A 72089-nucleotide genomic window follows, 5' to 3' on the forward strand; every position below is an offset into this window, starting at 1 on the left:
TGGAAGACTGATGAGCCCTAAGACGAGGCGCTTCCTGGGCTTTTTGGTGCTCCCTGTGACTCTACAGCCCGCAGACCTTTAGGTCCAAGTGGTTTCAGAACCTCCCCTCCTCCCCCTTGAGGTGGCGCAGGCTCGGCCAACAGGCGTGCAATGAAGCACGGTGTAGTGAATGTACCATGCCACCTTGATTCGTTTGCCACGGCTGCTGTAACAAATAGCAGACTGCAGGGCTTAAACAACAGAAGTGTGTGGCCTCCCAGCCCCACAGGCTAGAAGCCCACCACGGAGGGGTCGGCAGGGGTGGTTCCTTTCCGAGGGCTGTGACGGAGCATCCGTGCCAGGCCTCCACCTAGCTTCTGCTGGAAGCTGGTTTGCTGGTTTGCTGGCCATCCCTGGCCTTCCTACAAGCATCACCCTGACCTCTGCCTTCATTTCCAGATGGCGTTCTCCCTGTGTGTGCCTGTGTTCAAATGTCCCCTTTTCAATAAGGACGCTAGTCAAATTGGTTAATGACTTCTTAATTAATTACATCTGCAACAACCTTGGTTCCAAATGAGGTCATTTTCTGAGAACCTGGGGGTTTAGGACTTCAACATATGAATTTTGAGAGGGAAACACAAGTCAAACCTTAACACTTTTCATCATCCAAATGCCCCAGCCCCCAAATCATAAACATGGAGTAATCATGCCTCACATTGGTATAGACCCGTGTCTTCTCAGAAATGAAGAGCAGACTCCTGCAGATTCTTTTATTTATTTTTTTGCAGTTCAACTAACCAACATATAGTACATCATTAGTTTCAGATGACTCCTACCGATTCTTAAACTGTAGAGCATATGTGAACACCTGGGGACCTGTGAGAAACACAGATTTCTGGATCCCATCTCTAGAGGGTCTGATTCCTGAGTCTGGACCAGAGCCCAGGAATCCATATTGTTTAACAAGCACCACAGGTGTTTCTGCTGCAGCAGGTCCCCACCTTCGGAGAAGTCCTGGTGTGGGCTGCGAGGGGTTGTATTGCTGAAGGACCCGGAGTCCAGCTGCTGGTGGAAAACGCAATGGAGAGAAGCAGAGCCTGAGTGGAATAGTAGACGTGGTGAGTGGCAGGGTCTTTACATCTGAGTAGTGAAGACATGTGCTCGGAGGTCTTTCTCTGACACGTAACCCACTTAGAAATAGGGATGGGCTAGAGATACACTATGGGCTAAATTTTCAGCTATATATATATTTTTTGTGAGCCATTCCCTTCCCGTTCAGGGGTCATCCATCACTCCTCCAGTCAGCCAGAGCTTTCTGTCTTCGGGAAGCAGCCAACATTCAGCAAGCAAGAGCTACCTCCAAAAGCTGGTGGGGGAGGGGGGGCTTTGCAATGCCCCGTTCTCTTCCCTGGGTCTCACCATCTCTCCTGCCTTCTCTTACTTTTTTTTTTTTTTTTTAAAGATTTCATTTAGTTATTTGACAGAGAGAGAGACACAGTGAGAGAGGCAACACAAGCGGGGGAGTGAGAGAGGGAGAAGCAGGCTCCCCGCATAGCAAGGAGCCGGATGTGGGACTCGATCCCAGGACCCCGGGATCATGACCTGAGCTGAAGGCAGACGTCCAATCGACTGAGCCACCCAGGCGCCCCTTCTCTTACCTTTCTTAAGGAGGAATTTCCCTTGGTCCTCTGTTGAGATGGTTGGTTTCCTTCTTAAAGCACAATCTGTTTGGTTTCTTTCTTTCTTTCCCTCTGCTTGCCCCCATAATTTAGCAATAGTTCCGTATTCCCTGGGCACTTCGCCTCTGACATGATAACGTGAACTCTCTGAGGGTGGAGACTTGACCTTCATTGTTCTCACTCTATTCCCCATCCCCTCTCTAGCACCTGCCCTAGTGCCAGGCACATTTTAGATGCCCCAAAATGTTTGTGGAATTAACTGAATGGATGGATGGATGGATGGATGGATGGATGCTGGTGCCGCCTGTGAACAGTAAAGATGACCATGGAGAATATATGGAGCATTTACGCCATCTCAGATGAGTCCACAGTTAAGGCTGTGTGAAGGCTAAGTGCCAGAATACCAAGGAATAGGTGAATCACTTGGGGTAGGAATTAGGGATTGTTTTACGGAGGCTGTTTCTATGGGTTTTCCTTCCAGCCTCCTATTTTGCTCAGCTTAAATGTTTTCACATTGTGTTTGAGTAAAGAGGGGTCTTTCCTTACTACTAAGCTTAAGCAAATGGAAATTTTGTTTGTGGGAGAAGTGGTTTTGGAACTTGAGGGGCTCTTTGGGAACCAGTATGCAATGGGGTTTTGGAGCAAGCCTGTTGGATCATGTGTCTGAATGGAAGAAGGGGTGGAGAGATGGGGCCAACAAGGAAGACTTTTCTTGGGCAACTCTGCATAGAGTTGAAAATTACCTCAGAGAGCGAGGAGGTTGATCCAGCCCTGGAAAGATGGCCATACTCTCCAACTTATTTTTTGATGCATGATTTCCCTTGAATCTTGGGTCCAGTGGGAGATCCTGGCCCCTCTAACTGAGCTCCTCTGGAATCTCTAGAGGCTGCCCTGTGGTAAGGACTCTGAGGAGCTACTTGTCTCTTCCTCGAGAATCTACCTGCACAGGGCAGCTCGGGCTCCATGGCCACACAATGGGAACAAGTTTTCAAGCTGCTCAGAAATCACTGTTGGAAAATCAGGAACTCCTTGTATCTCTCTGGGCGATCCAATTTGAAAATCTTAATTTAAGAAACAAAGTGAAGAAACAAATTCGGTAAGGAATTGGACAAGATGACAGGTATTTTTGTTACTTTCCTGGTCAAGTGGTGCCCCCTTGTGGGTACTTTGATGTACTCTCCAGGATGCTGGGCTCCATCCGGCAAAGCAAGATGGCCGCAGCGAGGACAATCCTCAAAATTGCTAGTTTAGGCCCAGTCCGGTGGATCTCTGTGGATTGTCTACTAGGCAAGAATGTAACTTAGGAGAGTGGTGTGGGCTAATTTGTGCCTCCCACCACCCACCCAGAAGATATGTTGGTATCTGTGAACGTGACTTTATTTGAAAATAGGGTCTTTGCAGATGTAATTAAGGAGTGAGTAAGGTCAGGCGGATAGAGTGGGCTCTTCAGCCAATATGACTGGTGTCCTTATAAGAAGAGCAGAGGGTCATGCGGGGTCATGCGGGGAGAGAAGGTCATGTGAGGATGGAGGCAGGGGTTTCAGTGCTGCCGCTCTAAGCCCAGGAGTGGGCAAGACCGCCAGGCTCAGCAGAAGCTCAGACATGGGGGCATGGCACAGACCCTCTCTCAGAGCCTCCAGACGGAACCAGGTTGCTGACACCTTGCTTTTGTACTTACAGCCTCTAGGGCTGTGAGAGAGTAAATGTTTACCGTAGGAAGGCATTCAGGTGGTGCTACTTCGGTATAATGGGCTCAGCAAACAAATACGCACAGGGTCTGGGATTCTGAGGGTCCCAGCTACCACTTACAACTTGTGTGACCTCAGACAAATCACTCAGTGTCTCTGAGCCTCAGTTTCATTAACTACACAGTGGAAACATGCAAAAGTAAGAATTCCCCTACCCCAAGGTTTCTGTGAGGATGAAGTGTGATCACGTACGTAAGCACATTTTGTTAATTGTAGAGCACTGTGCAAATGTTATATTATCACGCAGCAAAGTGGTGGTGTAGTGTGGTGGCTAAGAGCTAGGCCCTGAAGTTCGTTTGCCTGGGCCCACATGTAGAAATGTCATAAAGGAGAATATCATAAAAACTTGATTCTCAAATGAGCCAAAGGCCGTTATGCCCAGGAATGGAGTTGGAATACATTAGAGGGATCAGTAAATTCTTGCTGTTACAAATTACCCCAAAACTCACTGTCTTAAAACAATGAACATTTACTATACATGGTGTCTGTGGGCCAAGAATCTGGAGCAATTTAACTGGGTGCTTCTGGTTTGGGGTTTCTTATGAGGATACAGTCAAGAAGTTGGCTGTGTTTGGGGGACCCACTTCCAAGATGGTGCACTCACACGGTGGTTGGCATGCGGCCTCAGTCTTTACTTACCATGCGGTCCTCTCCATCAGTCACCTTGAGTATTTTCATGATGTGCCAGCCCCTCATCCCTCCCAGCTCCCCTGCCTGCTTACCTCACCAACATTCTTCCGTGGGCAGTGGTTCTTGACCTTCTCAGGGCCCCAGACCCTAAAGCTCTGAAAAGGACCAGAGACCTTCCCTTCAGTGAAGCATACAGATACAATTACATAGTCTATCGTAAATAGAATTTCAAGGGGTTCTAAGGTCAAGTACCACTGGTTCACAGAGATCTCTATCAAACACAAATCTAATTATGTAACTTCCTGTTTAAAATCTTTCCATGGCCCCTATGGCCTGCGGGATAAAAAAACTCATTAGCGTGTCATAATCTGACCCCAACTTACTTTTAGGAACAGTGACAACAACATCAATATGTTGAGTGCCTTCTGTGTGGCAGGCATTTTTCATATTCTTTCTAATCCTTAGAAGAACCCCACAAGGAGTGAGTTTTATTCTTGGTGTTTTGGAGATAAGGAACATCTCAGAGGTGAGATGTAGTGGGTCTAAGGCCCTGCTGCGTTTTCATGACTCTAAAGCTGGTGTCCCTCTGTGAGGCTCACTGTCTCACCGTGTGTGTCCCACCTGCCGCTGGACACATTCCACACTCCTTCCTCTGGTGCTTCAGAATGACTGGTAATTTCCAGACACGCTGTGGGTTCCTGCACAGATGGTTTTCTCTTCCTCGAAGTTCTTTCCTCTTCTCTCACTGTCTCTCTTCTCCAACCTTCCTCCCTCATCATTGTGCTCTGGTATCTTGTTCTTTCTTCAAGACTCAGGGTGTTGCTTCTTTCATGGAACTCTCTGTGGATTCCCCAGTCAAAGCTGGCAGCCCCGCCATGACTTGCTAGTGGTCCATCACGTATTCTACAACCATCACCAGGCTGTGCTGTAATTTCTAATTTATTTGCCTATCTACTACCACTATACTGAGTTCCTTGAAGGTGGGTATCAGGCATCTCTCTAACCATGCTCTCCCCAGCACTTGGCACAGGATGGCTGTTTGATGTGTATTTGCTGAGCGAGAGAATGAATGAGTGAGTGAGTGAATGAATGGCAGTTTCTGCAAGAACACCCAACCAGCATATAAATCACCCAGCTTTTGAATAAATGTGGCAGGAACCTCAGCAGTTCCCGAGGTTTCAGCAGTTTCTAGAATATCTCTAGTAAGCCAGGGGTGGCAGGGAGATGTCACACCTCGAAATACTCTGCCACTTCTTTCTTAACACTTTAGCACCCAAAGGGAGAAGGCACAGAGATAATTTGTGCCTACCTGTAGTAGCCATTTGTTCCCTTTGAACAGAAAGGGGAATGAAGTTCTGGCAATTATAGTGTCTCTACCAGATGTCCTATCATCTAATGCTCTGCTGACTGGGGACCAGGATCCAGATGCCCTAAGCCCATGTCTTGGGGTGTTTTCCTGAAACATACTACATTTTGTCCGGGATAAGTGAAAGGCCCCTTTAAGAACTTGTGAAGGCTCTACTTGTCTGTGAAATCTCCTTGTATGTTCAGGAAAACAACAGATGTCAAGCAGACTTCAAGCAGTTTTGATATGGTTCCATTTTAATAAGAAATGTGTAAATAGGTATATGTATATAAATATGTATATGGTAAAAGGAGGTGTATCAAAATGGTAATAATTGTGATCTCTGGGTGGTAGGATTTTGAATTATTTTTCTTTTCTTTTTTATTTATGTTTTCTAATTTTTGTATAAGGTGTATGAATTGCTCATGTGATTTAAGAAGTCTTCGAGTTGTCAAAATAATAATGACCTGCAGTAAGATACGCTCTCATTACAAGTTGTGACTTTTCTTTCTTAACACAGATAAAATCACACACTGTCTGCACATAACATAGGAAGTGGTTTCTAGAGCAGCAGAAAGTCAAGGTGACTTTAATATGAAGGCAACTTCTACAAAGGCTGTATTTAAAAAGTTCAGTTCAGTGAAATAGTTGACTTGGATGTTTATTGTTTAGATCTGACATCTTCAAAGAATGTCAGGAAGCCTAGAGGCGGAAGATGCAAGGTATTTTCTAAATGTTTTACTCAATAGCTGAGTGTGTCCAGCAGTGAGGAAGATCCCTTGGTATTTGCCTTGTTGTTAGCTTGTTGGTGGATTTTCTTTTAAAGAAGTCAAATTGTGTTGTGTTGTTGTCTATTTAAAAAAAAAATCTATGCTAAGGGAAACAAATTAGCAGAAACAAAAGTGGGGCTCTTCTGATTCATTTGCCTCTGTGTTGATGGTGTCCTTTGGTGCTAGCTTCAAAATCATTCATTCATTCATCTGATTCATTCATTCATCTGATTCATCCAGGTTCTGTTGTAGTTCCTGGGAATGCAGCAGTAAACAAAGCAAAGTTCCTGCTCTCAGGAAGCTGACTTGCTTGTGGGAGGAGACAGAACATGAACAAATAAATATGCAGCATGGCAGGAGTGATATGTACAATGGAAGAACAGATGGTGGTCCAGTGTGCAGGGGAGGGGCGGGGGAGGCAGCAGTGCCATTTTTTTGTAGAGTGATCGTGGGTTTCTTTGATAAGGAGACATTTGAGCAGGGATCTGAAGAGGGAGGGAAGGAGCAAACCTATGGATATGTGGGGAGAGCCCCCCAGTCGGAGATATAAGCAAGGGTAAAGACCTGAGGTGGGAGTGTGCTGGGCATTTGGGGACAGCAGCAGGAGCGACTGGGGGGACCATGATTAATGAGTCAGCAAAGGACAAGGGCAGCAAATGGGGTCTTGTAGGCCACCGAGAGGAGACTGGCTTTTATTCTGAGTGAATTAGTCACAGGAGGCTCTGAGCCTGCTAAAGGTTTTGTGGAGACCAGGCCATAGAGGGGCAAGGCCTGGAAGCAGGGGGACTAATTGGGGAATTGTTGCAACAACCCCAAGAGGTGATGGAGGCTTGGATGGGGGACAGTAAAGTAATGGGAAGTGGATGGGTTCTGGATATATTTTGAAAGCAGAATCACCTGGGTTTACTGATAGATGAGAAAATGTGAGAGAGAAATGAATCTGGGTTTTTGGCCTGAGCAATGGGGTAGATAGTGGTCTACTATCTAAGAAAGGGAAGATGGCAGGAAAAATAGGTTTGGGGGTGTTCTAATAACTATATCTACTGCCTAGTAACAAACCATCCCAAGCCTAGGGCTTGAAACATCAACCATCATTAATTCTCACAAATCTGCAATATGGACAGAGCTCAGTGGAGGCTTAATGGGTGCAGATGGTATTAGTTGGGGAACCCAGCTGCTGGCTGGAACTATCTGAGGTTTGTCAATCCCATGCAGCAGTTGATGCTACCTATTGGCTGGGCCCTCGGCTGGGACTGTTGGCCAGAACTCCCACACCTCACCTGCTCCATGTGGCTGGTGGCTTCCTCACAGCATGGTGGCTGGGCTCCAAGGGTGAGCCTTCCAAAAACAAGATGGAAGTGCATGACAGTTCTATGCCCTAGCCTAGGAAGTCTCATAGCCTCATTTCTACCATTCTCTATTGCTTGACAGAGTCACAAAGATCAGTCTAGTTTCAAGGGGAGGGGATATGGGCCTCGGCCTTCAGTGGGACATGTCAGCATCACATTGTAGAACAGCGTATGGAATGGGAGATATTGTGGTTCCCATCTTCAGAAAATACAATCTGCCACCAGAGGGATCAAGATTTGTAAAGTGAGAGTGGAGATGTTGAGTAGGCAGGTAGATGTATGAGTCCAGAGAGCTCAAGTCAAGGAAATAAACTTTGGAGGCTTTAGGTATTGCTGGTATTTAGAGCCATCTAGAACAAGTAGAAAGAGGGAGAGGGAGATTATTAAGCATTGCATTATTTATTGAGTGGTTATATACTCAGCATTGTGGGAGATAGTTTGTGGAAACTTTGTGGATACCATGTGGTAGAGCTCACTCCTCATGTGAACGAAGAGTTCAGCTCAGTTTCTGACTCTGCATTTTTATCTTGCTCCCAGTGCTCTTGGTGGGGGAGCCCATGATTAGATCTAACAAGCCTCTTTTGTCCTCAGGAAGCTGACCTCTCTGCTGTGCTTGGAGTGCCCTTAGGCTTTCCCTGAATAACAATAGCCAAAAGTATTCAGATTTTTAAAAACCTAAAAATCTTCAAAAGGGAAATATTGAGAAATAAAGAACTGAATTATTCCATTGTTAAGCAACTTCATGTCAGGGTAAAAGAGAACAAGAAATTCTGGTGGTTAAAGTATTCACTAAAGGTTAAAAAAAAAGAAAAAGGAAAGAAAAGAAACAAGAAAGACACTTTTCATCCTTAAGAGATCTGATGAAGCTTAGAACTAAGGCTCCAGTTAAGATCTTTATTTTATGATCAGACTAAATGCCAGACTGTTGAAAAGGGGTAAACCATAAACTTCTGAGCATGGCACATAAAAGCTTTCATAATCTGGCCCTTTCGTTTCCAACCCTATTATATTCCATTATATTCTGGTCACTCCACTCCAAAATCCCCTAAACACGCTACACCTGTTGACCTCTCCATGGTTTTTCCCCCCTTTTTGATTCCTGGCAAACTCCTACTCATCCTTCAAAGTCATCTTCTCTACAAAGCAAGTGGTTGCAGTCACCCTTCCGAGTGCTCCTATAGGCTTTTGTAGTCCTGTATTGTTTATCATCAGACAGCCAGTTTCTTAAGGGCAGAAACCCCAGGTGCTTTTTTGGCAGCTCCAGCACCCAGTAATGCTGGGCAGAGAACCGATAATTTATGTGGGAGAAGAGAGGCAGTAGGAAATGTAAATAAAATTAAATGTCCTTATAACTTGCAGCCCATTGACAAATACTTGAGGCAGGCAGAGTGTAACATGCCTCCAGGGAATTCCCAACTGTCTTACTGTTAATGCCTCACTAGACTGAAAAACAACCTTAGCGTGACAATAGCTAGGCCTCCAGGATCCTGGGAGTCTCCTTTAGCATATGAAAGTCCTTTTGGAAACTTCCCTGGTCTTTACCTCCCCCAACGTCATAGTATATAATCAGTTGCTCCTCACAATCCCGGGGCAGCCGTTTCTGCAAAAACCACCTTTTTGCACCAAAGACGTCTTGAGAATTTTTGGCCATCAGCTCCAAACCCTGACCAACATAACCACATTAATAATCACTACATTTTTTTCTGTTTTTGGAATGGGTATACTAAAACTTTAACAATGCTCTTTAGTGTAGAAAAGCACTTAGTTTCTGCTCCCAGTTTCTGGGTCTTGCTTCTTGACTTGTCTCATTAAGGTTGATTAGGCAGGATTTTCACTGTGGAGAAGTCTTTTGCTTGTAAGGAAGCCCCATGGCTTGGACAGGAGGACAGCATTATCCCAAAATCCTGGGGCTTGGTTTCTGCCTCCTTCACAAATGGAGGTTAGGGAGCCCTACATTCTCACCAATTTCTAATTTACTTAGGAGTTTGGCTCGTATCCTCTTACCCTAACTTACCCTAGCACAGTATCTGTTGACTCCCTTTCATAAAATCTGAACTGTCAGGAATCAATGGGCTTCACATACCATTATTTTGGGGAAAGGATATTATTTATTTGATAGAGACACAGTGAGAGAGGGAACACAAGAGGGAGAAGCGGGCTTCCCGCGGAGCAGGGAGCCCGATGTGGGGCTCGATCCCAGGACTCTGGGATCGTGCCCTGAACCGAAGGCAGACGCTTAATGACCGAGCCACCCAGGCACCCCACAAATCATTTTGATTACCTAAATGTATTGGCTATACAAGCTGGTCCTAATGTGGTATTTTGAAGTTTGAAGAACAAGAGTAGAGGGTTATAGACTGCAGTATTTGTGAAGGTGACACGGCTGTTGGGATAAATGAGCTTGTCTTTAGGAAGCTCTGTGGTAGCATAAGGGGTAACTGCAGAAGGCCCTGCATGTCAACTGCAGTTACTTCTAGGGCTTATAGATAATATCCTCTTCTTGTGCATGAGTGGGATGAGCTGTCTCCAGAATGCTGAAGATTTTGGGGGAAGTAACAGATGTACCAGAGAATTCCCTCCCTGTACATCTCTCAGTGGCTGTCACTACTAAGAAATAAAGAGAAACTCTCCTCTTGGCGCAACAATAAGGGTTCCCCTCCTCTGTGTTATCATACAAAACATCAGTGAGGTAGTTGTTTGCAGTCCGTAAACTTTACAACCATGCTAACTGGTCTCAAACCAGACACGGATGTGAAAGGTCCTGGCATGGGTGATGAGTTCAGTGTTCACAGGTAAGTCTACCTTCCATTCCAGTCAGCTCACTTCCTGGGATCTCAGGAAATCTTGAGATTTTCTCTGGAATCCTGGTGGCCCTTCTTCCTCGGGGCATGGGGCTCCCTGGTGGGGAATTACCAACCAAAATAACTAGAGATACTGCTAACCCAGTCATGAACAGAGTTAACACATGCAGTGCTAGGAAGCCAAGGTCCAAAAGAACGGGGGGTGTGGGTAGGGAGGGGTGGATTTGGAAGAAGAAACTGGGAAGAAGTTGGAGGGAGGGAGTGAAGGAAACAGGGTGATGGAGCCAGAAGTTGGAACCGGGGAGGTCAGATCCAGTAAGAGAAAGTGAGAACCAAAGTGGTTGTTTTGGGGGGCAGATCAGGATTCGTTAGCCAAGACTGAGGCCTTGTCTTGACGCTCCATCTGGGACTGACAGGCAGAAGGAACAGCCTTGGTTTACTGTGCTGGGATGGGCAGTCCTTGTGCTGTGCTGGCTGGATTCCCTGACACTGTTCAGGTTCAGCTTAATCTTTACTCCTTACTAACACCCTGAACTGAAATACACAATGGTAGGTGTGTAGACCTGAGCAGGGCTGGGGAGAGTGTCTCAGATCCAGGAGATGAATGGGTGGGGCTCTGTGTGCTTTGGGTGCTGTGGTGGGAAGAGAGGTAACCAGCAGGCTGGGTGCTGGGTTTTTCTGTGAGTTTTCTCCTACTAAGTCCTTGAAGTGTCTCTGTCTCTAAAAAGACACTGTGATTGACTTCTGACCTAGAAAATAAAGCATGCTTGCCTTTCTACTGCTCTGGGGCCCTATTTGAACCAAGCAGCCCTAGCAGTTGAGACTTCCATCCTGAAATCTGTAACATTATCTCATCTTTGGGTTATTGTACATTTGGGACTAGACACAGGAGGAGACTGGAATTTTCACATGCTAGTCTGTAAATGCCACGAAGGCAGGCCCTGTGTCTATATTCATTCCTCCTTCCCGTGTCTCCAGTAGATAGCACAGTGCCGGGTACCATGAGCTCAGGACACATTTGTTGAATAAATAAATGACCCCGCCCCCAGCTTTAAATGTGAGGACCCTGGTTCATATTTCCAACAGGTGGGGCTAGTGGTTGTGTTATGAGACACATTCCCCAAGCCTCCCCATATCAGATCACTGTATTTCCTTTTCCCTTCAGCCTCTGCCCTAAGCACAGGCAAAGATGTTGCGGGGGCAGGGGAGGGGGTTTGGGGGAAGAAGGGAATCTGAAATTAAGCTAAAAGCATATAGTACTGTCCTTACACAGTCTTCATGTTTTCTCCCTTCTTTCCCTTGTATTTAGTTATCTGGCTGTGCAAAAATTTACCCCAGAATGTAGCAGTTTGAAACAACAAATATGATCTCACATAGTTTCCAAGCGTTGAGAATCTGGTCTATGGGGTGGTTCTGGGTCACGTTCTCCCACAAGGTCTGTTTGTTGGCCAGGGCGGCAGTCATCTGAAGGCTCAACTGGATGGGAGAGCTGCTTCCAAAAAGTCTTACTCACATGGCTGTTGACTTACCACGCGGGCCTCTCTGAGGAACTGCTTCAGTGTTCTTTTCAGGGTCCTTATGCCACAGCAGCTGGCTGTGGTCAGAGCAGGTGAACAGAGAGTGAGTGAGCAGGGGCAGCACAGGGAAGAGGGACAGCAAGGGACAGAGTGGAGGGGGGAGGAAGGACACCTGCTCTCTGAAGTCCTACACTGCACTTCTGCCTGATTCTATTCTTTGAAGCAAGTAACTACGTTCGGCCCACACCCAAGATGTGGGCAATTAAGCCCCACCTTTTGAAGGGAGGAGTCTCAAAGATTTTGTGGAAATATTTTCAAGCCATCACAGCCCGCTGTCAGAGTCTCCATCCTCCTGCCCATGTTCCTGCATCTCTCTCATTTGCCCTTTCTCTCCTAAGTCAGCTAATCCTCATACCCCTAAGCCAACTTTCTCATAAATTAACTAATTCTAGGGGAATTGTAAGCTTCCTATAGATTCTCTCAGGCCCAGGAATCCAGATACCCCCCCTTTTTTCTCATAGCTTAGTGTTTTTCTACAGCACACCTAAATATGTTGATGTAATTAATTTGCATTAAAGTATAGAGGGCTCATCAACTCACTGGTCCAAGTGTGCTTCCCATTTTTAAAAGGGACAAAGAGAATCCTCACTCTAGAAAGTACCTCTTTAACCTAAAGGAGAGACTCTGCTGTAGTGTTAAGTGTGATGAATGTCTGAGGCAGAGTCAGGCTAGTCCCACGATGCCACAAGGTGATTCTGCGGGAGGGAGGTATGAACACATGAGGAAGGGCTTACTCAGACCTGCTCACCAAAGTGTTCTCTTTGTTCTTTCTGTTTCTTTCTCTGTCTCTTTGTCTCCATCTCTCTGTCTCCTGTCTCCCGCAACCCCCGTGTGTGTGTGTGTGTGTGTGTGTGTGTGTGTGTGTGTGTGTGTGTGTGTATCTCTGCTGTGTGACTTAAACTGGCATTCAAACACCTTCTCCCCCCCCCGCAACTTTGCACTGTTGGCACCTCTTCTGATTCTTAGAAGCTCTTTTCTCTTCTTCCCTCTCTAACTTCCTACCGACTTCTACCCCCAGATGTTATCATTAGCAGATTTTGGGACAGTTACTTGTTTCATTCAAACAAAAAAGAAACAAAAGCTCTGCACCTCTGCAGAATGTAGCAGTAGACTTCAGTTTAAACAAGTTGTATTTCAAACTGGATATAACAGAAAATGTTTCTTAAAAAAAAACTTGTTTTCCTGATTCTGAAAGCAATACATATTAGTTCCAGAGAATTTGGATTTTATAAAGAAGCACAAAGAAGAAAATTATAATTGTCAATTATTCTGTGATCAGAGATAACTGAGGTTAACATTATGATATATGTCCTTTAGTCTTTTACATACAGAAACACACACACGCACACTATTGGAATATTCTGTACATATTGTTTCATAATCTACTTACCTTTTCCTTTTCTTTTTTTTATTTGAGAAAAATTTTTTAAAGATTTTTATTTATTTGAGAAGAGACAGTGCATATGCACGTGCACGAGTGGGAGGTGGGGCAGAGAGAGAGGGAAAAGTAGACTCCCTGCTGAACAGGGAGCCCTGGGCCTTGGTCCCAGGACCCTGAGATCACGACCTGAGCCAAGGCAGACACTTAACTGACTGTGCCACCCAGATGCCCCTCTACTTACTTTTTTTTCTCATTAATATTTTATGGTGGACATTTTCCCATGCCAGTATTTTTCTATAAAAATATTTTAAATTACTACATAATAGTCTACTATATGACTACATCAAAATTAAAATTTATTTAATCTACTATTCTTGGATATTTACAATATCTCCCCCCTCCCCTACACACATTTATTTGCTGTTAACAATAATACTGTGTTGAACCTTATGGTATTTAAGTCTTTATCCACATCTTGTTTATTTCCTTAGCATAATTCCTAAAAATAGAACAGTTGGATTAAAAGGATGCACACTGTAGGTTCTCGGTACATGGAGCCAAATAATGTTCAGTAGGGTTATGCTAATTTCTACTCTTGTTAGCAATGTATGAGAATGCTGTTTTTCTACACTCTAGACAACATTGACTATCATCAATTTTTTTCTCTGTTGATTTTTAGGTTGATTCTATTGTGTTCAGAAAAATATACCTTGTATGAATTCAATCCTTTTAAATTTATTGAGATTTGTTTTGCAGGCCAGAATGTTGTCTTTCTTGGTCAGTGTCTGATATGCACTTGAAAAGAATGTGTATTCTGCTATTTTTAGGTAGAGTGTTCTGTATCAATTAGGGCAAATTGGTTGATAGTGTTGCTGAATCTGTATCTTCACTGATTTTCTATTGCCTTGTTCTATCAAGTACAAAGAGAAAAATGTTAGAATCTCCCACTATAATTTTGCATTTGTCTATTTTTCCTTTCTATCAACTTTTGCTTTCTGTGTTTTGAAGCTCTGTTATTGGAGGCACACATATTTGGCCTTGTTATACCTTCTTGAAGAATTGACCTGCATATAATAATGTAATGTTTATCTTCTTTTTTTCTGGTTTTACTAATAAATACTTGGCATACATCACTGTATACATTTGAGGTGTACAGCATAAATGTTTAATGTACATATATTATAAAATGATTACCGTGACACGTTTAGTTAACATTCATCATCTCATAGAGACACAATAACAAGAAAGGAAAAAACTGTCTCCTTGTGATGAGTACTTTCAGGATATACTCTCTCAACAACTTTCCTTTGTATCATAGAGCAGTGTTAACTATAGTTACCATGATGTACATTATATCCCTAGGGCTTACTTACAACTGGAAGTTTGAACCTTTTGACCATCTTTTTCCAATTCTTCCTCCCCCTACCCCCTAATATTCATATTTATTCCTGTTAATATTCTTTGTCCTGAAGTCTATTCTGTCTGCTATAAACAGAACCTCTTGAGCTTTTAAAATTAGTGCTGTCTATATACCATATATTTTCCCAGGATTTTACTTTTATATTTAACCTATTTATGCCTTTATATTTTTTATGGTTTTTTTTTTTGTAGACAGTATAGATTATGACTTGCTTTGTTAAAAAAAAACCTACCTGACAATCTTTGCCTTTTAATTGGAGTGTTTAGACCACTTCTTTAATATAATTCTTGATGCATTCAGATTCAATTTATTGTCTTGAAGTTTTACCTGTTTGTTCCATCTATCCTTTATTTCTTCTTTCCTTTTTTTTTGTTTTTGCCTTCTTTTGGATTAATTCAGTACTTCTTAGAGTTCTCTTTTTCTCTGCTCTTGGCTTGTTAGCTATAAGTCTTTGTTTTATTATTATTATTATTATTAAAGATTTATTTATTTTAGAGAGAGAGCACAAGTGGGAGGGTAGAGGGAGAGGGAGAGAAGATCTCAAGCAGACTCTGCTGAGCACGGAGCTTGACACGGGACTCGATCTCACAACCCTGAGATCATGACCTGAGCTGAAACCAAGAGTCAGATACTTAACCAACTGTGCCACCCAGGTGCCCCTGTTTTATTATTATTCTTTAGTGATTACTCTAGGGTATAAAATGTATATCTTTAACTTGTCACAGTCTAGTACATATGGTGTGAGAAACATACGACAGTATACTTCCATTTCTGTCTCCCATCATTGGTGTTATTGTTGTCATCCATTTAATGTCTACATATGTTATAAACTCCATAATATCTTGGAGTTCTTTTTTTTTTTTTTTTTAGATCAGGGGTTGGCAAACTTTTTGTGTAAAGATCCAGTTAGTAAATATTTTAGATTTTGAGGGCCATACAATCTCTATTGCAACCACTTAACCCTGCCATTGTAGCACAATAACAACACAAATAATAAGTAAATGATGAACATGACTGTTTCAATAAGGCTTATTTACAAAAACAGGCAGCAGACAGGATTTGACCTGTGGGCTACAGTTTGTAAACCCTGCTTTAAATAATCAAAAATTATATATTAAAAAACAAGATTTTTTAAAAAGGTTTATTTATTTGTTTGAGAGAGAGAGAGAGAGAGAGAGAGCATGTGAGCAGAGGAAGAGGCAGAGGAAGAGGGAGAGAGAATCCTCAAGCAGACTCCCTGCCGAGTAAGGAGCCCAATATGGGGCTTGATCCCGGGACCCCAAGATCATGACCTGAGCAGAAATCAAGAGTCAGCCACTCACCTGGCTGAGCCACCTAGGTGCCCCAAAGAACAAGATGTTTTTAAATATTGACCCACGTTACCATATCTGTCACTCTTTTTCTCCCTCCCACTTTTCTGAAATCGCAAATTCCATCTGACATTTTCCTTCTGCCTGAATAATTTTAACATTTTTTTGCAGAGCAGGTATGCCTGCCATATGTCATCTCAGCTTTGGTTTGTTAAAAATCTTTATTTTGCTTTAATTTTTGAAAGACATTTTTGCTTGGTATAGAATTCTGGGTTGACAGGTTTTTTTTCTTTCACTACTATAAAGATATATCTGCATTGTCTTCTGGCTCCCATGGTTTTAGTCAAGAAGTCAGCTATAATTATTATTTCTTACCTTATACAAGTCATTTTTTTCCACATCTGTATTCATGATTTCTCTCTTTATCTTGAGTTTTCAGTGATGTGACTTTGATGTGGCAGGTGGCTTTCTTTGTGTTGGTCCTGCTTGAGGTTCTCTAAACTTCTTGGATCTGGTTTTTCATCATAGAAAAAGTTTTTGGGCATTATGTCTTCAGATAATACTTCTGCTCCATTCTTTCTTTTTACTCCTTCTGGGATTCCAACTGCATGTATGTTAGAGTGTTTGAAATTGTTCTATGGTGCTTGGATGTTACCATCATTACCACCACTACCATCATCACCTCTACCATCTCAATCACCACCTCTTTCTCCATCACCCCTCCCACCATCATCACCTCCACCAGCACAACCACCACCTCCACCTGTATTTCTACTTCTACCAATACCTTCATTACTACCACCATGACCATCATTTTCACTTATATAATTTTTACTAAGGGGCAGGTATTATTCTAAGCACTTTACATATATTAACTCTTTTAATCATCACATCAACTCTATAATATAATTGTATACATATTACTATTATCCAAATTTTACAGGACTTGGGAGAGGTGTCTGGACTAAAATAGGAGAACATAATACAAGTTGTGAAGCCCTCTAAAGCCTTAGTCTTTGGCTAATATTGGAAATGTTGTTCCAATATTGAATCTAGTGACTCTGTTTCAGAAAAATTCTTTCAACCAAACATTCCCTCATCAAACATGTATGGGATGTCTCCTGTGTGACACAAAGGGACACAGATGAATAGCCAACAAAGGTTGGTAACACCTGCCCCTCCCCACATCTCTCTCCTTCCTCTCTCAGCCAACACACAAGAAGAATTTGAAGAATCAGTTGCCACCACTCCACCCACTCATCTAAGAATAAAAGCTTTCAGCTTTGGGCCTGGGCCCCCGTGGAGATCATGATTACCTGTGGGTTTCAGAGCGCCTTTGGCTACAGGTATTGCCTCTCTGCCTTTACTTCCTTCCCTCTTCAGAACTCTTCCTGCTTTTGAGGTCCAAATGGCAGGCTGATGGGTGAATCACTTTGTGGTCCCAGGCCTGGAACTGGGCAGCTAAGCCATCCGTAGGATTCTAGGCTCATGAGATTTCTTTTCTCTGTCTTCTACATTCCAAAGTCCCAAGAAATAAGTTTGATGATATTTGACTTGCTTAAAATCATATAAACTGAAGTTTTCTCATTCCAGTTTCTCCCTGGAATACACTTTTGTTTTGTTTTTTTAACTAAAGAACCCTAAATTTATGTATTTATATATTTATGTATTTATTTATTAATATGTTCAGTTAGCCACCATGTAGTACATCATTAGTTTTTGATGTAATGTTCAATGATTCATTAGTTGCATATAACACCCAGGGCTCATCACAACACATGCCCTCCTTAATAATGTCCATCACCTGGCTACCCCATGGAATACAGTTTTTATTTTATTTTTTTTATTATTATGTTATGTTAATCACCATACATTACATCATTAGTTTTTGATGTAGTGTTCCATGATTCATTGTTTGCATATAACACCCAGTGCTCCATGCAGAATGTGCCCTCTTTAATACCCATCACCAGGCTAACCCATCCTCTAGAACCCTCAGTTTGTTTTTCAGAGTCCATCGTCTCTCATGGTTTGTCTCCCCCTCCGATTTCCCGCCCTTCATTCTTCCCCTCCTGCTATCTTCTTCTTTTTTTTTTTTTTTAACATATATTATTTGTTTTAGAGGTACAGATCTGTGATTCAACAGTCTTGCACAATGGAATACAGTTTTTAAAGTGAGAATTAGGCCGCCTAGGTGGGTCAGTTGATTAAGTGTCTGCCTTTGGCTCAGGTCATGATCCCCAGGGTCCTGGGATTGAGGCCCACATTGGGTCCCCATTCAGTGGGGAGTCTGCTTCTCCCTCTGCCCCTCCCCCTTGCTTGTGTGCCCATGAGTGCGTGCGTGCTCTCTCTCTCTCTCACAAGAATAAATAAATAAAATCTTAAAAAAAATAAAGTGAGAATTAATGTGTGTCTAGGACAGTTCTGGTTCATACCTGTTGTCTGAATGTAATTATTAATCACAGCCCCATTCACTCACAAAAAGGCTTATTAGACAAAAAGTTATATGGTCATCTGAAGTTAAGAGACCTTAACTACAGTTTTGTTACAGCTTAATCTATTTTCTCATCTGTTAAGTGAGTCTAACAATTCTCATAAATGTTATGAAGGCAGATGAAAGATGAAAAGGACGTGCTTTGAACTTGCTAGAAGAAAGTCACTCTAGAGATCCAAGGTGGTTTGTATTCTTATTATAATTTTTATTATGCCTGCTGGCTGTAACAGTTGTACTCTGACATAGACACTAGCTAAAACTTTACATTGGGATCATAATTTTGTACATTTAATTATATATTCTTATGAATTTATATATTTTTTGAGATGCCTTCTCTTTTTCTGAAGGTCTTAAATTGTCTTTACCTCTCTCTCACTTGTTTTCCCCCCAAACTCTCTACCTCCCAATCTTTCTGCACTTCTCCTCAAAAAGCAGTGGACTGTTTCTGTGATGTGGGTATTGGGGTATCTACTGCCATGTCTGGGCAACAGGATTGGCTCCAGCCACTCTCCACTGTCTAGACCAGGGGTGGGCAAACTTTTTCTGCAAAGGGCCAGATAGTAACTATTTTAGACTTTGCAGGCCACATGGCCTCTGTTGCAACTACTCAACTCTGCCTTTGTAGCACAAAAGCAACCATAGACAATAGAGAACAAGTGAGGGTGTTTGTGTTTCAATAAAACTTTATTTATAAAAAGGCCCTTGGGTCATAGTTTGCTGGTCCCCTAGTCTAGAGGACTGTTTGAGGGCCCTGATTTAACCTGGGCTCTCATCTCACAAAGCCATTCTAAACCAGGTGTAGGAGACATGTTAACACTTAAAGGAGGCCTCAGGGATTCCTTCTTCAGGGGCTAAATAATAACTCCCTTCCCTTCCCTTTTTTGATAAAATGGAGTTTTCTTAGGATGGTGACAGGTCAGTATAGGTTTATTCGTGATCAGACAATTAAGGAGATTAAGATCTTAAGTATTGACCAGTCACCTGATGGTCACTGGGAAAAATAAAATCTAAGTGACTGGTTTACAAGGCCATGCCAAACACTTGCAGTGGGCCGAGGACCCCACTGCACAGACCTCTTGTTGCCTATCCTTTTCACTTTCACACTGCTGTCCACCTCATTTCCATATTTACCTCCTTTGGGGAAAAAAGAAAAACTTTTTTGTTTTTATGTGGGTGAGTGGTCCTGTAAGAGCCACTTGAGGGAGATGGAAGGGTGGTTTCAGAGATCCAGTAATTGGAGGTAAATATTGCAACTCTGCAAGAATGACTGGGAGTTGATAGCATAGTTTAGCTCAAACTAGGTTCCCTCTGCTCCTAGTTATGGTGCTGACCTTAGGATGGCTTTGCCAGTCAACGCACAGAGCCTCCTGAGACAACAGCCCCAATGGGGTCACGTGGTTTCATTGTTGCTTCAAGTGTCTCTGACAAGGTGGTGATTAGGGCAGAGCAAATGGGCCCTTATGTCTACTAGGCTCAGAGGTCTGAAGGGTCAGTGAGCACTCACTGATTCTGTTGTAATGCAGCCATGGATCTTCTTTATAGGCTCTGGGTTTCTATCACAGGGTCCTGCTGAGAGCCATAGCAAGAGGCAGCCATTGGCAGCCTTTGAGAGCAGCTCTTCTTGGAGGCATCCTCATTTCTGGCTGTGATTGAACCATTCTGAGTTACTGAAAGCAGTAAATTCGCAGTTCCCAATTTACATGTATGTTAGGAGCGAAAAGTTGGACCTGGAATGGACTCTCAATAGAAACAATGTCGTGTATTGTGGTAAGGTGGAGGCCAGCTTACTTATAGCTATGTAACCCATAGCGAAACCCGACCAATATGTATAGAAAGCACTGGGGGGCCAGCAGCCCCCTCCAGCCCCCAGGAACATCAGAGGCTCCCTCCCTTCTTGCCCTCTTCCCCCTTGCAGAGACTCGTGTGGGTTTCAAGGCCTGAGAAGCCCGGGAAGGCAGGAGGAAGGGCTGGCTCTTGGCCCCCAGGCAGTGGGTAGGGGCAGCTGTAGATGAGACAGTGGTCCTGCTGCGGAACCGCGAGGCTACATCTAGTTCCCAGCTGACTCCTTTATATTACTAAACATAATAATGTTTACTGTTTTTCTTAATCCAGCAGTAACGAGAATTTGTTTTAGAAAACTTAGAACATGTAGATAAGCAGAAGGAAGGAAATTTAAATATTCCATATTGTCATCGATTTGGTAGACAGACTTCAAGTGTTTTTCTATAAATGTGTATATACATATATTCTTATACTTTGCATAACATTTATAGCTTGTTCTTCATTTAATAATGTGAACATTTTTCGTGTCATTAAATAGTTTCCTATAGCATTTCAAAAAATGGATGGATATACCATAATGTATTTAACCAACCTTATACTACTGGACTAATAGGCTTTTCTATCAAAAATCACCCTGTGTTGAAGACCTTAGAGTTGTGATCATCACACAGATCCACTATTTTTCCTTTGGATAATTCTAAAAGGGGACAAAGGGTGTGTGTGAGTTAAGACATTTAATAACTTATTATCAAAGTACCTTCTGTCCTCAGTTTGTGAGAAAACTTACCTCTACCTTTCCAACATTTGATATTAAAAAAATTAAAAGCTCTGCTAAATTGATAAACAAAACACGGTTGTGGGTTTTGTTGCATTTTTCTTCTTTTTGAGTATTGGTGAGCTTGTATATATATATATATATATATATATATTTAAAGATTTTATTTATTTATTTGACAGAGAGAGAGAGAGAGCACAAGTAGGCAGAGAGGCAGGCAGAGGGAGAGGGAGAAGCTGACTCCCCACTGAGCAGGGAGCCCGACGTGGGGCTCAATCCCAGGACCCCAGGATCATGACCCGAGCCGAAGGCAGCCGCTTAACTGACTGAGCCACCCAGGCACCCCGAGCTTGTGTATTTTTACATGTTTATGAGCCCTTTTGTGAATTGCCTCCTTTCTTCTTTAAATCACAGCATTAGTGTCTCTGGATTGTTACAGCTCTTTGGAACAGAAGTGAATGGATCCAGGTTTTATTACCCTTTGAAATGTACACACAAACCTTCCCTGGGTAGTTAATTCTGTCTCTACCTCCCAAGTCTTATCCTCATTCCCTCATTCTCTGATCCAGGCTGCCCTCATGTCCAGAATTACCAACATATTCATGTGGTTTCCTATCACACCCAGTGGGGACCCAGTGCAGTGAGGTTTCCTTGCCTGTTTGGAACTCTAAGCTTTTAAAGTAAGAGGAACAGAGAATGAAATTGGATCAGTAAGACAACAGGGACCGATGGAAGGCCTTAAAGCCAGGAAATATCCATCTGTTATGAGCAGACATTTGGGTTGTTTCCAGTTGTTGGCTATAGCAAATAAACTTGCTAGAAATGCTCAGGTATTTGGAGGGCACATGTACCTATTTTGTCTTGGGTATTTACCCAGGAGTGCAACTGTGGGTCTGGGTGCTGGGGTATGTTTAGCTTTAGTAGATAATGTTAAACACTTTTCAAAAAAATCCCCAATTTATACTTCAACCAAGCGGTGGATGAGAGTTCTACGTGCTTTAAATTCTCACTGACTTTGATATTTTCAGACTTCTAACATCTATTCTGGAAGGCTTCATATTTCTTTTAAATAAGCTAATGTGATACCACATATAATTTGTATTTTTACTTTGTCCATTTGGTTTAGTTTTAACATAGTCCTTTTAATCTCTCTAATCTAGAGACACTGCATTTTGTAAGAACACCCTACTTTCAAGATTTTATGCAACACTTTCCAATATAAAAATTCTGGGTATATTCCCTTAATGATTAATTTGCTCCCTTTTCTGTACTGTCTATAAATAAAGACTGACTTGGGCTTATATACTGGCCATACAACTTATTAGCTGTGTGCCCTTGGGCAAGTTACTTAATGTCTCAGAGCTTTGGGTTTCCCACCTGTAGAGTAGGAATAACAAAATCCACCTCTTAGGGTTGTTGGGATGATAAACGTGATAGCATATGTAAAGTGTCTAACATGTAATACATACTCCGTAAATATTAGTTTCCTTCTGTGCTGGAGGCAAAGACATCAGGTGCCTCCTTAGTATTTTTGCCTCATTAGTTCACAAAGCTATTAAAAATGGGCATTGCCTTCCTTGTCTGCTAACTGTACCTCGCTGGCTGGCAAGAAACCCAAACCATTTAAGCACTGCCTTGACTTCATTTTACTATTGGTGTGCCCTGCACCCCAGGTGGATCTAAACACCCTATATGACATTCCTGATCTTGCTCCAGGACAGAAATAGAATATAAATCAATATAAAACCTGATCTTTTGATGCTCAGAATGTCATCAGACAAAATGGTGATCTTGCGGTTGTGATTTTGAGAGACTTCCACGGATTTGTTGGTTGGAATTCCGTCTCTCTTGCTCTCTCTTTTTTTTTGCCACATGTTGTGCACTTTCCTTCAGCCCTTGACATTTACATCTATCTTCTAGATGGTTGGACTGCTGGCTCCCCAGTTTAGTTAGAACTTTGCCAAGTAGCTTGGAAGAGGGGACCCACTTTATATTCTGGAGCCAACTTCATGCCCACTGACCAGAGATCCATCTCTGCCACCAGGTGAAGGTACTGGCACCCTGTCTACTTGATCCCTGATCCTACTAATTGATGCAAACACTTTAAAAATGGATGGCTAAACAAAAGAGGATGAAAAATTCAGGATGCTCAAAGATGCTAATGACTACCAGGAAAAAGGCAGCTTGTGCTTACAGAAGGTGCCTTGGAAATTCTCAACACTTCCCTTCTTGTCTTTGCTCCCTCCCTCCCGCCAATGTGCATACACGGGCTAAGAAGGACTGGCATCAGGAAGGTCCTGGCTTACTTCATAAGGAGAAGTCATTGTCCATCAAGGGTTCAAATACAGAGTCAATAGAAAAAAAGGAACACTTTTTCTTCCCAAGGTTAAGCACAGTGCCATTTGGAACAAGGAATCTCAGTGGAGAATAGGACTTAAGTTTCTGTTTGGAGGCTGTCTAGGAACATCCAGTACTGTGACTGAAGCCCACTGAATAGTCCTGAATAAGGCACATCCTCTCAGTCTCTTTGGAAGGCATTCCTAGTCTCTGCCATCATGGCTGTCACTGGGGGTTTAACCCTGCCCTTGCCCCTGAACTACAGTGCCAGGTCTCTCAATGGCCCCAAGCCAATGCTTCTTGGTGTGTTCATTAAACTTTCCACAGTGAATTAATCATCTTACTTCCCTTGCTGGTTTTTCTGCTCATTCCTCCTGTTTCTGTTAATGTTAATGTTAAACCACCATTTTCTTGGGCTGTTCTTTCCACACTGCTCAAAAAAGGTGTGATTTATTGCTTTAGGTGAAATGCTTCCATAACAGTAACTACAGGCGAATTCCCAATATCCATTCATTTCTTCTTTCACAGTAACAGGATTTTCACCTGAGTTGTCCAAGATCAAGACTCCATTTCTTTTAGATTTTCATTTAGATTCCTTTGTCCCTGGGTGTGGACATACTAAGTTCTGGCCAAAGGGCTGTGCAACTTCTAGGTCATACCCTTGAAGGGATGGAGTATGATTTCCTTCTACCCCTTCCTCCATCCTGCTGCGTAGACCATGAAGGAAGTGGAGCAAGCCAGCTGGGAGAACACCAACAAGGACAACAGTCTAAGGATGGAGAGGAAGAACGTTGTCTTAGATACGCGAGGCTGCCATATAAGCCTTGGGCTCTCACATGTGTGAACTATTACAGGAGAGAGAAATCCATGTCTACTTTAAGTTCTAATTATTTTTGGTCTCTGTTAGAACACTTGACATTTATCCCAATGAAAACAGCCACCAGAGAGGCCTGGTGGCCCCTAAGCCCTGCCTCAGAGTTCAGTCCACTTGTAAGATCGGGCTCTGATTTGAAGGCAGAATTTGGATGCCAACAATAGTGGCAACGGGGGTGGGGGTGGGGGTTGATGGCAACTCCTACCGTGTTCATTGGAAATACAGGGGCTCAAAATCTCCGTGTCATGGTTACTTCTCCTCCTGTCTTCTATAGTCACCCAGATTGTCACACACCGAGTCTTGCCTTTTCTCATAGCGAGTGTCTCTTGCATTACCTGCTCCTTCTTGTTTCCAGATCCTCTGGGCTTCGGGTCTGTGTGACATTAGGAGCTTCCTAGAACCTTTCTCTGCCTTTCTTCTTTCTATGCTCCTACCCTTTCTATATTTCAATATCAGATGAATCTTTGTAAAATAGTTATTCTAATATCTTGATTTCCCTTCATGGATCTCTAATGACCCCTATATTATTGATAACTTTATCTGACCTCACCTGCCGTCTCTCCCTTAAGTGAACTTTCCTCGTCTACTGAGTTAGTCACGCTGTCCTCAGAAACCTGTTAGTTCTGTTCCTTCATGTCTTTGCTCCTAGGGCCTACTGACTGTGGTGACTTTTCCTTTTGCTTTTCTCTCCAAAGCTGGCCCAGTCCCCACACCAAGAAGGCCAAGCCTGTGCCTGCTCACTCTGACCTCTGCGTTGTCCGAAGTTGCCACGTCACCTGCAGCTGGTCATTTAATTATTCTCAGTATGATGTGTCTCTTACTAATTCCACTAGTTCATAGAATTGTTAGCACTTTGAGGTTGTCAATGATTCAGATGTGTTTTACCCAGCTGGAATATACATTCAAATAGTCCTAATCAGAACCCCCTTTTTACTATACGCCCTCCCCCTACTACTGCTTTGATCATATTAGAACAAAACTCAAAGTCAGACTCCACTGGGGGCAACCAAGCACCCCAGGATTTATAACAGTGTTCCTCGCACAGCATGCTTTACACCTTCACTTTCAGGCAGTCTTAGGGCCCCCCTGTACCCTTTGAAGTAAATCACAACCCTCACTTCCTGTTTGGAGTTTGGGGGAGAACAGTGATGTGAAAGCCCACTGTACATAAAGCAAGGAGGAGGGTGACCCAGCCAAGATCACAGGATCCTGAGTTTTGCCCTTGAGGTAAGTCAACAGGTGACAGGTGACTGTCTATCCCTGGCCACCATGTGCCAGAACCAGAATCCCTCTGTCAAAAGAAGCCATCCAGGGAAGACCACAATGGCAATCTGGATGATTTCGCTTTATAAGGGTGGATTTCTTTCTCTAGAAGAGCCTGGATAAACTCAGAGATGACTCCTAATTCCAGCACAATGACAAACATGTCGTGGGAGCATAATAAATGCTTTATTGGCCTTCTGACCACTGAATGAATGGCCACCTGAACTTTCGCGGTGGAATGAAGCTCTGATCCCAGAGACAAAATCATCTGCAACTTTCTCTTTTCCTTGTCATATTGTTTCCGAAAGCCTTTCTCTAATTTCTAGCTGCCTGGTTTTCATTTCCTGCCTACTCTCTGCTTCTACCTGCTTTGTTTTTTGTGCTTTTGACTATAGCCACCATATGGTAGAGCAAGCTACTGTGGAGCCCTCAAAAATAATCAGGCTTTCTAGTGTGCTGTGGTTTTTATTATCTATCTATCTATCTATCTATCTATCTATCTATCTATCTATCTATCTATCATCTATCTATCTATTATCTATCTATCTATCTATCTATTTGCAAGAGGTAGTATACTTCAAAGGTTTGGTCTAGCATCTAAAAGTGGGGTGGAGGGGCGCCTGGGTGGCTCAGTCAGTTGGGCGTCTGCCTTCAGCTCAGGTCATGATCCCAGGGTCCTGGGATCGAGCCCCGCATTGGGCTCCCTGCTCCACGGGGAGTCTGCTTCTCCCTCTCTCTCTGTTTGCCACTCCCCCTGCTTGTGCTCTCACTCTCTGTGAAATGAAAAAATAAAAATCTTTAAAAAAAAAATAAAAGTGGGGTGGAAATAATGGGCACTCAGATGCTTTGGGCAATTGGAAAACTCCTTTAACCTAGCAAGATTTCGGTGGTATGGTAAAATCTGTGTTTAGAAAAAGAACTTAGGTATCTTAGTAATTTAGCATTTGTTTTGTTGATAGTAGCAGGTGTTTGCTTCGCAGCTTAACACCAGGTAAGGGTGAGTCATAATGTCAATACTTTTTTTTTTTTTTTTTAACTTTGGTAATTTTTTTCAATGGAAGGAGCTTCTCAGGGAGTCACCGCTCTGCGGATTATCTGACTGAGCAGAGAGCCCGACAGCAGCAGGGGCTGGGAGTGTGGTTGGGAGCAGGTTGGGGTGTAGAGTGTAGTGCGGGGCCCACTATGGGGGCGGGGGAACAGCGTGCCGGCCCACAGGGCCCCGGAAGCCCTTGACTGGTCAAAGTGCCTGCAGGGCTGTCACCGTGATTTAAAGCTCTGAGAACATAAATTAGCAGGAGGTAGGTGGAGGGTGGATGGTGTCATTCTGGCCCTGAAAGGCCTTCATAAATCAGTGACAGTGGAGCCCCAGCCAACTCCCTTCCAGCTGGTTTCCGGAGGCCCTCCTTCCCACTCTGCTCAGACAAGTGGAAAGAAGTGATTCTTGAGTGGGTGGGATATTGGCCTGCCCTCCCCCTAGCTGCGAGATCTGAGCACTTGGATTTTCGCTGGAGCTGCGGGCTTTGCTCCCTGACGGTGAAACCTCAGGATCCTTGCTCCAGGGGCGGGACTCCGATTCTGGTCTTGGGAGGGATCTGCCTTTGACAGTGGTGGTGAGGAGGGAGGCTTTAAACACAATGGAGCTCTCTCTGCACAAGAATGGTTTGTTCCTTCCTTCTACCCTTTGTGCTTTGTTAACAGAACGTCCCTGGCGCATCTGTGCTCCAGTGTGCTGCCAAAAGCTTAGCTCTGTCCTTGCACAAGACTGGGGGACACTCTCAGAAGGTCAGCTGTAAGTCCCTCATCTAAAGGCAGATGGAGGAGCTAAAACCCTGCCAAGATCCCCAGGATGTTTCCAGTTTTAAGGTCTGAACTCATTTCCTGCGGACGTCCTCCTACTTCCACACCAGCCCATCAATTCCTCCCTCTAGCTAGGGTGGAGATCTGGGGTTCAGGGTGTCTTTAGTGACCCTTTGTAAAGCAAGAGCACCCAGCCATCGACACCAGGTGCCACGTTATTTCTCTTTAGTCTCTTCAGTTCTGTGCTCCAGCAGGCTTTATATTTTACAGAGGAACCAAGAGTCACACCGAGGTCAGCTGTCCTCAACTTTGCCCCGCGCCCCCCGGAACTCACTCACCTCTCCTGTGAAGCGAGTAGGCACAACGTCATCTTGTCATGTCCGTCATCTTGTAGCAGAAAGCAGAGTGGGAAGTATGCCCTGGAAGCGTCTCCTAGGAACTGAGGGCCGAGATTCAGTTGTCTCTCTGCACCTCGGCCCATTTGCTTTCTTCTCTCCCCTCGAATGCCAAATTCCTTTTACACACCGTGAAAGGTGATTTACTGTAAGGCAGTTGGCCGAGCCTAGGCTTCCTGAGCTTGCCCCCTTTGTCTCCGCCGGCTGCTCAGCTCCGGGAGCGCGGGAACGTCTTCACGGGGCAGGGGCACAATGTCCACTTCCGGGAGGGAAGTGTGTGGGGTTCCCTCTTTCCTGTGGCCAGACACGAACCACCTTAACTTTAGGACTCACAAATGCTTTGTTGTTTATCTTTTTTGCTTGTTTGTTACCCGGGATATAAGAAGAAGGCGCAATAAACGGACCGAGTACCTGGAAATGCTCCTAGTGCGCACACACAGGAGGGCAGAATTATTTGTTCCTTAAGCATATGCTGTCTCCCGCAGGGCTTTGGCTTTATGTATCTACCCTGGCTCTTGCTGTTTTCTGGCTGTGTGACCTCGTACAAATGACTTTACATTTTCCACAGCTGATAACAATAATTAATTAATAAAAATGAACAAATTAATAAAAATTGGCTAACAAATTAATTTATAAAAATAATATCTCAATATGGCTGTTGATGAAATGAGATCATAACCGTGGAGCTCTTAGAACAGTGCTTGGCACGCAGGAAGGGCTCAAACCCCGTAACATTTGCTGTATGTCTCTGTATGGCTTTTATTATTGTTTTTACTTTTAGTCAAGCATCAGCTCTCGTTTCTTGTGTTTTCTTTGTATTTGAATTCAGGCCATGTGACTACAAGCTACCCGCCTTTGAGATTTCTCAAGCTGAAAGATCATTTGCATTTTAGGGCCACCTCTCAGCATTCCTTTGGGAAACGGGCCGTTGTGCGTTGCTCCCCTCCTTCCCCGGGGCTCCAGAAGGGCATACTCCAAGCGCAGCGCGGTCTCCAGCATGGCTGCCGCGATCAGCTTTCTTTGTGAAGCGTCCCTGTTGCTGCTCGCGTTGCCATCCCAACGTCCTGTGTATGCTCTCGGCGGGGCCAGCAGGGGGAGCTCCGCGGCCGTTTCCCAGCCCCGCGCGGGGCTTTGTGGCCGGCACGGGCTTCTCCTACCGAGTCCTACGGACAGAACCTGGGGATCTTGACGTTGGGAAGATAGGAACCGTCCTTGGCGTGGAGATGCACTGTGCACTTATGCAAACAGGAGTGTGCGAGACAGAAAGCTGTTATTACAGTTGCTGAGAGCCTTTGCAGTTAGGCCTACCTGTGATGGTGAGATTTCTTAGCTATGTTGCCTTGTGCAAGTGGCTTAACCTCCCTTAGTGACGGTTTCTTTCCGTGTAAACATGGAGAACCCAACCTGCCCTCATGCGGCTGCTAGAAGAGTCACCGTATGGCTAACAGAGATCTTAGCCGTGGAGGCGTTTACTCGGGGAACTCCGAGGCGACTTCGAAGCCCCCCCACCATGCGCAGGATCTTTTCTTCCTCCTTGCCCCACCACCTCCTTGTTCTCTGCCTTCAGCTCCACTTTCTCCCCCTGCTCTTCACTGCCTGTATCTGAGGCCTGGGACAGACAGACGCCTGCGGCTGTGCCCGAGCCTCCTCCCGCTTGATCCCACAGGGCCACGGGAGCTGGAGGAGAGGAGGAGCAAGCAGAGGGTTCTGAAGGCCGATGGAAACCTGTCCTACTTCCCTTCACTTCTTAGGTGCATTCTACAAACCTCACTGGGGTCATGGTCACTTGGAAGGCAAAATGAACCACCAGCTTCTCACCAGACTCACCCTTATTCCATCCACCCTGCCAGGGATATGGGATGTCAGCAAGAATACAGTCCCTGAAGGTCGTTCTTTATAGCCCAATGCACAGAGCTGGCAGTGCTGTGTGGACATCATCCTGGGTGGCGTCCATCCTTACCATACCTGGGTACCTGGGTAGGTGTGAGCAGGGCTGCTCCGGGGGACTGGGAGCCTGGTGGTGGTGGTGGCAACAAGGGGCGCAGCCCCAGCTGGGTCAGAGGAGGTCAGGCTTCTAAGGGTCCAGGCTCAGCTTGGCTTGGGGAACCCTTCAGGTCTGGGTTGACCCAGGTGGTTTGCTTTGGGGCCCATGTGGAAGTCTCCATGCGCCCCGTCCTCTGAATCTCAGATGAGGCCGGTGTGTTCCACAACTGGAGGACTGGTCTTCATGCTCTCTGTCTTCAGGGACAGGTTTCCTTTGTTTCCATCTGAAACTCTGGGTCTCTTAGTGGAGGGATAAAAGCCCTGTGGGTAGAATGACGAACTTGTTTTAGCCCTGAAAGTCCTGCTTTAGCCCTGAAAGTCCTGCGTCCCTGCGAACCCCTTAGTCCCTGGTGGGGTTAGCCACTTTGTGGAATGTAGCACATAAGGCACTAATCTGAGGCGGGATATCTCTGCAGGAGAGCTCTACGGCCCTAGGGGCACCAGGGAAGACAAGAAAAAAGAACTGCCATTTCCTCCCACCGCCAGAATCGACTTTGGCCTTACTCAGGCATTTCTCACAACACCTGATGAATGGGGGATCCGGGCCAAGCCACTGTCTTCCAGAATTCAGCAGTGAGAGGGGTCAAAGGTGGACTCAGTCCAGAGGAGGATACCTCGGAATGGCCTCCTGGCTCCGTGCAGGAGCCCCCTGTGTGCCCCTCAGCCCTCGGGAGCAGGGCTCTGGAGCCTGGGCCGCGGGGCCTGGAGGCGGGCTGCGGCAAGCTCTGCTGGAGAGCAGCTTGCGGACCTTTGCCTCTAATTGGCTTCCATCTCCGCACACAGCCATTTCCTCTGCCTGCGGCAGAACTCATAAAATGCCAGGCTTTCCTCCATACCTTTGAAAAAGTTCAAAGGAACCCATATCCTAGGGAGATCTGGCAGCTCAGGCACCTGGATCTGAGGGGACTGAGGACTCGGGGTGCCCTCCCCCGCCCTGTGCTGCTTGTCAGTGTCAGTGTCCGGTGCTCCAGGGGAGGGGAGGCCCAAACCTACCAAGACCAGCTCTGTTCTGTTTTATGGGATCAGGCTGTGCTCTTTAACCCTGCTCTGCATTTTGCAGCAGGAGCCCTCTTGCCACGGAGCAGGTCAGGAAACAGACGTCAAGCCCATCCTAGAGTGAGTGTGTGATAAAGCCAAACTCAGGGCTGGTGAATCGGTCAGCCCTGCTCTGGCCAGAGGCTGCCTCCACGGCTTTGCTCCCATCATGCTTCTGCTCTGCTATGGGGACCCTGTGTTCTGTGGGGGGCTGGAGCACAGGTGAGCTTATCCGAGCTCAAGGTGAGGATTGGGGGTAGGGTTTGCAGGCTCTCATGCATAGCTTTTTGGCATTGACCGAACCAGGTTCTTCCGCGGTATCCAAATTGATGATGTTTGTGCGTAAATATCTTAGACACTGTCCTAGACTTCAGCCCAACAGAGTTTCTAGGGAAAAATGAAACAGCTCCGTGCTGTCTATCCCAATTGGTGGCACTTACAAGGTGCTCAAGAAATGCTTGCTGAATGGATGAATAAACTCTGCTTACGAACAGGAAACTGGTATCTCGAAGGGGAGCCTGGTTTAGTCACAGGTGTCTAGAAAGAGGATGGGGCTGGACTGGAAGGTGAAATTTTTATTGCTTTCCTCCCCCACTGACCTTCACTCTTTTACTACCCATCAAACCAGCTAGTAGATAAGGCCAGCACTTTCGCCATTCCCTGGTTGCTACTTTTGCCCCCTAACCCTCGGCCTCAATCCCTCAAGGATCCAGTCACCTCAGGATGGCTCAGTTTGTCTGAGATCCAGAGCCTGGGCCCTCTGGGTTTTCTTTTCCTCCAGTGTTTGATTGAACCCCTCCTGTAGCCCCTGGGTGAGTATGTGGCATGTGTAGCCACATAATTCGGGGCCGGGGGGCACGTTGGGCTGGAATGTCTGCCTGTTGCTTCGCATCTACAGCCTCTAGATCATTTTGGGTGGAGGTGAGGATCGAGCCCTCCCTTTCCCCAACACACACATAGTCACACACAAAGCACACACACATATTCACAAACACTACACATGCACACAAATGTGCATACACACTCATACACCCAGACACACTAACATCTACAGACTCCCTCCACCTGCTCCCCCTGCTTGAGGAGCTGGGCTAAGAGAGAAAACAGGAAACTTTCATCTGCTTTTAATCACAACATTCTGTATAACAATGATTCTGTAGGATTTTTTTGAGGTACGTCTGATTGAAATTGCTCTCAGTTTTACTGATAATGATAGTTTAATGCTATAAAAATAGATACACGGTTTTTATCATTTGCAGCCTCTGAAACAGGCTCATCTGCTCCATGTTGAAAGAGTCTGAGGCAGCAATATCCCTGAAGGTTTTCTTGTGTTATTAGTTTGCTTCTCAAACTCATCTGCTCAATCCCGCTATGGTACATGTCACCCAGCTCCACCCAGGTTATGAATGTCAGCGCTGAGTTCTGCGTTAATGAGGTTTGAATTTAGTTTGTCTGGCAACAGTTCTGACTGTAATGTGTTTTGTGCAATGAGTCACCAAGTTCAGCATCTCCCCACAATGGGGGGCTCTGTGTGGGGCTGGCTTGCTCCCCCGACCAGCCTCGATCGCTTCTGAGTGCTGTGAGCTTGGAATAATGGGGGCACTCTGCCTGTCTTTCAGGACTCTAGTGACGAGTGAGTGGGAGACTTTAGTAACACCTCTGACACAGGTTTCGTCATCCGCAGACATAACCCACCGGTGAATTAAATCTGATGGGCTGTGACCAGCGTTAAAAAAATAAATAGACAAAACAGAATAGATACTGATTTTTCTTCAGGCTGATGAAAATGCAAAAAGTTCCAAAATCAGATTATGGCGATGGTTGCACAACTCTAGGAATATACTAAAGGACTGCTGAGCTGTATACTTGAAATGGGTGAATTTTATGGTATGTAAATCATATCTCAATAAAGCTATTCGTAAAAAAAAATTGGAGCCCTAAAAAAATCCATCAAGCTGCATGTTTGAGATTTGTGCACTTTGCTATGGTATGTTAGACTTCCATTAAAAAGTAAATATAGAAGATGGGCTAGAGAATATCAGGGTCCCTCCCATATAGTGAGGGCAAGCATTGTTTTTGTGAGATACACGTGTGAATGTGTGTGTTTGTGCATGTGTATGTGCACTGGGCTACAATAAAATGTGCTTCTTACTGTGGGTTGTTGCATAAAACCTTTAAAGCCTAAATGTTTGGTCTAGATCTGCCCAGTCAGAATAGGCATTTAACAATGGTTACTTATACCCTTCCTTCTTTTCTTTTCTAGAAACCCAGATCGTGCCCATGTTCAGTTATTGACCTTCGAGTGTGGCCAGTTTCTGCCACAGAGAGCAGAAATTCTGCCTAGCTATAGAAGCCCCCCTTTCTTCCTCCCTTCCATGTGCACCCCCCCCACCACACTCAATTAAGTCAAGCTGTCTTTTCCAGTTAAATAAACATTACACCCTTGCAAGGAAGAACAAATAACGGGCCTATCCCCAAAGAAAATGTGCCTCTGGGCTTCTGGTTTTGAAGGTTTTGTAATGTTTCCTTTTCCGCGTTCTCTACTTGACTGCTTCTCTCTTTCATTTGACTTTAAAGACCACGGTTTAAATTAGCTGTCTTTGTGCCGTGACCCTGGGAAGGGGGTCGTCTGGACAGACATGTGGCTCCCCGGCCCCTGCCTCCTTCAGAAGCGAGAGCTCGTATCCAGAACCTGGTGAGACAGACGCACGGCTGCTGTGTGGGTGCGGGGAGCGCAGGGGTCTCAGCCACTGACACAACCACGGCCGGGACGTGTGTGGACTGTCGCTCAATCCAGGTAAATAGATTAAGTCATCAAGTGCCTGGTGACCTTATGAAAATGATCAAGTTGCAGATAGCCTGGGGTTGACTCTGTTTCATGGGGGATGAGAAAATCATGTTTCTGTTGCTTTTGGACAATTCTGTTTCCTTTGGTCGTTTGCTCCTGTGACACCTTTCATGACTCTTGAGGGGGCTGGCACAGATATGCTGGATGGAAGGGCCGGGTTGGGAGGGACAGGGGTGACAGCTGTCTGTTGGCACAAGGATGGCGCTGAAGTCTGGGAAATCAGGGAATCCTCAGAATTTACTCTGGTCTTGTAAGTTCTGGGTTCAAACTCCATTTCATGTTATAGAGCAAGACAACTACTAATCTGTGGCCACTTTACAACTGGTTTGGGATAGAGGGTTAGTCTCTGATTGTGATTAGCTATGATGGGAAGGCCATGTCAACTCTTTTAGGATCCTTGGATGCCCAGAGCAAGGGTGGATGTTTTTATTATTTTTCCTTCTGATTTTCTGGCTCCCCCCCCCAAGTAGATGATCTATGGTAGATGGCGGGTGGTGGATGCTGGTGGTTAGGTCCCAGACCTTGGAGTCTGTCTACCCACTGAGAATGCTGGTTCTGCCTCTTACTCGCAGTGTCTCTGTGCTTCACTTGCTATATCAGCAACGTTATAGCACTTGACTTGTGGGATTTCATATTTATTGTGGTAAAATATACATAAAATTTACCATGCTAATTATCTTCAAGAGTACTGTTAAATCCATTCGTATTGTTGGGCGACCACCACCACCATCCGTCTCCAGAACTCTTTTCATCTTGCAAAACTGACACCCTGTCCCCATTAAACAATGACTCCCTATTCCCCCTCCCCCCAGGCCCTGGAAACCACTGTTCTACTTCCTGTCTCTGTGGATTTGACTGCTCTGGGTACCTCATATGAGCAGAATCATACAATATTTGTGTTTTTGTGACTGACTTGTTTCACTTAGTATAGTGTCATCAAGGTTCATCCATGTTTGTAGCTTGTGTCAGAATTTCCTTCCTTTCAAGGCCGAACAATATGCTGTGTATGTACGTGCTTTGCTTGTCCATTCATCCATCAGTGGACACGTGGGTTGTTTCCACCTTTTGGTTACAGTGAATCATGCCGCTGTGAGCATGAGGGTCCAAGTATCTGTTTAAGTCCCTGCTTTCAGTTCATTTGGGCGTACACCCAGGAGTGGAATTTCTAGGTCCTATGGTAATTCTATTTTTAATTTTTTTGAGAAATCCTGATACTGTTTTCCACAGTGACCACACCATTTTACATTCCTACCAGCAGTGCATAAGCACTACGTCCTCACCAACACTTGTTCTGTTCTGTTAGCTTTTCCCTCTCCCACTCCCCCTGCTTGTGTTCCCTCTCTCGCTGTCTCTCCCAGTCAAATAAATAAAATCTTAAAAAAAAATGCTTTTTAAATGGGCGCCTGGGTGGCTCAGTTGGTTAAGCAACTGCCTTCGGCTCAGGTCATGATCCTGGAGTCCCAGGATCGAGTCCCACATCGGGCTCCCTGCTCAGCAGGGAGTCTGCTTCTCCCTCTGACCCTCTTCCCTCTCGTGCTATCTCTCATTCTCTCTCTCTCAAATAAATAAATAAAATCTTTAAAAAAAAATAATAATAACCCTCCAGGAGGCGCCTGGGTGGCTCAGTCGTTAAGCGTCTGCCTTCGGCTCAGGTCATGATCCCAGGGTCCTGGGATCGAGCCCCGCATCGGGCTCGGCATCCGGCTCCACATCGGGCTCCCTGCTCGGCGGGAAGTCTGCTTCTCCCTCTCCCACTCCCCCTGCTGGTGTTCCCTCTCTCGCTGTGTCTCTCTCTGTCAAATAAATAAAATCTTAATAAAATAAAATAATAACCCTCCAGGATTTTATTTTTGGGGGTTAAGTGACAGAACGTATGACAAGCACTTAGCATAGTGCTTGGCTCAGCAAATGAAAGCTGCCTTTGGTACCTCAGGTTTTAGCTCTTTCTGTAGAAGCAGAGTAAGTGATAACTTTCTCAGAAGCCACCTGAATGTCTTCTTGTCACCTCGCAGATCATTGGCCCTGGAAGGCCAAGGGTGTGTGTTTGGACAGGAATAACTGATTCAGCTCTAGTCTGGAAAGGCTAGCTATATGGCTTGGGGTCATGTCAAGCTTTGAGATTCTCAAGAGGAACAGCATGGCTTTAAGGGTACCCCAGGAGAGGCAGTCCTTTCTGTGTAACCTCTTAGAGTCTTTTCTTGCCTGGGTTCCTACCACCTGGCTGGTTTCACTACTTGGCCTAGTAGATACAAGCTCTGTGTAGACAGAGGAGCTATGAGAATATCTTGCTATGTCCCATGGACTCTTCTGAACAAAGACAGGGTGATTAACAAAGTTTTTCTTTGAATTCTTATGGAAATGTTGGAAAACAACTTTATTACCACTTGATCATTTAGTTAGAGAATATTTGAAATGGAATAACTAGCAAGATGAAAAATGGCCTTTATTTTCTAGAATGAGGCTGCGCATCGGAAAAAAGGACCAAATGAACATGATTTTAGGTAGGAAGACGGTTGACTTCAATAGCATTTATTCCATGACTGGAACATTCCAAAAGAGGGTAAGAGGCATGCTCTGTGTATACACTATTTTTCAGCCTCCTCAAGCAAAAGGCTGCAGATTTCCGTACCACTTTGACCGTATGGGTTTATACTCTCTGGTAAAGAGAAAGCCAGAGAAGTGATTTTTGGATTAGAAAACCCGAAGAATCCAGTAATGTTGCCACAAAACAAAACAAAACGAAAAGGAAAAGAATAGGAACTTTTTTTTGGTCTGCAGTTTTGCTCAAAAAATTCACGGCAAGTTTTTTTTCTTTTTCTTTTCCAAGGCAAGTTTTTAATAGTCATGTTTCCGTCAGCTCGATAGTTCCTTACCCCTCAGTTTAAAAACAAACCTATCTGTTGGGCTACTGCCTTCGGCTCGGGTCATGATCCTGGAGTCCCGGGATCGAGCCCCGCATCGGGCTCCCTGCTCGGCGGGGAGTCGGCTTCTTCCTCTGACCCTCTTCCCTCTCATGTGCTCTCTCTCTCTCATTCTCTCTCTCAAAGAAATAAATAAAATTTTTTTAAAAAGAAGGAAAATAAATTGAAGAGGCTCCTAGCTGCAGAGGGTGGGAGTGGATAGCCCCTTCAAGGCAGAAGGAACCTTTGTTAAAAAAACAAAACAAAACAAAACAAAACCTAAATGTAAATAGTTTTAATTTAAATTTTGATTCTCCTTAAAATAACTCATTGGTGTGTACTTGTTACGGATCATATCTATGTATCCAGGTACCTATCTATATCTATTGCATACACACAGTTTCATAGGATGGTAGCTTATAAAGTTTCGGTGGCTCCTTTTCAAGAAACACAAAACAAAACAAAACAAATAATCTTACTTTGCTGAATTTTCCAGAAACACAACTGTGTTAACCCTTCCCTGGTTCTGGCTGAAGCCAGAGTTTCGCCGGCTTCCTGGAAATCCGCCGGCAGGCCTTATGTGATCCCCTGTGAGATTTCCCCTCTTCAGAGGCTTCCTGAAGGGTGCTCCACCATCTGATACTGCGCCAGGTCGCGCTTGCCCTCCAGTGGGGAGGAAACGTCGGTCAGGGGACTAGCAGCTGGGACTGGCTCCTGGCTCCACGTCCGCGGACCCTCCCCATCTGCACCCGCCTGCTCGAAGTTCAGGGAAAGCATTTTCAAGAAGCGAATCCAAAGGCTTTGGTCTTGATGTAGGAAGATGAGAAAAACAGCGGCAACCGCCGGGGTGGGAGAGCCAAGAGGAAAGAGGGGGAGCGTCGCCGGCTGGGTCGCGGCTGCCGGCGCGGGAACGTCCGCGGTTTCAAGCGTCGCTGAAAACGGCCTCTCCTCCAAGTCGTGAGCGGGAGCCTGGGAGGCTGAATTGTTCATGAGCAGGACAAGGGCCGGCTCCCTTCTGGAAGTCCCACTGCAGCGGCAGTGCCGGGTTTAAGCGCGTGGAGCCGCGCGGTTGCAGCCGAGGTCTCCGGGCGCCGTGGTCCGCATCTTCCCCGAGTCCCGACCCTCGGCCGCCCGGGCGGGCTGAGAGCGCAGCCGTGACCGCTACAGCCAGGTGTCCTGGGCGCCAGCGTCTCGTCGTCCCGCGGTTGTGCTCTTCTGCGCGTCCTTCTGTCCCCAGAGGCGCGGGGCCCGTGCACGCGCTCAGGACAGACAGCAGACGGACCCAAAGGAGCAGAGAAGAGTCTGGGGAAAATTCCCCGGGGGGCCAGCGACGAGGTGTCTCAACACCACGTGTAGCGAGACTGGATCCTGGGTCAGGGAGAGTGGCTATAAAGGATGTCATCAGACAGTTGAAGAAGTTGGTACATGGACTGCAGAAAAGATAATTGTAGCGGTTTTAAATTTCCTGAATTTGAAAATTATACTGTTGTTATGTAAGACAGTATCTTTGTTCTTGGGATAAAAATGCTGAACTATGTAGGGGTAAAGGGAATATTGTCTCTGCAACTTACTTTCAAATTGTTCAGAAAATAATAATTATATATATATATATGTATACATACATACATACAGAGAGGGAGTGTGCCAATGGTAGCGAAATGTGAGTACTTGCTGGATAAAGGGTATAAGGTAGTTCTTTGTACTGTTCCTGAATTACTTCTCTAAAGTTGGAAATTATTTCACATCAAAAAGTCACAAAATAGGGGCGCCTGGGTGGCTCAGTTGTTAAGCGTCTGAGCGTCTGCCTTCCAGGTCATGATCCCAGGGTTCTGGGATCGAGCCCCATATCCGGCTCCCTGCTCGGCGGGAGGCCTGCTTCTCCCTCTCCCATTCCCCCCCTGCTTGTGTTCCCTCTCTCGCTGTATCTCTCTCTGTCAAATAAATAAATAAAATCTTTAAAAAAAGTCACAAAATAAAAAAGCAGAGGGTAGGGAGTTCTTAGAACCATGCGTTTTGGCGTGTTTCCCAGCTGTCTACCTTAGAATTCCCTGGGGTGTCTAAGGTATGGATTCAGGGGTTCCATCCAGAGACCTCTGCTCCAGCAGGTTTGGGGTAAGCCTGAGACTATACATTTTCCAGAAGCACCGCAAATGATTCTGATTCCGGCAGCCAGCAGTTGCCACTTTAAGATACACTTCGTCCTCCAGGAAGATGTGCTTACAACCTGATGGGTAGAAGGACAGGTGCACCTTGTCAGAGCCTCTCCCTGGCTAGTGGTACCTGCAACGTGCAGACAAAATTCTGACTAATCCTGTTGAGGCAGGAGCTGGGGCTGGTTTAGGATTAAGTCACCCGCCCTAAGTCAGTGGTGGTCCCATGTCTCCTGGACCCCTGCTCTTCCCTGGGTCTCTCTGCTAACACAGTGGACATAGTCTCAGAGTCATAATCCTCCCAGAAACCCAGTGGACACCAAGGGAGGGCTCTGGAAAAAAGTGGCGGAGGTGATGAGGTGATGAGGTGATGAGGTTGCTGATGCTACATCAGTATGACGGAACCCTTGGTGAATGATGTGTGTGGGCAAAGACAGCTGGGAATGAGGGCACGGGTATAAAGAACACAGATAAACGGCAAGACAAGTACAAGGTGGGAGCGTGAGACATGAAATGTTTGAAGTTATTACTTTCTTGCTCACCGAATATTTTATGGATGACACGTGTGTGCCAGGCAGTACGCGAGGTACCGCAGCGAACACGGGTGCGACAGCAGAAACAGCCCCATTTTCTGCCCTGAAGCTCGGGCTAGGGCTAGATCTCCTGAGGACCCAGCAGAGTGGAAAGGCTAGCCCTAACCTGTGATAAAGCCTTCACGAAGGGACCAAGTGAATGGGAAATAATACTGCTAAGAAAATTTAATGCCAGTTGATGGGGGATGAGAAAGGGGGTTCCCGAGTATCAGTGCCGAGTACCATTTTTCTGCAGGTCCCATCAGGTCTGGCAGATAAATATTAGACTTTATGTCCCAATAATAATAATTCTAAAATAACCCTCAAACCTTTTGTCTCAAAGTGGCCTTTGGAAGCCTCAGGGGTTGCAGAATGGGTGGACCCTTCCCCTCTTTCGTCCCATGGTGGTCCCTCTCTTTGGCTACGTGAGTGATGCCCACCCCTGGGTTCTCTAGTTCCATCAACTCCAAGCTGTCCCCTGCTGCTCCCTGTAGGTAAGGTCTCAGTGACCTCCCTCTTCTCTCCAGGGGGAGTCGTGCTTATTTGTTTCTTATTTACTTAACTTTTATTTAACATTTATTTACTGAGTAGGTAATGCATTCACAGAGTTGAAAAATAAGAGAGACGAAGAATGCATGAATAGCACCTTTGCCATTCCTGCCTCACTAACCCTCCCAGAGGCACACATTTCTTGTTCATCTTTCCAGAGATCGTCTCTCTATATCAAGGAATAGATTTTTCTTCATTTTTAAGAACAAATTCTAGTACATTTTAGATATTATTTTGTACTTTGTTTCTTTTTCCTATTTAAAAATATATCTAGGAGATCATGCCCCATCAATCCATAAGAAGGTTCCTCATTCTTTCTGTGACTGTGTAGAATTCCATTGTATATATGACCTGTGGTTTAGTTCATTGATTCCCTATTGATGGTCATTTAGGTTGTTTTCAAACTTCCCATTATAATACACATATGGGTATAATACAGGTTAAATTCCCAAAGGTAGGATTGTTGAGTCAAAGAACTTTGGTAGTTTTGATGCATGCGGCTAGATTTCCTTCCACTGAAGGACCAACTGACATGGCCACCAATCGTCTGTAAGTACGCATATTACCACACACTTGCTGCCGTAATCTATCATCATTTTTTTTTGATATTGCAATTTTTTAAAGATTTTATTTGTTTATTTGAGAGAGCGAGAACGAGAGCGAGAACTAGCAGGGAGGAGGGGCAGAGGGAGAGAGAGAGAGAAGCAGACTCCCAGCTGAGCAGGGAGCCTGATGCGGGGCTCTATCTCAGGACCTGGAGATCATGACCTGAGCGGAAGGCAGATACTTAACCAACTGAGCCACCCAGGCGCCCCTGACATTTGCAATTTTATAAGTGAAAATAAAAAGGTGTCCCACTGAAATTTTAATTTGCATTCTTCTTATAATAAGTGGATTTGAACATCTTTTCATGTTTAAAATCCATTTTCATTTCGGAGGCATTCCCCTGCCCCCCACCTCTGCCCATAGCTCTTACTCTTTTCTATTGGGTTATGTTTTTATTGAAAAGGAGCCGTTTCTAGATTAGCTCTTTGTTAGTTATATGAGTTCCAAAATGTATTGCCATGCAGACTCTGAAATATTTGTATGTAGTTCAATGGATCAATCTTTTCTTTAATGGCTTCTATTTTGTTTTGTAGTTAAAAAGGTATTCTTTATGCCAAGATGATTTAAACAATTATTCTGTGGAGTCTTCTAACTCTTCCATGATTTAATTTTTACATTAAAAAATTAAATCCATACTACATTTACCCTGGTGTAGGATGTGAAGTATGAATTCAACTTCATTTTTCCTACAAATGGTTATCCAATTGTTTCAACATCATATTTTCTGCACTGATCTGATGGGTTGTTTTCCATACACTAAATTTTCTCTTGTGCTTGAGTTTATTTATGGGCTTTAAGTTCTGTCTCATTTATCTACCTGTCTACTTTTCATCAGTACCACACAATTGCAGTTATTAATCATAATATGTCAGTATTTGCCTGGGCTGTCCCATTATTACTCTTCTGTTTTAGAAATGTCCTGACTGCTTTGCTTGCTCATTTCTATATATAATCTTTAGGGTCAGGTTATCTAGTTTATAATCTTATTGGTGTTTTATTTGGATTGTTTCTTTATAGGCTATTTATTTATATAGTAAGTTAGGGAGAAATGACACTGTATTATTTCCCAATCCAAGAGTATGATGAGCCTTTTTATTTGCTCAGGATATTTTTATTGTGTCCTACACACTTGTTCTTATTGACTTTATTTCTAAGTAGTTTTTTCTTTTTTCTATTGTAAATTACTCTTTTCTTTAATACATATTCGAACTGGTTGTGGTTAGTGTATGTTGAAGGATATTGAGTTAATCATTTTATATTGTTACTGCATTTTCTTATAGTTTTTAAGAAACACTGAGTGGCAGTTTTAATCATTAGAAATTAGCTTTCCCCCTCTTCCTTTTAATATTTTTTAAAAAGATTTTATTTATTTATTTGACAGAGAGAGACACAGTGAGAGAGGGAACACAAGCACGGGGAGTGGGAGAGGGAGAAGCAGGCCCTTCACTGAGCAGGGAGCCCGATGCGGGGCTCCCATCCCAGGACCCCGGGATCATGACCTGAGCTGAAGGCAGACGCTTAACGACGGAGCCACCCAGGCGCCCCTAATATTTTTTCATGGGATAAATTCTTTCTCTGTCACTGGTCAGTTCAAGTTTTCTTGTGCAAGTGACTGATGTTGAGTATTCTTTACTTTGACAGAACTCACTAATTTGTTGTGGGTGTCCTTTAAGTGCTACCAGTTTCTTAGGAATTTTATGTTATTTATGTTAATGTCATTTTTTTCAGTCAAATCAGCAAGAAAATTAGTTTTCCCGTTGAATTCTAAGATTCACTTCTCTTCACTGATTGATTTATCAAATAATACAAGAGCCTATTATGATCCATTACTTCGAGTAGAAATCTATTTTCTGCTATTTAATGAATTATTACTTTTGGTATGGTCTGAAATTTCTTTTGGTTACAATTTGCTTCTTGATATCAGAACAGTTGTATTGGTTTCTTTGCTTCTATTTGTCACTTTTGTTTCATATTTTAATAGAATTTATATATGAATTTTCTCTCAGTTTTTTATTTTTTTATTTTTATTTATTTTATTTATTTTTTTAAAGATTTATTTATTTATTTGAGAGAGAGAGAATGAGAGAGAGAGAGTACATGAGAGGGGGGAGGGTCAGAGGGAGAAGCAGGCTCCCTTACTGAGCAGGGAGCCCGATGTGGGACTCGATCCTGGGACTCCGGGATCATGACCTGAGCCGAAGGCAGTCGCTTAACCAACTGAGCCACCCAGGCGCCCTCTCTCAGTTTTTTAATAAATAAATTTAAAGGTGAGAAAAGAAAGTCCCTTTCACATATATCCAGAAAAGGATCTGTACTTATGTTTCAAAACATCTTTCAGTGGCAGTTATAATTGCATATTTAAGCTTTAGTAAGCTTTTAAGAAACTTTTGCATTTTGTTTGTTTTCTGGGTTCTCTTCCCTGTATTTGAAAATACATTTTAGACTCCTTAAAACGTTGTTTACTCGTGTTGTGAGGCTTGAATCATGCATTTTGGGGACCTTGATGAGAGTTGCGGGCTCATTCAGTTAAGGTTTAGTGGTCTGCAGTCCCTTCTGTGTATAATCAGTTGCCATTAGCGTCCTGGTGTGGGCTGGCTCCCAGGAATACCTTACCGCCAATCCTATGGCTGGTCGTGAGGACATAGGAGCCAGTTCTGTAGCCACCTGCTCCCAGACAGAGTAGAAAGAGATGGTGGTCCTAGTGGATCTCAGTTAAGAGATCTCATCTTTGCAAATATTCAGGAACACACAACCACATGAAGGCTAGAGCTCTTCACAGGGGTCAGGAGGATGGCACAGGTGAGGCTGTGGCTGAGACATGGCCTCTTCCGCCTTGTGCAATTCACCTCGGCTGATGCACCTGCACAGGCCCTATGGCCTCTCTAGTTTTTCTTAGAGAATCATAGGTCCTTGAGTGACTTTCGATTGCTAACCTCCATCTCAGCTAGGTAAGAAGAATGCCCAGGCCTGTGTAATAATGATGTCTTCTACATTGATTCAGAGTTATAGTACTTTCTCCTTCCCCTGCTGGGCGTTGTGCAATTGGAACTGGGATGGGTTATAAACTCACTTGTTCTTAGTACAGATTTTATTTTGATAGTATTTTTGTTGATTTTCTTATTCTTTTCCATGTAAACAATCATACTGTCTGAAAAAGATAGTAATTTTGTAATTCCTATGTTGCTTTTTTAAGCTTTAATTTCTTCCTCTTGTCTAATTGTCTTGGCTAGTGTGCAGAAGAGTTAACATGGCAGGCCTGAATGGCTTTTCTCGGAAAGGTTTGCTTGCAAGGTCAGTCCTTGGCTCTCTGTAACTGGGATTTTAGGAGTGTCCCACCATTCCCAGAACTGACAAGCGGCTCGTTGTACCTAAGCTGTTTGTACAAACAACATGGTCTATGCTAAACACCTACTTTCCTTCTGGGTGACAACATGGTCTGTGCTAAACACCTACTTTCCTTCTGGGTGTCTGGAATATGGGTACTTGCCGGCTAGTGGCTGCTTATATGATCAGCCCCCGATAGAAACCCCGAGCAATGAGTGTCTCATGAGCTTCCGTGGTTGGCAGCATTTCACACGGGGGAGTTAATCCTCTGTGTCTCCCCTGGGAATGGACCCATAGAAGCTTGCGCCTGGTTTGCTCTGGACTTCGCCCCAGGAGCTTTTTCCCCTTTGATGCTTGTGCTTGTGTCCTTCTGCTGTAATAAATCACAGCCATGAGGACAACTGTGCAGAGTCTGGTGAGCCGTCCTAGTGAATCACTGAACCCGAGGACCCTGGCAGAGCTAGAAATTGTATTTGTGGTGGAGCCACATATCAATGCTGAGAAATGCCTTCCTCTGTGCCATATTAAGATAAATTATTAGCCCCCAAACTGGTACATTTGGAAGGTCTCACTTTCTTGTTGTGTAGCTGAAGTACTGTCTCATGCAAAGTTTATCTGCCAGAGCTCCTGACTGGGGAGGTCTGGGGAGCAGGGACCTGGGCACCTGCATACTAACCAGCACCTCTGGTTAGTATCAGGATCTGGACATGATGATCCTTACGCAGCCCATGTGTCTGCCTTTCTCTTCTTGGAGGTTGTCCCAAGGGGTTTCTCTTCTGTTCTTCTCAACTTCCCTTCTGTACCCCGTACCTGGCCCAGCCCTTGTCCACCCACTCACAATTGTTCTTCTCCGGATTCCTGCTTTCCTTATTTTCCAGCTCATCAAACTTTCCTGTCATGGCAGGTGTCTGCTGGATCCAGTTCAAACCTGAAAATGTTAAGAGGTAGTCAAAATTCCCTGATAGAACCCAGAGGCACCCATCATCAGCTCCAACTCAGGCTACTCACTTTCTCTTTCCTCTAAGATGGGCCAGACCTGAGACTGCCCAAATGCATAGTGATGGTGAATGCTGTTTAGACCCTGCCCTGGTGCCCCATCTACACCCAGATAAGAAGCTTCAGTATTAATCAGGGATCATGATAATCCATGGAAAGTTCTTTTCAAGATTAAAACCATAATTAATCTGAGAGTATTGGAATATGATGGGGAAGATTTTTTTTTAAAAAAGATTTTATTTATTCATTTGAGATAGAGAGAGCACACGTAGTGGGAGAGGCAGGGGGAGAGGGAGAGGGAGAGGGAGAAGCAGGCTTCCCGCGGGGAAGCAGGGAGCCTGACGTGGGGCTCGATCCTAGGACCCCGGGATCATGACCTGAGCTGAAGGCAGATGCTTAACGACTGAGCCACCCAGGTGCCCCGGGGAAGATGCTTTGATATCAAGGGTGAACAGTGGGAAAGTGGTAGAGCCATCTGATGTGAAGTAATGAGACCCCGACAAGAGTAAGGGCTAATTGGGACCTTGGTGGAGGAGGACACAGTTGATCATGATGAGACCAGAGTCAAAACCTTTTCAACTATGGGGTCAGTGTCTCATTTTCAAAACCAATAGATTCCTTCAGGCTCCTTTCCCCACCCCCAGTCCACTGCACACCACACCCAGAATAAGCCACTTAGATCGTACCGCTCTTTTCAATATCAGGAGTGGGTTCCACTTGCCTGGCTTGTTTTCAAATCCCTCCAAAATTGGGCCCCACTAACCTGTCTATAATTCTTCAATACTGTATTTAAACATCCTAGTGTGGGGCTGTATACATAGCGCATATACACCCCTCTCCACGCCAGTTTTCTCACTGCCTCCAATAGACAGAGTTTCCGCTCATCTTGTTGCCGCCTCCTTAATGCCTCCACTTCCTCTTTCCTGTATTTATCACTCCAGAAAACCAGCAGAGGTTTGGGCTGTTCTGGAACAGACATAGGTTTTAGCGTTCCTTTTAATGTCAAGTTCCAAGTGCTTTTGGCAGCCCTGGGGCTGTCCTCAAAATGCCCAAAGAGCAAATGCGAGGGAGGTGTAGCTAATCTGGAGGACAGTCAGGCGAGCTCTTACAGGACTGACCTGAGGCTGTGTTAATCCACCAAAGCCTGTCCTTTGCAGCAATTCCCAGCTAACCAGGAGAGGTACTGTTACAGTTAGCAATCAACAGAGTGAATTTAAATTGAATCTGTTTTTCACATTGGAACTGTAAGACGTTATCAGAGATCGGGCTTAATCAGGGCATTGCATTCGAGTACAGAGCTGTAGCAGCATATTTTCAAAAATTAACCATTTTATTTATATAAATAATTTGTACTTACTGTAAAAATTAATAGTGAAAAGTTATTAAATAAAAGGCTCTTCTGAAATTGCCCACTTACAACACTGTTGGGAATCCTTTCCAATAATTTATACATAATATAATTAGAATATATATAATATGCATATGTGTGCTTTTCTTTCACAACTGAGCATTAATCCGTATATATTATTGTTTTGTTTCCACTTATCCATATAAGTCAGACATTTTTCCTGTTGGCATATACAGATAACTCACGTTGTTTTCAACAGATGCAGGGTATTTTGCTATATGGATGTTCCAGTATTTACTTTAGCAGTCTCTTCCTCTCAGACTTTTGTTTTTTCCCAGGTCTTTTGCTATTAAAGACAATACTGAAATATTTTTTTTAAAGATTTTATTTATTTGACAGAGAGAGACACAGCGAGAGAGGGAACACGAGTGGGGGCAGTGGGAGAGGGAGAAGCAGGCTTCCCGCGGAGCAGGGAGCCCGATGCAGGGCTTGATCCCAGGACCCCGAGATCATGACCTGAGCCAAAGGCAGTTGCTTAACGACTGAGCCACCCAGGCGCCCCAATACTGAAACATTTTTATGCAAAGATACCATTGTACACTTTTGAAATTTTAACTGTCAGAGAAATTCCTGGAATTCCAGTATAATTGCTGGGTCAAAAATATACATATTTATAATTTGGATAGATGTTACCAAGTTGCTCTCCAAAAACGTTGTGCTAATTTGTACTCCCACCTACAGCAGTTGAGAGAAGAGCTACATCCTTGGCTACAAAACTGGAGAAAAGATAGCTTCCTACCTATCTATAGTCTCCGATGGCAGCGTGGACTAGTGAAAGAGCACAAAGACGGTACTCAAGAAAATCTTGGAGAGCCAGTTTGGTGTAGTACTGAAATCAGAGAGTTTTGGAATCATACAGACTTCAATTTTAATCTTGATTCTGCCATCCACTAACAGAGTGAATCTGGTGCAATTTACTTAATCTCCTTTAGTGGGGATAATATTGCTCCCCTGCAGTACTGTTTTGAAGGTTTAATAAGATAACATATAGTATAGATTAAGTAGTATCTGCTCCTGGACTTTTGTTTGTTGGGAGTTCTTTGCTTACTCGTTCAATTTATTTGCTGGTGGTCAGTCTGTTCAAATTTTCTATTTCTTTGTGCTTTGATTTTGGTAGCTTATATGTTTCTAGGAATTTATCCATTTCTTCTAGGTGGTCCAATTTGTTGGCATATACTTTTCCATAATATTCTCTTACGATTGTTTGTATTTCTGTGGTGTTGGTTTTTCTTTCTCCTCTTTCATTTGTGATTTTGTTTATTTGGGTCCTCTCTCTCTCCCTTTTTTTAAATGAGCCTGGCTAGAGGTTTATCAATTTTGTTGATCTTTTCAGAGAACTAGCTCCTGGTTTCATTGACCTGTTCTATTGTTTTTTAAGTTTCTATGTCACTTATTTCTTCTGCTCAACTCTTTATTATTGCCTTCCTTCTACTAGTTTTGGGTTTGCTTTTCTTTTTTTTCCCCCCTAGCTCATTTAGGTGTAAGATTAGGTTGTTTATTTGAGGTTTTTTTTTTTTTTTTTTTTGGCTTCTTGATGTAGGTCTGTATTGCTATAAACTTCTTTCTTAGAACTGCTTTTGCTGTATCCCAAAGATTTTGGACCATTGTGTTTTCATTCATCTCCATGTAATTTTTGATTTCTTCTGTGGTTTCTTGGTTGACCCATTCATTGTTTAGTAGCATATTATTTAACCTCCATGTATTTGTGGTCTTTTCAGTTTTTTTCTTGTAGGTGATTTCTACTTTTATAGTGTTGTGGTCAGAAAAGATGCATGGTATGACTTCAATCTTTTTGAATTTGTTGAGACTTGTTTTGTGGTCTAATATGTGATCAATTCTGGAGAATGTTCCATGTGTACTTGGAAAGAATGTATATTCTGCTGTTTTAGGATGGACTGTTTTGAATATATCTGTTAAATCCATCTGGTCCAATGTGTCATTCAAAACCATTGTCCCTTGATTGATTTTTGGTTTAGAACAGTCCATGGATGGAAGTGGGGTGCTAAAGTTCCCTACTATTATTGTATTACTATTGTATTACTCAGCTTTATGTTTGTTATTAACTGTTTTATGTATTTGGGTACTCTCATATTGGGTGCATAAACATTTACAATTGTTAGATCTTCTTGTTGGGTTGTCCCCTTTATTATTATATAGTGCTCTTCTTTGTTTTAAAGCCTATTTGGCCTGATATAAGGCTTTGTTTTATGTTTTAAAGTCTATTTGGGGGGTGCCTGGGGGGCTTAGTTGTTAAGTGCCTGCCTTCGGCTCAGGTCATGATCCCAGGTTCCTGGGATCGAGCCCTGCATTGGGCTCCCTGCTCCACGGAAAGCCTCCTTCTCCCTCTCCCACTCCCCCTGCTTGTGCTCCCTCTCTCACTGTCTCTCTCTCTCTCTGTCAAATAAATAAATAAAATCTTAAAAAAAATAAAGTCTATTTGGTCTTATATAAGCATTGTTACCCTGGCTTTCTTTTGACATCCATTTGCATGTTTCTCCATCTTCTTACTTTCAATCTACAGGAGTCTGAAATGAGTATCTTGTGGGCAGCATACAGATTGGTCTTGTTTCTTTAATCCATTCTGTCACCCTATGTCTTTTGATTGGAGTGTTCAGTCCATTTACATTCAAAGTAATTATTTGTATATATGTATTTTTTGCCATTTTTAAGCCTTGTTTTATGGTTGTTTTTGTAGTTTTTCTCTGATCCTTTGTTCTCTTGTTTTCTTTCATGGTGTGCTAGCTTTCTTTAGTGATATACATAGATTCCTTTCTCTTTATTCTTTGCATATCTATGATTGATTTTTGATTTGTGGTTGCCATTAGGTTTGTATATAATATCTTCTGCATATAGCAGTCCATATTAAGTTGATGGTGCCTTAAGTTTGAGCCCATTCTTTACCCTTCTACCCCCATCTTTGACATATATGGTGTCATATTTTATATCTTTTTATTTTATGAATCCCTTGACTGATTTTTCAGAAATATTTATTTTTATTGCTTTTGTGTGTTTTACTTTTCATACTCTCCCTTATTGGTCTTTCCTTTCTAGTCAAGGAGTCCCCATTTTAATATTTCTTGTAGGGCTGGTTTAGTGGTCATGAACACATTTAGCTGAGAAAATCTTTATTTCTCCTTCTATTCTGAATGATAGCCTCACTGGATAGAGTATTTTTAGCTGCAGATTTTCCCGTTTCAGCACCTTGAATATATCATGCTACTCTCTTCTGGCTGGCAAAGTTTCTGCTGGAAATCTGCTGATGGCCTTATGGGGTTTCCCTTCTATGTAATAGTCTTTTCTCTTGCTGCCTTAAAAATTTGTCCTTTATCACTACTTTTTGCCATCTTAATTACTATGTGTCTTGGTGTATACTTCCTTGGGTTGATTTTGTTGGGGAATCTCTCTGCCTCCTTGATCTGGATATCTGTTTCCTTCCTCAGATTAGGGAAGTTTTCAGCTATTATTTCTTCAAGTATTTTCTGCCCCCTTTTGTCTCCTTCCTCTGGGATTTCTATAATGCAAATGTTATTATGCTTGATGGAGCATAACTTCAGTGGAAGTCCCTAAGACTATTCTCAGTTTGCATGATTTTTTCCCCTCTCGTAGCTCAGCTTGGTTACTTTCCATTATTCTGTCTTTCAGGTCATTAATTCATTCCTCTTCCTCTTCTAGTCTGCTATTTATTCCATCAAGTGTATTTTCAATTTCATTTATTGTGTCTTTCATCTCTGAGAATTTATTGTGTTTTTCATCATCTTTTGTATCTTTTGTTAAGGGTTTCACTGATATCCTCCAGTCTTTCTCAAGTTCAGTAAGTATCTTTATAATTATTTCTTTAAATTCTCTATCAGGCATATTACCTATATCCCTTTCACTTAGATCTCTTGCTGTGATTTGGTCCTGCTCTTTCATTTGGGACACATTCCTCTGTCTCCTCATTTTGCCTAACTCTCTGCATCTGTTTCTGTGTGTTAAGAAAGTCAGCCATGTCTCTTGGTCTTGAAGGTCATGGCCTTATGAAGAAGAGGTCCTGTAGTGTCCTACAGTGTGGTGTCCCCTGTTCCCTAGGGCCTGGCACTTCAGGGAGTGTCTCCTATGTGTGTTGTGTGTGCCCTCCTGCTGGGCCCTGGCCTCTCTTTCCTGTAGTACAGTTGTCTGCCAATGCTCTTTTTGCCTGTTGTGGGGAACGTTTGGTCCCCGGCTGGGTGGGGCACTTTTTAACAAGGTGTGTGCCGGTCTGCTTGTGAAATGAGACTGCTGCCACTACTGCCAAAACTGAGGCCCCACAGAAGACATGGGTCAGGAGACACAAGGCTGGTCTTCTGGGAGAGGGGCCCTGCAGCACAGGGACTGAGATAAGCATGCCTGGAAAGGGTGGATCCATGGAAGCACAGGGAGCAGGGCTTGGTATAAGCAAGTTATTTAGTGAGTGCTGGCATGGTGCTGGTTCCTGCTGGTGGCTGTGTGTTTATGCTGAGGGGTGGGGAAGGAAAATGGTGCATGCCAGCTCCTTTGTTCCTGAAGGGGTCTCCCCATGATCTCTGCCTCTCCAGGTCATGCTCTGAGATGAGTAAATAATGCTCCTTCCCACCTATCTCTGGCATTTTTCAAACTGCTACTTCCAGGCTGTATTTCCACTGGCTGTCCGTAGTCTCTTTAAGGGTGGGGACTCAGCTTCCTAACACCCTCTGAGTTCTCCCAGAGCCAAGCACGCTGAATTTTAAAATTCCAGGCTTTAAGTCCAGCTGGTCATAAGAACTCACAAAATTCAGCCCCTCCTGCTTCCAAAGCCAAATGTTCTGGGGATTTGTCTAACCCGTATGGGCTCCCCAGTGTGATACTTTGTTTCTTGCCCTTCTTGGCCACCCCAGCTCTCTCCTGCTGCAGATGGCCATGGTCTGTTTCACTCCCAAACTGCATCTTTGCCCTTCCTACCTTCTTTGATGTGGTCTCTTCTCTACCTTTAGCTGTGGAGTTTGTTCTGTCAGTCTTCAGGTCATTTTTCGGGTTGTTTATGCTGACGTGACTGTTAATCTTGTTATCTAGTATCTGTGCGATGAGGCAAGCTTAGTGTCCTCCTACTCGGCCATCCTTCCAGCCTCCTCCCCCAATAGTTCTCTTTTGAGGCTTAAGGAACTAGTGCATGTAAAGTGCTTAGATGAGATATGGAATTTTGCAAGTGCTAAGTAAATGTTTGTTAGAGAGATAAATTATTTAGGGCCCCCTCTGCCTAGATGACCCTTAGACTTGTTAAGTGGATTCACCATAAAACATTTCAAGCAGGGTGCTCAGTTCAGGTGAGAGAGTTGGGATTTGGGGACAAGGGAGATAGATCCAATAAACTATAAGTAGCATAGTTGCTTTTCCTGACCAACAGGTTTCTTGCCAGACCTAAGTATCACAAGGCCCAGAAATGACACAGGCTCATTATAAAAACTCTCTATTGTTTCCAACGTAATTACAGCTGAGAATGGAAGCCAGGGCTCCTTTCTTCACTTCATTTATTGTGGTTATACCGGCATGCTCTGTTTTACCTTCAAGCCATAAGGTCAGACTCCAAGCACACTTGAGCCACCCCTTCCTTGGCAAAGATAACCCCAAGGCTGCTTGGAAGGTAACGTCTATACTAATCTTGCCCCAGTAGGAGCTCTGGGGACACAAGGAGGAGGAATTGAGGGAACAGGAACTGAGTCTTGGAATGGAGAGCCCCCAACACTGCTCTTAAATTCTTACAAGGTGGCAGAGGTATACAGAGTGATGTCTCAGCTCTGAAGAGCTTGTTGCTCTCTATGACATCAGAGGACTAGAGATCCTCTTCAGAGATCCCCTGTGATGGACCTCAGCCATGAGTACTGCCTGCAGTCTCTGCCTATTCTTATGGGTGTTTGGCAAACTCAGCTTTTTTAAGTAAATCTATCTTGGATGGAAGGAGAGGTGCCTTGGCCTGAACTAGGACTCCTGGACTTATTTCTGGATTCACCCACTGTCTTTCTTTCTGATCTTGGAGTAGTCATTCAACCCCCATCCTGGTCTTTTCTTGCCTATCTCTAAAATAGCCATTCAAGAAGCCACTAAGTCCCTAAGCCACAGTGAGGGATTGATGAGGTCCAGGAGTGGCTCATACTTACTCTGCTGAGAAAGGGAGAATATCACTCCCGGTCTCCCTCCCTCTTCTCCTCCCTCTCTTAATAGGAAGGAGCTGAGTTCATCTTTGGAATACAGTCAAGAGATTTGGAAAGTGATAGGCAAATCTTACTTACTTAAGAAGTCTTTAGAAAGGACCCACTCCTGAAGTGGTGGGATCTTTAGATATTCTTTGGGCTCTGCCCTTAATCTGCATTGTCACTGGGCAGTCATAAGACAGACGGGTATGTGCCACCTCTGTTGCTGGGGAGTTGAGAGGGCTAATAAATTACAGTTCTTGTATGCAGAATTGTATAAGATACAGCAAACATATCTTTACAAGAGTGCCATTTACAATCTGATACCTTGAAGGCGGCGGTGATTGTCTATGGTTTAGTAGGAGTCTGACCAGGAATAAATTGTTGCAGCCTTTCCATAGGGGAAAAAAAAAATCATGCCCTAGACCCTTTGATACCACAAGTACCTGCTGGTCTGACCTGACCATCAGCAATAAAGCTCTTTTAAAAACAGAGCCTAATTAACCAGGCAGAAGACAAGACAAGAGCAGTGTTCTGTAATAATCTTGTAATAGATGGGAAGGGAAAGACAGTTCTTTTATGGTACATAGTGCACAACCCTCTACCCTGGGAAAAGCCGTAACACGAAGTGATATCATACTGCATACTGTTTCTCTCTGTAGCAGAGACTAATGTCCATTTCAAGAGGAACTTCCACCCTGGCCTGGAAAGAGGAGTAGGATTGCAACCAAATGTCAGAGGAGACATGCTGCTCACTAAGACCTGCAGTAAGTATAGGGCTGGCCCACTTGGGAGTCCACCTGTTGAGGGCCTGCAGAATGCCCTACAATGTATGCTTAGCAACCTGCATGTTCTCAGTGGGTGACATCTGAAATTCAGATAATGAGCCAGCTGAGGGTCAGTGTATGTCCTATGCAGCATTTAGCACATGATTTATGTTTAGCAGAGGGAAGTTTTGTTGTTTGAGACTCTATGACCTCTCACCAGAATCCACAAGGATCATTCCTGACCATTGTTCAGGGGAGAGCTGCTCAGGGTCTAGAGAGGGTGGGGGGCAGATGTCCCCAGAAGAAATACGTCCTGTTGCTGGGGTCTGACCTGTGCGAGTCCTCTCATCCTGTCTCTAAGTGCGGTGAGCTGTCTCTCTGATCTTCATCAAGGTTGAGGGGAAGATGGCGGGCACTCAGCTCTGCCACAAAGTGCCGAGGAAGGCTTTTCTAAGGTTATCCACATCGCTTTGAGTTATGGAATTCAAAAACAGGTTTAAGACTCAGTTAAGAGTCTGGCCACATTGAGCACCGCAGGAGACAGCCAGGAGAGGCTTGTGGTGGATGAATTTGAAGACTTCAAGGGGGGTTCAGCCAAAAAAATGGCAAGGGGGAGGTTTGGAAGGAAGACGAAGAGGACAGGCATCTAAAGACCATCTAAGGTCCCCTCTCCTGCTTCTGAAGCAGAGGGGAGGGGACACATCAGCTCCCAGTTGACTCACCTAGCTGGCTCTCCTTTTGGTGTCTGGCCATCACCTACCCAACGACAGTGCTGAAGCATGGATTGGGGAGCCAATTTGCAATTTGTGGGTTGCCCATCATCACTGCAAAGTGAGAGGGACTGAGTGGCTTAGTATCCCCGGGACTGACCGGAATTGGATATGGGACTCTAGCTCTGCATGGAGGCTGACTGACACAATGTCAAGCGGCAAATGATAGCCCTGCCTCTGAATTTGTGACTACATAGGAGAAAAACACTTAGCTTTGGAGCCAGACAGGTTAGACTGAAATCTAGGTTCTATCACTTAGCATTCGCGCAGCCTTGAGAAAGCCCTCTCCAAATATCAGAGTCCCCATTTGTGAAAGAAAAAAAATTCATTGCTCAAGGTGGTGACCACTGCAGAACTTGCATGCTCAGAGTGGCAGGGAGTAAGCTGTGGCTTCTATGCTGGAGGAGAGCTCCCGATCCTGTGTCTTTGTGTCTCTTCTGAGCAAGAAATTAAGCCTCCCAAGTAGTAAGCCTGTGAGAGACACAGTGTTAAAGGCAGAAGGCACTAAAATATGCATATGCCAAATGTTGAGAAAGCTCGGGTGTAAGCAGCGTTGTAAATTGGAAACAGCCTTGCAGTGTAGCATGACTAATTTTATCACTCAGGGTAGTTATCAAAGCGCCTCCGTATCATCCAGATGACTGTATTAAAGAGAACATCTTGGAAATTTCAGATGAGCTTCTGATGCCAAACGTGACATGCCATGGCTTCATCCTTAATGGTTTGTATCCCCCAAGGTGCGGTACTGTAGTATTTGCAAGCTCACTGTTGGTGGCATGGGGAGAGGCCAGAGCTGAACTCTACCTAATTCCTACTTCATCCTGGGCAAAAAGCTGGTAGGGTTTTCTGTTCCTGAGGCGATTCTGTGATCATGGCATTTTTTTGTTCCCTTACATGAGCTGGTACAGGACTGACAGGGCAGCTATCTCGGTGGCTGGGTAGGGGGTGTGTGTGGGAGGGGCAGAAGGATAAGAATGGAGGAAGGCTAAGAACTCCAGTTTTTGATCTCAAGTCCCTTTCCCCACCCTCTGGACATGTGCCTCCAGCCACTGGTCTCTGTCTCTCCCCAGAGGCCTTGACTGGAGCTTGTCTGGCTCACACACTACTTCTCTTGAGACTGTTGCCTCCATTTGTCCTCATATTGTAGGGAAGATATACATCCAACCCCCATCTGCCTGATGTTTTTGAATGTCTAGATCTGAAACCACACTAAACTGAAGACGGGTAATTTTTGGTCCTAAGAGACCAGGAACATTTCTCCCTTTACTTCTTTCCCACTTTTCTCAAAGCATAGGCATCCCCTTTATGTGCCAGGGAGATGTCTCAAGTGCCCAAGGCCATCTGGCTCAGTGAAGTTCCTGTTGGCACATTCCTGGGTGGGAACCAGTTTGTTCCACACACAACCTTTGTGGAAAATGTGACTGTCATGCTGGCGGGGCTCCTCTGTTTGAGGGACACTGGAATTTTACGTGGACAATGCTGAGCCTATGTTCTTGGAAAAGCAGTCTTCACTCTGTGTGAGGCTACCTCAGGCACCTGACCCTGGTCAGCACCAGGAAGTTGCCTCGTCCCTGCCTTCCGTGGATGCTCCCCGATTCCCTGTCACTGACTAGGTGAACTCCCAGCCCTCCTGAAGCACATTGCCTGGGACAGACATCATTGGAAGCCAGTCTACTGTTTTCTGGGCAGCAGTTTGTGCCAGGGACTCCTGGGCATGCCCTTCTCTGATCCTGACAACCACTTTACCAGGGAGACATTGGGAGGCTCACTTTACAGTGTGGAAGCTGAAGCTCACACTGGCATAGGGACTCACTCAAGGTCACACAGCCTCTGGGATTGGAGACCAGCTCAGGCGGCCCAGTCTCCTATGACAGTGCACAGCACACAGGCCCCTGGCTAGCACAGGCCTGGGTGAGGCAGCAGGCGGCCGAGTTAATGCACAGTGAGAAATGGGACATGTGTAGGTGGGAGTGGCTGGATTGACAGCCCAGAAAACACTGCCGCACTCAGACTTATGGCTCCTTTCTGTTGTTAAAATCTGTATCCCGGGGCCAACAGTCCTCACGCCTAGAATCAGTGCAATCGGGAAGTTTTTCTGCTCCCAGCTTTCTGTTTCCATGGATAAAGTGGAAGTGATAAAAATAATAGCAGGACTCTGAAAAATATGGAGCACTAATGTCCAGAAAATATTTACAGCTTTGGAAAGTCTATTAACCAAAGGGCTTTTTATGTCAATGAAATTAAAGCGCAAAAGCCCAAGAAACTCACAATTTCAGAAGTGAATGGTAGGAGAGAAAACCAGCAACAGAGTTCAACCAGAGCTTCAATGATCCTCTCACTATGGGAGAAAAGCCTGGATGCCACAGATTTCATCCCTGTAAACTTTGGTGAGTGAGTGACAAGTCCTTCAGCCAGTAAGATTCCCTATTAGAAGCATTACTTCATGGAGGCAAAAGCTCATTGGTTGTCTGGCCTCTGAGATCCAACCCCAGGCTGCTGGCATGTGTAAAAGTGCTTTTTGTTGGAACGATGCTTTATCCAGCTTCTGGCATCCATCCCAGTTTTAGAAGGCACATGTGTGGTTTCCCCTGTACCCAGATGAGGGATGCTGCATGTATTTGCGGTATTAGGGCCGCTGAGAAGGCCTGCTGATGAACACTAAAGCTCATGGGATCTGTAGCTGGGCTTCCCTGAGAATCCTGTTCCCCCCATCGTGGTATTTCTAGTGTCATCACAGGACAGATAGGTTCTATTGGATCAGGAACTGGGAAAGACAATTTTAACAGTTGGCTCATTGGCTTAGTGACTGGAGGTTTAGGTATATATTAACCCCCCAAAGCAGATGGGGTCCAGACTACTGCAGTTTGAAGGTTCCTCCCCAGGGGATGTTGTAGTGGTACCTCTCCTTGATCTAACAGAGATGGGAAGAGCCCTGTAGATTCTCCACATAGGAGGATCAGGTAGGGGCATGTGTTCTCGTGGGAAATTCCAATTCCTGCTCCAGGAAAGCATTTCCAGCTGGGAATGGAATCATCTGTGTCTGGGAAGAGTCTTGTTAGAACGGGGAAGAAGGGTGATGTTTGCCTGTCTTGTCTGTTATTTTCAATATTTGAAGTCAGATAGCAATAAAACTTGCAGAGAGAGAGAATCCCAAGGCCACAGATGGGCTTTCTTCTCCCTTTGCATTGTGATATGAAGGAGAGACCACTGGATTTGAAGTCAGAAGAGCTGGATACAAATACTGGCTCCAAAGTTATCAGATGTATGACTGTGGGCAAGTCTCCAGGCCTCCTAGGGCCTTGACTTTCTCAAATATAGCAAACTGTTGATAAAAACACAGTTCTTACATGGCTGATCTGAGAACAAAATTAAATAATTTGAATCTATGCCCTTAACCACTAAAGGAGGGATGTGGTGTCAGGCCAAGACAAAAGCCCTCCTGGGAGATATGGTTTTATATTCTTCTGGTTTTAAATACCAGAACTAATATCACGGGGTGGTTGTCAGAAAATTGTAAATGTGGACTGCTATAACTAAAAGTTTGCCTGCATATAATTGTGAAGTAGTTTGGCACCAACTTTCAGTAAAATTGCAGTTCAGAGCAGAGGAGTTAAATTGTTTCAGTAATGGCAGGTAACTGCTATAACAAATGTCTTCAAATAAAAACTTATTTCTAGTGCTCTCTTCGGCAACACATATACTAAAATTGGAATGATACAGAGAAGATTGGCATGGCCCCTGCACAAGGATGACATGCAAATTCATGAAACATAGGGAGAGGTAGGGAAAAAGAAAATAAGACGAAATGAGAGAGGTAAACAAACCATAAGAGACTCTTAACTCTAGGAAACAAACTGAGGGTTGCTGGAGGGGAGGGGGGTGGGGGGATCACCCACTGGGTGTTGGGCATAAAGGAGGGCACTTGATGTAATGAGCCCTGGGTATTATATGCAACTGATGAATCACTAAGCTCTACCTCTGAAACTAATAATACACTATATGTTAATTAATTAATTGATTTTAAATAAAAATTTTAAAAAAGAAAAAAACTTATTTCTATCTTACTTGGTTGTCCAGTGTGTGTGTGAACGCGTGTGCATGTGTGCACATGCATGTGCATGATGCTTGCAGGGACCCAGACTGCTTCCCTCTAGAAGATTTGCAATTATCTGGGCCTCTGAGCCCTTCACTGGATACACAGCATATGGACAGCTAGAGAGGAAACAGAGAGAGTGCAAGAAGAATGGCTCAGAAGACTTTCTAGGGGCCAGACCTGGAGGTGCTCTGGACACTTCTACCCATGTTCCCTTAGCCGGAACTCACATTGCCCCACCAACTGCAGAGAGACTGGGAAATAGAACTCAGCTGTGAGTCTAGGAGGAGATGAAAAATGGGGTTTGGGGAATACATAGTATTATTGTCTTTGCCATATTCTATCCTTCTGGTCATCGAATACCTGTTTTATCTTTCTCCCACAGTTATTCCTCCCCAAGAGAAACACATCCCGTAATCCCATGCAGTCTCTGCATCCAGTTTATCGTTTTTTTCTTTTAAGATTTTATTTATTTATTTGACAGAGAGAGACACAGCGAGAGAGGGAACACAAGCAGGGGGAGTGGGAGAGGGAGAAGCAGGCTTCCTGCGGAGCGGGGAGCCCGATGCGGGGCTCGATCCCAGGACCCTGGGACCATGACCTGAGCTGAAGGCAGACGCTTAATGACTGAGCCACCCAGGTGCCCCTCTGAATCCAGTTTAATAATCACACTCAAATGATGTGCAGTCCTCCCCACCAGTTTACATGTGGCTAATGCCCTAAGAACTAAAATACATATGTCTTCCCGCATCCTCATAAACTGAACATGAAAGGTAGAACAAGAACAGGCTAATCACAGTACAAGTTTATATTTGCCAAGTTCATCTAGAACTGGACACAAATTGAAAACCGTAGTGTTGAACTCCTGCTGGGCAGACATTGTGAAGAACCTCTCCTTCCACCTCTTGGTTTGGCCATTATATTAGTTATCCATTGTTGCATAGCAAAATACCTTAAAACTTAGCAGCTGAAAGTAATAAATGCTTATTTATTTACAGTTTCTGAGGGTCAGGAATCTGGAAGTTGCTTTGCTGAGTGGTTTTGGCTCAGGGTCTCTCCTGAGGTTTCAGTTAATATGTTGGCTGGGGCTGTTGCCATCTGAAGGCTTGACTGGTGCTGAAGGAGCTGCTAACCCACACAACTGTGGGCTTGAGGACACTCAGTTCCTCTCTGACTGTTGGTGAGGAGGGTCTCAGTTGCTCATGATATAGAGCTGTCCATAGGACTACTTAAGTGTTCTCATGGTACAGCAGCTAGCTTCCTAGGGTGAGCTATCTAAGAGAGAAAGAAGGAAACCACAATGCCCTTTTAAAAATCTTAATTTCAAAAGTCATACATTATCCCCTCACCTTACTCTATTTGTTAGAAGCAAGTTTAGATATTTCAAAACCATCACAACCATGATTCTGCCTTCTGGAAGAATGCCCAAGTCCATTGTTTCTGTATTAGTTCTGTGTTAGTAACCACACCCAGAGCATTTTTCCTGGACATAATTCCTATTATTATTTTTCTTTCCCCCATTACTATTTTTATTAATTATTCTTCTCAATAATTATTTTTCTGCTGGATCCTCATTCCTCTTTGTCAACTTAATGGTGGCCATTTTGATATTATTCAAGAAAATTATTGGGAAAACAATACCCTTAATGTGATCACTGATGGAGGACTGGATTATTTTATTCAGCTTAGAAGTTTGCTGGACTTTTGACTTTAGAAATAGTTGGGTTTTCCACCCCCCCGCTTTTTTAAAAAAGATCTTATTTATTTATTAGAGAGAGAGAGAACAAGCAAGGAACAGCAGGCGGAGGGAGAAGCAGGCTCCCTACTGAGCAAGGAGCCTGATGGGGGACTCGATCCCAGGACCCTGGGATCATGACCTGAGCCAAAGGCAGATGCTTAACTGACTGAGCCACCTGGGCATCTCAGGTTTTCCAGCCCTTCAACACCCAAATTTCCAGACTGTATTTCCTTTCATTCTGCTTACTCATTAGCCGGGTCTTTCTGATCTCTTATTTTACTTATATATCTTGCCCAAAGAAGCCAGTAGTGGCTATTGCACACTACCACACTGGTTCTTTCCAATTAATTCCTCTAAAGCCCCCTGCTTGGTAGGCAAATGGTTTCCACATTATTGCAGGTGGCAGTTTTATGAAGTGCTTTACCACCACGTAACATGGGGTGCTATCTTTCCAGACTCTGATCCTGGTTCCCTCATGCCTGTCACACAACTGTTAAGCTAAAACCATATTTAATTTTCATGGTGGAAACTCATTTCAGGACTCTAATGACCATATCGGTCAGGTTTTGGTCTAAAACTACTCTGTATTTTAGTAGAAAAAGATGAAATATAAGGAATTATGTACTTATAAAATTGTTGGAAGGGTCAAGGGTACAACAGTCAGGAGAAACACTCCTGGATTTGAGAACATTAGGAAGTGCTGGAATTGTAGGAAGTCACCACTGGGAAGTCTGCTACTTGCTGAATTGAAGCAGGTGATTTCTGGGAGCTTGCCTAAACACCATGAGCCCTGTGACTTCTGTTTGACCATACACCTACCCACTGCTATTAGAGAAGAATAATACTTTATTCTTTCTCTTCCAAATCTTCCAAATTTTATCTTCCAGTGCCTCTCAATGGGATAAGCTAGACCAGAAACTTCCCTGGATGAGAGAATAAGACATAATTTCCAGAGTTTCAGCCCCTGTGATACAGGAATGATCAGAGGTGATAATAGTGCTGAGGATCAGGAGACAGTAGGAGAAGGGCAGCATCCTGGAGAAAATATTACTTGAGTAAGGAAGCGGAGATAGGGTTTGAATATGTAAAGAGAAGAGATGATACCTTTGCAAGTGAGTGGAACCATATGACTAGATCACACGTATGACAACTTGCATAGTAGTTTTTGGCCCAAATGCACTCCATAAACGTGTGACAAATGAATGTAGGTGGGATGAGTGTACTATATTCATGGAAGGAGACATCTGAATGGGAAAAAAAGAGTGGATGAGGTCTAGAAGGGTGGTGATGCCATCTCACTCAGTGTTTTATAGTTTTCAAAGTTCACCTATATAATCTTTGGTCCTTTCAAGTAAGAGCAGGGTGGGGTGGATAATCAGGGAGCTTGACAAGAGGTGCGAGAGTTCAGGTGAAGGGTGGGAGAAGACCACTGGCATTTACTGAACACTCATTACATCTAGGCTCTTTACATATCTCTCCTTGTTACCTTTGCCTTGTCTACTAAGTAGCTTCACCTTGTTCATCTTCACCTCAACATGCTCACTTTTACCCCTATATATTCACCTTGTTCATCTTTACCTGTACATACTTCCGGACAATCCTAGCTGAATGCAGTTTTATTGTTCACTTTCCAGTGAAAAAGACGGATGCTTAGAAAACTTAGGCAATTTAGGACAATGCCTGAATTTGAACTTAGGTCTGCCTGACTTCTGGTCCCAGTGATTTAACCTGAAATCTAACCCAAGATTTCCTCTTGGGCAAGAGAGGGCCAGGCATTCCGTGTCTCAGGAACAGGACTTGACTTGGTAACAAACTGTGTAGGCTGTCTCCAGGGAGCAGAAGTCCTTATCTGGCCAGCACTGATTCCCTCCTCCAGGTTACAGTTTCCAATTCCATTAGAAGAGGGGATTGGACTAGAGCTAACTGCGGCGAGTGGGTCACGTGGTCCCTGCCTGTCCCTGTGGATGTGGCTTCATGGGCACAGCCACAACCCTCTCACTACTACTGTGGGGCTCTTGCTGTACCACAGTGGAGCTGAGTTGTGACAGGGACTGTATGGTCTGCAAAGCCAACATCTTGACCCTCTGGCCCTTTACAGACTTTCCAACCCCCTTGGACTAGAGGATCTGGAAGGGCTCTCCCAGGTTGGTACTATGAATTACAAGGTCAGTTCTTAAATTCCCTGATTAGCTGTCAAGCCCTTGCCCATGGATCATTTGCTTCAAGAAATATTTGTACCAATTTCCTTTACACAAGATCTCTTGCAGTCTGTGTGGTGGGGTGTGACCCCTGACACTGCTGAACATCCTTGTTGCCCACAGCCCACTGCTCCCAGACAGGAGGACCCTGGACACCAAATTTCAGCACTGGGCACGTCTCCTCTACCTTGGGTAGAAAGCGTGACCTCCGGGAAAGTACCAGGCCCTGGCAAATGTCCAGGAAGTACATCGCCTGCTGTTGAGAAGCACAGGGGACTGAGACTCCTCACAGCCACATGATTCTGGTGAGGCTGAGCAGCAGGGGAGCATGCTGGGCAGAGGGATGTGAGCTGGGTGGAGCCGTCCTGGCCCATCCTGGGTGGCAGATGGGGTCTGCGTTGCCCATAGGCAAGGTTCTGTGTTAAGGGTGTTGTTCAGTTATATCTACTTATGATGTAAGGTTCTTTATTAAAAATTAGTAACTACATTTCTATCTTTCTTGCATTAATCAGTGACGTTCTTAAAATGAATTGGATCGCCTTTCTGTATGCATTGTTTAGAAATTTTAAAAACATGTTGGAAAGGTCTGTTTTTAAGGATTTTTTTAGTCTCAGCTTTATATACTATACAACTTACCCATGTAAAGTACCCAATTTAATGGCTTTTAGTATATTCACAGAGCTGTGCATCCTTCACCACAGTCAATTTTAGAACATTTTTATTACCACAAAAAGAAGTCCTACCCCCGTTAGAGTCATCCCTCATTTCTCCCTACCATTTAGCCCTAGACAACCACTAATCTACTTTCTATCCCTATGGACTTACCTTTCCTGGATATTCCATATAAATGGAATCATTCAACATGTGGTCTTTTGCGATTGGTTTCTTTCACTTAGCGTACTGTTTTTAACGTTCATCTATGTTGTGGCATGTATTGGTACTTCATTCCTTTTTACGGCCAAATAATATTTGCTTGTATGGATATATCACATTTTTAAAATCCATGATCAGCTAATGGACATTTGGGTTGTTTTCACTTCTGGCTATTATGATTAGTTCTACTGTGAGGATTCACATGCAAACTTTCTTGTGGACATATATTCTCATTTCTCATATCCAGCAGTGAAACTGTGGGGTCATACAGTAAATGTGTTAACCTTTTGAGGAACTGGTGGATTGTTTTCCAAAGTGGCTGCACCATTTTAAGTTCCTACCAGCAACACTTGAGGGGTCCAGTTTTGCTACTTTTTTTTTTTTTTTTGCCAATGCTTGTTATTATCTGTCTTTTTTATTATAGTTACCCTAGTGTGTGTGAAGTGGTATCTCATTGTGATTTTGATTTGTGTTCCCCTAATGACTAATGATGTTGAACATCTTTTCACATGCTTATTGGGCATTTGTGTATCTTCTTTGGAGAACTCCCTATTCAAACCCATTTTTAAGTTGCGGTTGTTTGTCTTTTTATTATTGAGTTGTAAGTGCTCTTAGTGTGTTGTATGATATCAGATATGTGATTTGCAAATATTTCCCCCCATCCTTTGGGTTGTCTTTTCATTTTGTTAATGTTTCCAAGTTTTTAAAGTGTATAGATACCAGGGTTTCTGTAGGTATTACACTTAAGTGGTTTTCAGGAAGGAAGTCACATAATGATGCAAATATTTCCAGACATTGGTTTTAAAAATGCCTTCTCCAACACATAACTTCCTTTCTAAAAGAGTTCTTTTCTCACTCTTGGTTACAACTTTTCTTTTACCTTGAAGGCTAAGAGTGTTTTAAAATTTTATTTGTATAATCTTAAAATATGTTGGCAGGCAAACTGTTGAGTGTCATCATAGAAAATGTCAGCCTACTTGGAACACCTTGTACAAGAAGAACATTTGGGTTGATAAGTCTTTTACGTATCTTGCCATGAGGCAACCATTGTGGTATACAGTCTCATGATCATTCTGAATGAAAGTTTAAAGGTCTTGTTTTTGTAAAACTAACCACATCAGAGAAATCCAACGGCACTTACTGTTGTGTCGTGACATCCACTTCTATGCCACAGTAACTTGTCTGCAAATGAACTTCAAGTGAGGGGTTTTATTTGTAAACCTAACCCTAGAATTTCTTATATTAAAAAAAAAAATTCTGGTTAAAGCAGAATTTTACACAGTCTTCCCGTAAGACTTTATTTTTATTAAAGATATCATTAAATAGTGAGTACATCTCCGGGGCATCTTTTAGCAGCTCATAATAAAAGACTTTTTAAGACACATTGCATTACTGTTACAGAATCTGACAAATACTATAAGCCAAAACATGTTAGGGACATCTGTCTTTTCATCTAATTGTAGAATAAACTTCCTCAACTAATTAATTTGCTTTGATGCTTGCTTCTTCAAATGCTCAACGAGATTTGAACTTGTGTCTTTCAGTAGTATCTGCTAACAAAGGATTACATTTTAGTTTGTTGCTATTGTTTTTCATACTTTATTTCAGTCATCCTTTCCCCAGCAGGAAAAGAAAAGTGTGTTTCCCAAATACGTGATTTTGTAAGTCTACTGCTATGAAATGAGAAGACTTGAAAGGAATTTTAAATTTTATCATTAAGTTCAGTGAGCTTTTCAAAGTTGGTGGATTAAATATTTCCTCACTTTAAACATTGCTGAAGAACTGATAGAGGTTTGCCCTTGCATCTATATTCTCACTTAGATTTTAAATGTCTCTCTCATCATGATGGTTTCACGTTATCATTAGCCAGTATCTTCACATAATATACACTTCGGGGAGATTAAGAGTGGCTATAAATCCATTCTTCAAATCATCTTCTTGATTATTTCAGTATTTGTGGCTGATTATCCATCAGGTCTAATTAGATGGTCACTATTTTTACTTGCGAATGTGATTGATGGAGGGTTTGTATCAGGGATAGGAAAAGGGTCATCTCTGCCATTTTCTGGTTGTTCACTGGGCTTATATGATTATTTTTATCTTCACTCTGTAGTTTTCTTGCAGGAATCTTTTAAGGTCATCTTGTAAGAGTGAATCTAGTTCAGACTAGACAGTCTAACTGGGCACATGTCACTGTGCCACAGGAGTTACTGTAGGGGATAAATGAGTGAATGAGAACCCCATGTCACCTCTTCCAGGGTCCCTCAGGACACTTGTGCATTGCACTCAACCTGGGACGGTCTGATGTGCCAGAAAAGCAAAAGCAGCAACTTCAATCATGGAGTAAATAGCATAAAACCATCTCCTCATTTTGTAAGCTAAAAATCAAATTTCTAACATTTCTTTCCATCCCTAGTAGATTGTTGTGCCTAGTCTTGAGGTACATGTACCCTACTTTGGAGACCAACTACTCTAAACATTAGACCAAAGTAACATTTTAGGACAAAGATAGTAAACAAGTCTGATATATATTTGTTTTTCAAAAAGAAAAAATCCAAACTCCCTAAAGGCATGCCTGTTTGACAAATGCATTGTTTAATAGTTTTATTGGAAACCTAATTTTTAAAACAAACTAATCTAAGTAGATAAGGGAAGCTTGCGATCCTATGACGGATGAAGCCATGTGTAAAACAAATGATCAGTCCCTAACTGTGTTTCATAATTTTGGACTTTATGTTTTTAACCCCAGATGTAGAGGGCTGAGCTAATTATACTTCTTGGCTCAGGGCACATTATCATCGTCTGTACAAGATCCCACTCTGGTTTCTAATTTTCATTATTCATTTCTTTTTATAGGCATTTCCCACTTCCACTTTCTTTCCTTCATAGGCAACCCTTCCCCATTTTGGATCTGTATCTCTGCCTTTTTATTTGTAAACAAACATAGTTTGTACAATAAACAGTTCATGCATAAACTATACATAAACTAAGTATAAATGTATTTTATAGAACATGGGGTATAGTTTTGCATGCGTTTTTAAAATCTATATAAATGGTAATGTTCTCTAGATCTAATTCTGTTTCCTTTTTTTACTCAACACTGTGTTTCTGAGGTCTGTCCATATTGCTGTGTGTACATCTGGTGTGTGTCTCTCACAGCTGCATAGGATTCCACAGTGCTTATCCACCCTATGATGTATGTGGCTTCATCTGGAAATGGATGCCTAGATCGCCCTACTTCCCCACCACTACAACAAACTGAGACGAGCATCCATGTATTCATCCCCTTCTAGGACATCTAGGAGAACTTGGTATAGATTGAATGTCTGTGTTCTGAAATTCACACGTTCAGGTCCTAACCCCAACATGATTAGGGAGTAGGGCCTCTCAGAAGTGATTAGATCATGAGGGCAGAGCCCTTACGAATGGGATAAGTGCCTTTATGAAAGAGACTCCACAGCGTTCTCTGAACCCTTGTACCAGGTGAGGACACAGGGAGAAGACAGCCACCCGTGAACCAGGAAGGACAGCCACCCGTGAACCAGGAAGGACAGCCACCCGTGAACCAGGAAGGACAGCCACCTGTGAACAAGGAAGGACAGCCACACGTGAACCAGGAAGGACAGCCACCTGTGAGCCCGGAAGTGATTTCTCCCTAGACACTGAACCTGCTAGAACCTTGATCTGGGACTTCCCAGCCTCTCAAACTTTAAGAAATCAATTGTTGTTGCTAAGCCACCTGGTTTATGGTACTCTGTTATAGCAGTGCTCAGGAGCTGGCTTGCTGGGTCCTGAAGTATCCATATACATAAATGGAGTAACAACCATCAGGCTGTTCGTCACATGGCTGCACCAATTTGCAGTAGAGCAGTTAACCCCCTGCAGCCTCCTGTCCAGCTTTTCAGTTGTTGCCAATCCAATAGGTATAATGTGATATTTTGTTGTTTAATTTTCATTTTTCTGAGAATGATGAATTTGAATATCTCATCCATGTGCTTGTCAGCCCTTTTGGATCTCCTCTTCTGTGAATTGCCCATTTCTATACTTGGCATGCACACTCTTTTTCTGTTGGGCTTCCTTGTTCTATGCTTGCTGATTTGCAGGAGTTCCTTACGTATTCTAAATATCAGTCCTTTGTTTTTAGACACATTTTATTTATTTATTTAGTTAGTTAGTTATTTAGTTATTTTTTAAAGATTTTATTTGTCAGAGAGAGAGAGAGGGAGAGAGCATAAGCAGGCAGAGGGAGAAGCAGGCTCCCCGCTGAGGAAGGAGCCCAATGTGGGACTCGATCCCAGGACACTGGGATCATGACCTGAGCTGAAGGCAGACACTTCCCTGACTGAGCCACCCAGGTGTCCCTTTAGACACATTTTAGACACACTTTAGCAAGTATCTTGTCCCAATCTCTCACTACTCTGTGGAGTGGCTGTGCAGCATAGTAGTTAAGAACGTGGCTCTAGGGGCACCTAACTTGCTCAGTTGGTAGAGTGTGTGACTCTTGATCTCGGGGTTGTGAGTTCAAGCCCCTTGTTGGGTATAGAGCTTACTTAAAAAAACAAAAAGAAAGAAAGAAAGAAAGAAAGAAAGAAAGAAAGAAAGAAAGAAAAAAAACATGGCTCTAGATGTTCTAGATGTTTGCATCTAGATGGCCTGGTTTTGTCTTCTGGCTATGCCCATTACCTCTGTGATCCTGGGAATGTTAACTCTGTGCAGTTCAGCACCTTATCTGTAAAATGGGGATAAAAATACGACCCACCCCATAGGCTGCTAAGAACATTACATCAGTCAGTATTTTAAAGCACTTAGATCAGTGCTGGCTGTATGTAGTATAGGAATATTTGTTAAATAAGTACAAAATATTCACTTTGCTCTGGAGTTCTTAGTTGAACAGAACTCCTAAATTTTGATGCAATCATATTCATCAATATTTTATGTTTTGTGCTTTGGGGATTCTGTTTAAGTTATTCTCCATTCCTAGTGAACAAAGGTTTTCTTCTACATTATCTTCTATAAAACTTACAATCCTACTTTCCACATTGGGGTGTTGAACCATCTGGCTTCCATCATTTCATATGGCTTTAGGAAAGCATCCAGCTTTATTTTTTGCCATACTGTGAGTCAGTTTCCTAAGCCCATCCCAGGATGTCCTGGCCTCAGTGATTGTAGTTCACCTTTATCACAGCCCCAAACACACCTGCGCTGGTGGAGCTCTCTGTCATGCTTGTTGCCATTATTGCTGTTGAGCTGTTACCATGTGGACTTATTAGTGGGGCTTTAGGAAAGGTAGTAATATCTAGTAGGTTAGTTCCTCTTCTTTTTCAGTATAGATTTAGCTGTATATAGATATTATTCTTTCATATACATCTTAGAATGTGTTTATCAAATTCCTTGTAAGGTTCAGCTATCTTTTTACTGGTATAGCATTGAACTTATACGTTTATTTGGGAGAAAACAAATATGTTTAAAATATGATGTTAACCCAGATGAGATCATGAAATGTCACCCTACTTATTCAGCTCTTTTAAAATGTCCTTTAAAAGGGCGCCTGGGTGGCTCAGTTGGTTTAGCGACTGCTTTCGGCTCAGGTCATGATCCTGGAGTCCCGGGATCGGGTCCCGCATCGGGCTCCCTGCTCGGCGGGGAGTCTGCTTCTCCCTCTGACCCTCTCCCCTCTCATGCTCTCTCTCTATCTCATTCTCTCTCTCAAATAAATAAATAAAATCTTTAAAAAAAAAATAAAATGTCCTTTAAAAGAATTAAATTTTGTTTTCCACAGAAGTCTGAGATATTCTTTAAGTTCATTCTTGGACATAATTTTTGCCACTATTGTTAATCATTTCTTCTTACTATCATTCTCTTGTTGATTTTTGGTGATAAAGAGAAATACTCTAGTGATTTTACTTAGTTTTTCTTGTCTCTGGCAATTTTTATGGAATCCATTTGGTTCCTTAATATAGATGATTCCATTGTCTGCAAATAATGGTATTTTTTTCTTTTCCCTTCTAAATTTTATGTTCTTCCTCTTTTTAAATAAATTTCCTGTTGGCTGAGACCTCTAGGACTGTGTTAAAGGATGGTGGTGATGGGAAAGCATTATCTTACTTTCAGTCTTAAAAGGAGTGAGGCTAAAATTTTTCCTTAAGCATAACTTTTGCAAGTTTGTAAGTTTCCTGGTATAAAACTTTTTCTGAATTAAGGCATTTCCTTTCAATTTGTAGTTTGTTCAGTTTCTTAAGAGCTTTTTAAAAAATTATAAATATATACTGAACTTTAACAACTGTGTTTTTTGTAAAAATTGAGATAATCATAGAATTGTTCTTTTTTATTCTAGTAATGTTAAAACTACATTGACAGATCTTTTTATTTTTTATTTTTATTTTTTTAAGGATTTTACTCAGGGCACCTGGGTGGCTCAGTCGTTAAGTGTCTGCCTTCAGCTCAGGTCATGATCCCAGGGTCCTGGGATCGAGCCCCGCATCAGGCTCCTGGCTCAGCGGGAAGCCTGCTTCTCCCTCTCCCACTCCCCCTGCTTGTGTTCCCTCTCTCGCTGTGTCTCTCTCTGTCAAATAAATAAAATCTTAAAAAAAAAAATAAAGATTTTATTCATTTATTGAGAGAGAGAGAGTGCACACGTGCTCATCAGTGTGTGGTGGAGGGGAGGGGCAGAGGGAGAGAGAATCTCAAGCAGACTCCCCGGTGAGCGTGGAGCCCATGTGGGGCTCCATCCCATGACCGGAGATCATGACCTGAGCTGAAACTAAGAGTCCAACGCCCAACCGACTGAGCCACCCAGGTGCCCTCAGATCCCAGGGATTTTAAACTTGAAGACCCAACCAAGGAACAACCTTGAGAAGCCAGCAGGCACACCCATGGTGTTGGGACCCTGTTTGCTACTCTGTCACCGTGGAACAATGGCAGGGCACCTGCCCCCACCTGGCAGGGACTTAGATTGGAACCCTCTGCACACAGAGCTTGGGACGCACTCAGCCTGGCTCTCACCTAGCCTGGGGTGGCCTGGGATACATGTTTACCTTTGTGAAACTTTGATTTCCACCCATGTTTAAAAGGTAGAAAATCAGCCTTGATCTCTACCCATTCCTATTTGGTTCTGGTTTAAACTGATTTATTTAAAAATCCTTTTGCCTCAGCCCAGCGATTCAGGTTTTAATTATCAGTCATGAGCAATGTGTTTTTGTGTTCTGCTCTTCCCTCTCCTTAAAACGATTTACCTTCAGAGAATTGCTAATGAATTCCACTTGAGATAAAAGTTGGGACTCATCTGGCCATTTCCTGAGTGTATTTTCCAAGGCAGGGGTTATATTGCAGCCCCATCTCAAGGTCCTGTGAGGGTGGGATGAGGAGACCAGGCCTTGGACAGATGCCCCTGTGAGCTCTGAGCTGCAGGTGCTGCAGTGTGGGCCTTGCACAGGTGAAAGCATTTGTCTATGCATGAGCATGTGTGTAACACAGGGAAATGGACCCTTTGAGATTCTGAAAGTAAGTCCAATCTGAGTTCTCCGTATTTTATAAATATTAATCATCTAGAGAAGTGGTGGTTTCCTGATGGCTCCTGGAATTTGCTTCATCTCTTGAGTTCCACTTTGTGCCCTGTAACCTGTACCCATTTAGACTGTGCTGGCATTTGAGATTGGTTGGACATGGCTGGAAAGGTTGATTAATTACTCCTTTGTTCCTGTGGTTTGATCTGAGAGCACATAGGGAGGACTGACCTTTGGAGGCTGTTGTGCTGCTGGGATGCCTGGGGCCTTGTGCATGGCTGGTTGTCCTGGCCTCCCAAGATTTAGGTCCCTGAAGCAAATTGACTGAAGCTTGGTGTTCTTTTGCTTACTCTTTGTCCCTGCAGAGTGAACAGTTTTACAACTCCCTGAGCTGCTGCTTCTTTTTTTTTTTATTTTAAAGATTGTATTTATTTATTTGACAAGAGAGAGAAACAGTGAGAGAGGGAACACAAGCAGGGAGAGCAGGAGAGGGAGAAGCGGGAACGCTGAACAGGGAGCCCGATGCGGGGCTCGATCCCAGGACCCTGAAATCATGACCTGAGCCGAAGGCAGATGCTTAACGACTGAGCCACCCAGGCGCCCCCTCCCTGAGCTTCTTTTTGAAGACTTAGGAAGGACTGGCCTTCTGAGCCGAGTCAGATGGGGACAGAGGCAGAGTTTGTGCAGCTCTGGCACAAGCCCTGTTGCTGGTGCTAGTGACCATAGCAGTGGCTTCTCCGTGAGACCAAGATGTTAGGGATGGTGGCAGGGGGAGCTCCTTGCCATTCTTGGAAAGGCAGCTTAGCATGTGTTTCTTCAGCCGTAAACCATTTACTATCCTGTGCGAAATCCCCGTGCTTGGGCTGGAGTAGGTGTTGCGTGGTACAGCCAAGCTCTTTCTAATACAGAAGAAACTTGTTACAAAGCATGCATATGAAGTGGTTTATTAATCATTTCATTCTCTTGCAAGAGAAAAGGGAAGTATGAAGATATTGAGGGCCTGGCTAGACAGGCAGGCAGGGAAAATTTGGGGAAAGTCACAACAGACAGTTGGAAGGTGACCAGAAAACCCAGAGCTCAACCTTGACCACTTCCCACTCTCACTCCGAGAGCTGATTGGGAGAGGGTTCCTCCATGTGAGTGTCCTTGTGGACTGTGCATGACCTCTGCCAGGTGTGGCTAGGGTGTTCCTGCAGGTATGGGGCATTTGCCTTGTTACTTAGACACAAAATAAAAGGGAATGTCACCAATTCATGAAAGCCCTACCTCTGGCCACACTTAAGTTCTCTCTCATGTTCTTGACTACTCTGTTGGCTGACCTGTTTAATGGGGTCATGGTACTGACTTCATGGGTTGTCAAGAGGTTTAAATGCATCTAATGCACCCCCCACCCCATATTTGTGAACTCAGGAAAGAGTGTAGATGAAAATCCTCCCCACTGCCCAGCCTTGACTCTACTCTGCATCCTGATGGCCTTATGTCCATGTGGTGGACACCCTAATTTCCTGCCCCTGCAGACAGCTGTTCAAGCCTAGGAGTTCACTCATCTACAGGGTGTTCTGTCCTTTGGACGATGGACTCAGGGAAGAGGTCTGTGTGGCCCTGGCAGCTGACCCACATTTGGGGGCAAGAGCTTCAGGAGTCTGGCCTGGAAGGGAAGGTGCACCTGGTTCCCTGACCCCCCGGACTCCTCACCCCACAGGGAGAGAGTGGCCAGATGGGAGCCTGGGCAGGACCCTCTCCAGTGGGAGACTCAGGGGCTGGAATGGCTCAGTTCTAAGGGTGGTGCTGTGACAAACCATACCCTATTAGGACACTTTCTGATGCAAGGAGAAACCTAACTCCCTCTA

The 72089-nt window shown here is 43.9% G+C and overlaps 1 long non-coding RNA gene and 1 other non-coding gene across 2 annotated transcripts; one reads left to right on the forward strand and one right to left on the reverse strand.

Moving 5' to 3' along the window:
• Window positions 1–3791: 3791 nt before the first annotated feature.
• LOC141370331 (uncharacterized) lies at window positions 3792–27936 on the reverse strand. Its single transcript, XR_012374260.1, has 3 exons — window positions 27837–27936; window positions 27650–27750; window positions 3792–4191 (listed from the first exon to the last, which is right to left on the reverse strand). It is a non-coding gene; the product is annotated as an uncharacterized lncRNA (long non-coding RNA).
• Window positions 27937–57511: 29575 nt separating this feature from the next.
• Window positions 57512–57618, forward strand: LOC112807946 (U6 spliceosomal RNA). The gene has a single exon (XR_003204202.1). It is a non-coding gene; the product is annotated as a U6 spliceosomal RNA (small nuclear RNA).
• The last annotated feature ends 14471 nt before the right edge of the window (window positions 57619–72089 follow it).

This window comes from Callorhinus ursinus, unplaced genomic scaffold (genome assembly GCF_003265705.2).
Source record: "Callorhinus ursinus isolate GAN/ISIS: 27379988/994484 unplaced genomic scaffold, GSC_fseal_2.0 scaffold32, whole genome shotgun sequence".
Classification (NCBI taxonomy): Eukaryota; Metazoa; Chordata; class Mammalia; order Carnivora; family Otariidae; genus Callorhinus; species Callorhinus ursinus.